The 71174-nt window shown below is 49.9% G+C and overlaps 1 protein-coding gene across 1 annotated transcript; it reads left to right on the top strand.

The window, feature by feature from the left end:
• Positions 1–14857: 14857 nt before the first annotated feature.
• Positions 14858–58580, top strand: LOC117040274 (carboxyl-terminal PDZ ligand of neuronal nitric oxide synthase protein-like). Its single transcript, XM_033137949.1, is given in 12 exon segments — positions 14858–14903; positions 14906–14982; positions 24116–24187; positions 40540–40632; positions 41063–41121; positions 42156–42264; positions 42379–42520; positions 45411–45562; positions 52832–52999; positions 53789–53954; positions 54954–55299; positions 57767–58580. Coding segments are annotated over 12 exon segments (1878 nt in total). The 5' UTR covers positions 14858–14872; the 3' UTR covers positions 58230–58580.
• The last annotated feature ends 12594 nt before the right edge of the window (positions 58581–71174 follow it).

Genomic DNA, 71174 nt, shown 5'->3' with positions numbered 1-71174 from the left:
TCTAGGTTAAGGGTGTGTAAGTGCTTTTGCTTGCTTTTCTGGATATCAGGCTCTGAGTATTCCTTTGGGGAAATTGGCATTTTGTTGTATATTCCAAATGCCCCCCCCCCCGGCCTAAAGGGGCTTGGGATGGGGGAAAGGCCTCTGATGCAGGCATTTGGCAGTAATTCTGAGCACCCATCTAAGACTCTGTAGGAATGAGATGAGTCCCAGGTGATAAAGTGACCCAGACAGAATTATGTCCCTGAGTCCTGTCATGGGAAAAGGCAGGGTAGAAGTAAGTAAGTGAGTAAGTAAGTAAGTAATAAAATAATAATAATATCAAGGCAACAAATGAAATTACAGTGCCATACGGCACTCACACAGCAGATTAAAATTTCTAAGCGAGTCTACAAATGTTTTGAAACATTGCAGAAGTTTATCAGCTGTCAAAAGAACATTCTATCAGGTCAATTCCATTGTTTTCACTGTACACCAAGAAAATGAGCAGAAGTGTCACTGTGTTACAGTACTATATACATAGCCATAGCATGCCCTTTTCTCTGAGGGTTCCTCCCCCTCCTTTTATCCCCACAACAACCCTGTGAGGTAGTTTAGGCTAGGAGATAGTAGCTGTTTCAAGTCTCTCTCTCTCTCTCTCTGTGTGTGTGTGTGTGTGTTACTCCACAACTTTCATCCTCTGTTTTCTAAAATAAAAATGGGGGGGGGACATTCCAACACCCTTTATCTATCCTGTGAAAGGCACAAAGACAACCCCCTGACATTTCATCAAAATATTCCTATATAAACGCAGTGGACAGCTGAACTGCAAGCCCTGTATTACAGCTATTCAAAGCCTCAGGCTTCAAAATGCAATCAAATCTCAAATATTGCAGGCATGCTAAGCACATGGACACTTTGCACAGCTACGCCCCAACAGCTTGGTGCAACCTGATGGACACGAATTTGGGTACTTCTGTTGTTTGTTTGCTTGCTTGCTTGCTTGCTTGCTGCTTGTTTAAAATATTTTTATCCTGTTTATGGTAAATAATTGTTATTAATTGCATTTATATAATTTTCCTTCAAGGAGCTCAAGGTAGCTGACATGGTTCTCTCCCCCCCCATCTAACCCCCCCCCCAAAAAAAAAACCCTTAAATGCAGTTAGGCTGAGAGAGGCAGCAACCAGACCTAGGTCATACCCAGTGAGCTTCATGTGGGGATTTGAACGCTGCCCTCTTCCAGGACTTAGTCTGACTCTAACCACTGCACCACATTGGGGCGTGGGAGTATGAGGCAAGGAAGAGAAATGCCAGAGTGCTGCCCTAGATGGCCAAACTAGGGAGACCCTGGTTCACTTGGCCATAAAGCAATTTGCAGGACCCCATCACTACCTGTGAGCCCCCTAACCTATTCCAAGGATTGTGAGGAGTATTAAAAGGGGGGCACGGTATGTACTCTGCCTTGGACTCCTTGAGGAAGGGTGGGATGGTCACGTAATGATTCATGTACATCCACAAAAGGATTTTCACTCTCCCAACTTTAGCCTTCCTAATAAAGAAAGGAAATGACCCAGCGTGGCCAGCAGGTGGCACTGCAGCTGTTGCCAAAGTGATGTGTTGTCTAGTCGTTCAGTCGTGTCCGACTCTTCATGACCCCATGGACCAGAGCACGCCAGGCACTCCTGTCTTCCGCTGCATCCTGCAGTTTGGTCAGACTCATGTTGGTAGCTCCGAGAACCCTGTCCAACCATCTCATCCTCCTTCGTCCCCTTCTCCTTGTGCCCTCCATCTTTCCCAACATCAGGGTCTTTTCCAGGGAGTCTTCTCTTCTCATGAAGTAGCCAAAGTACTGGAGCCTCAGCTTCAGGATCTGTCCTTCCAGGGAGCACTCAGGGCTGATTTTTTTAAGGATGGATAAGTCTGATCTTTTTGCAGTCCATGGGACAATCAAGAGTCTCCTCCAGCACCAGAATTCAAAAGCATCAATTCTTCGGTGATCAGCCTTCTTTATGGTCCAGCTCTCACTTCCGTACATTACTACTGGGAAAACCATAGCTTTAACTATACGGACCTTTGTCGGCAAGGTGATGTCTCTGCTTTTTTAAGATGCTGTCTAGGTTTGTCATTCCTTTCGTCCCAAGAAGCAGACGTCTTTAATTTCGTGACTGCTGTCACCATCTGCAGTGATCATGGAACCCAAGAAAGTGAAATCTCTCACTGCCTCCATTTCTTCCCCTTCTATTTGCCAGGAGGTGATGGGACCAGTGGCCATGATCTTAGTTTTTTTGATGTTGAGCTTCAGACCATATTTTGCGCTCTCCTCTTTCACCCTCATTAAAAGGGTGCAGTGCAGGCCAAACCATAAAGTGGCGGCTGGGGGGGGGAGATAAACCCCCCCCCCCCCGCTTTGAATAATTCACAAGGGTGTTCTGAACCAGAAGCAAAGGTGCTGCAGTTGAGATGGCAAAAATCGAAATGGTAAAGTGGGCAGCAAAGGACACCATGAGTCCTCCTGATACAGATAGTTCACACTTAGGCTGGTGACCCAAACCTAGATGCCTATTAATGATACTGAATGTTTTTGATCAGGGCAAAGATTTTGATCATGGGGCAAAGTGGGGCAGTTGCCTTGGGCAGCAGGACGCACAAGCGCAGCAGATTATATTAGGGGGGAAATCATTTATAAATGATAGAGTGGGTGAGAAATATTGCTACATTGCCATACATTAATATGCAGATATGTATATTCTTATACATGGGACGCGGGTGGCGCTGTGGTCTAAACTACTGAGCCTCTTGGGCTTGCTGATCAGAAGGTCGGCGGTTCGAATCCCCGCAATGACAGGGTGAGCACAAAAACCCAGAAGTAACCCGTTCCAGTACTTCCAGGTTCGGCGCAGAGCACAACCTGAAAAAACATAACTCGCAGTGTTCGCAACATGAGGTATGACTGTATACTTTGCTGCCTCAAAGGCCCACACAAACCTGGAGTCCCCTGCACGTGATTATAAGGCCACTAAGCCTAAAAATGACTCAACTGCAGCTCCCAGAACTACAGTTCCCAGAGCGGCTTAACAATCAATCCATCATCCTGCATCGCCATACCTCAGTTCACACCTCATTGCTGGACCAGCCTTTCCTTCATGTGTTTTCTAGGCATACTCTAGGAGGTGAATGCCCTTCAAAATATGGGGTGCCCAGAGCAAGACGTGGGGGGGGGGGGAGGGACTTATCTCTCATGATATGAACACAATGGGTTGACTCCAAGTTCTACTCATCAGTAGGCCCACGAAATCAACCGGCCTAAATTTGTCACATTTATAATTTCCAGCAGGTCTACTCTGAGTAGGACTAATGTTGGGAAGAGGAGGAGGAGTAGTAGTTTGGATTTGATATCCCGCTTTATCACTGCCCTTCAGGAGTCTCAAAGCGGCTCACATTCTCCTTTTCCCTTCCTCCCCCACAACAAACACTCTGTGAGGTGAGTGGGGCTGAGAGACTTCAGAGGAGTGTGACTAGCCAAGGTCACCCAGCAGCTGCATGTGGAGGAGCGGAGACGCGAACCCAGTTCACCAGATTATGAGTCTATTGCTCTTAACCACTACACCGCACTGGCTTTTGCCACCCTATGCCTCTGTTAAGGCCATCCTAAAACTTGTGGCTCATGCCTCCGGCCCTTGTGACCAACTCCTGTGGCAACTAACTGCAAGCAGATGCATCAGCTTTCATAAACTAGAGTCCACTTTGTTGGATAATCTCCTTGCCACAATCAATCTGTTTGTTTTTAAGCTGCCACCTAAAACTCTTTGTTGACTTTGCTGCAACAGACCTAGCACCTCCAGCAACCCCCAGGAAGGGGCTGCTGCATCTGCTCTTGGATCTTTGCCAAGAGAACCACAAAGTGGTTTTTAAAGGTGCTTGTTGACCCTGCAAAGCATTGCACTCAGTCCAAAAGGGCAAATTATAGCCATTTATGGAAAGGTGGGACAGTCTCCCTTGGAAGGTAGTAGAGTCCAGTGGTCATCTCGGGCCGGTGTCTCCAGCGCCAATTGCGCAGCGGGACGGAGGCAGGGCGAGCGCGCTCCCATACGCATGCACACACAAAATATGGCAAAATATGATAGTAAACTTTGTACATCAGGAGAGGTTGCAACAGTGTAGGTACCGCATTTCACAGGCAGTGGACATGAGAACATATAAAGCCTTCTGGTTGATGGTGTTTTCAGAAATAAGGTATATTATGGGTCAACATGTGAAATGTACCTCAAGTTTGGGATTGTTAACTGTTTTAAAAGAAGAGCAATCTGACCTTTGTAATAAAGAAACAATTACTTTTCTTTCAGTAGCAGCATACCTACTAGCAACACAGAATTGGACGTTGCATATCTAATAAAGACATGCCACATTTTATAGCACAGCCATACCTCGGGTTGCGTTCACTATGGGCTACAAATGCGCTGGACCCGGAAGTACCAGAACGGGTTACTTCTGGGTTTCAGCACACGTGCATGCGCACAAGCACTAAATTGTACTTTGCGCATGCACAGAAGCACCGAATCGCTGAGAGGTCAGGGAGAGAAATGCAAGTGAGCCCAGAAAAGAAATTGTGTCTTCCTTCTTGTCAAGGCGGGCCCGCCCTTCGATTTTCTTCCCCACAAGGGGTCGCAGCATAACCTGTGACACTGCCCCCTCTCAATGCTGAGAAACGGACCCCACACCCCATTAGTATTTCACGCCTCCGATGCTGCAGATGAGATTGGTGCAAATCACATGCCTGTCAGCTGGCCCCCTGGACTTATCTCTTCCGCTGTATGTACTATTGTACTGAACTTCTGCTTTTCCTGCAGCTGGAGAGAGAGAGCTTCCTTGGTCTGTACATAGTGTGTAAATAAATACGTAGATTAGCTCTACGATGTCTCACGCTTCTTGCTGTGTTTTGCCAGAAGAGTACTGTGCATATATCATTTGATGTATGTCTCTGAAGCGCACTGGAGAAGAAGGGAAGTGCCTTTTTCAGAGCTGCGCATACCGGAGGACGCTCGGAGTTCGGGGGCTGGAGGGGCACCCCAGGGTGTTTTCCAAGGCCCCCCCCCTTGCATTTCCAGGTAGTCAGTGGAGGCAGGAGAAAGACAGCTTCCTGGTGGGCAGGCTTTGCTTGATTGGAAGAGGGCCTCATCCAGCCCACTTCTTCACCAGCTGGATTGGACAGGCCTGGCAGACAGCAGCAAACCACCACTGGAATGTCCTATGGGGAAGGGTGAAACAGAAGAAGTCGTCTCCCCACAGATGCTGGAACGGTGACTGCATTTGCCTCTCACAGCAAATGCAAGAAAGTATCCTGGCTTCACCAAGAATAACGGATTTATGCCAAAAGGTTTAATCCTCAAACCGGGCAGATTATAGATATTTAATGAATTCATAGATCACTTTTCAGGCAAGAGGGGTGGGGGAATGACACCCCCAAAGCAGGTCACAAACTCTATACAAATGCACAAACGCCAAATTATATATGAAGGCACCTTTAGAGCATTTAAAACTTCAATTTCCTTCAAAGCATAGGTCTTCAAGCAGTGGGCAGGAAGCCACAGGTTGTCTGCGGCAAAGCTGTTGGTGGCATCAGGGTCTATGGTGGGTGGGAGCCAGTACAAATTACTGGAACCTTGTGGCCCGGAAGGGGCCCCCAACTATCAATACATATATTTTATGCAATTCTTAACAAGATCTATACTACATGTCAATGCACACACAACTCTGAATAATGGCTTGCAAATGTGTGCCGTGAACTGAGCAGTTCCGAAAATTTCCAACTCTCTACAAACATTTATATAATAATAATAATAATAATAATAATAATAATAATAATATTTTTTTTAATACCCTGCCCTCCCCAGCCAGAACTGGGCTCAGGGCAGCTAATACCAATAAAATTACGATTAAAACATAAAAGAGAAAGAAATCAGTTACCGGTAATTAAATATGGGTTAAAATACAGGTTAAAATACAATTTAAAACGCAGCCTCATTTTAGTAGTAGCCCATAAACCAGCCCACAAATTGCTTCTGCATTTTGAGTTTGGCAGTGCAGTCTCATCGCAATATGCACAGTTGCGTTTTGGGGTTTCCATAAGTGAAACCTTGTGCAAATACAGCAAAGCTGTTGTGAAACATACATTGCATTGTTTGTTAAAGTTTAACATTTAGAGTGTATGGCAACGATTATGTGATTGCTTATACTGTATTATTGATATCAGTCATTAGGATCTTAATATTCTCAACAGGTATGAATACTATCATATTGATTATTAACCTACAGGTGAGACCACACATCTATTTCCTGTCCCATGTAAATATTTTTAGCTGGTCTGGAGTTGTAGCCCAGGGCAGCTGGAACATCCAAGGTTGGCAAAAGCTGCCCCGAGTCCCTTTGCTCTGAAACTGACCCAGGATGACAAGAGCCAAATTGCAGGATCTTCCCTTCACTTACAGGTGGGTAGCCGTGTTGGTCTGCCATAGTCAAAACAAAATCGAAATTCTTTCTAGTAGCCACCTTAGAGACCAACTGAGTTTGTTCCTGGTATGAGCTTTCGTGTGCATGCACACTTCTTCAGATACACTGAAACAGAAGTCACCAGATCCTTAAATATAGTGGGGGAGTGGGGAGGGGTATTACTCAGAAGGGTGGTGGGAATGGGTGATAGGCTGATAAGTGTGGAAAACCTGTTGACGACTCTAAACGGCTTCCCTTCACTGATTTTGCTCTGCAATTAAGGGATTAAATTGAGTCCAAGGTTCTGAGTGGTGAAAATCGCAGCATTCCTTAAACTGTAAGTTGGAATTCTAGAGCCAGGCTAACCAGTGATTAAAAGAAATCACTTTGGTCAGAAGAAAGTCCACCTGCGGTGAACATGGGCTCTCTGTGTAATTACATGTCTTGCTCTCAACTTCCAAAACTGCTTCCCACAAAGTCGCTGTTTACATTAGCTGCAGAAACCTCAGGCGCTACCTACTTGCGCCGCGCAGATTCCCCCCCCCCCAACCTCAGAGAGGCTGCTTGCACAGCAGAGGATGATGGAAGAATGCACTAATTGCGGGTGACATTAATTTTGTTTCCAAGGCCTCTTGCAAACAGACGTTGGAACTGGCCAGCCGTGAAGGAGGCAGCTGGCAGGGGGGAACCATTTCAGTGGGAAGCTGGATGGCAAATGGTTTGTCACAAGCTAAGAAGGCTCACCACCACAGGTATGTGGTGCAGGTGGATGACTGGGGCTGGGGGTTGCTGGGGAATGTGCCTGAGGTGTGCCCCCCCCTCCGACAGTGAAGGGCAGGTGGACAAATGTCTGGTGTTAACATAAGCACCTTTAATCCGGCCTGGAAACAAACCAGCAACCTTTGTATCTCTGGCAGGCAAGCAGCCTGATCAGCAGCAAGGACCCCCCCCCCCCGTCAGTTTTATGCAAGTTTATTTACAAGAAAAAACACATCCAGAGCATGGCTTCCCGCCTGCTCCCATTAACAGTAGTTGAACTGTCTGACTCACCATCCCTCCCCACAACAGGAAGAACACCAAAATCCCACCTTTCTTCTCCTTCCCTTCCGTTGTTCTCTGAGCTTCACCAGTCTCCTAGTACAGGGACTGAACAGCTGGCCTGCCTCCTCCCCAAAGCCTCAGACTCTGGCTTACCTGCTGGTTGCCTCGCAGTGCTCTGGGCGCTTTCCAACTCTTCCTCTCCTTGGGAGCTAACAGCGTCTTCCCTGGGAAGGAGGGGGGGGGGCAGAGCTGCCCTTTTTAGACTCTGACAGCCAGCTCTCATCTGCAGAGTCGGCCCCTTTGCTCACTTAGATCAATTTCTGAGGCTGACCACTTCTGCTGCGCCCTGGGGGGCCACGTTCCTGACACAGTGGTGCTGTTTGTTTGTTTTTAGACAGGGGTCACAGAAGCACTACATAGAACCCCAGCCAATAACCTGGCTGAATTTTGAACCCAAATGAAGTTACCCTCCCTTGCGTAATTGTCTCTAGATTGTAAGCCTACAAGGGCAAAAGCCTGTCTTTACTTGGCTGTAGCAGAGGGACAGGTCAGACACCACTGCCCAATCCACTGGCTCAGCTGGAGCACACAGTCACCTGGAATCATAGACAGTTGGAAGGGGCTGCACGCGCGCTACACTGACTGGCTCAGCGTGTGTTACCCTACGCCGACAGGTGCGGGTAACCCGTTGAACCCCATTCGTGATGGGGATCGGGGATTGCAATTCTTCCCCATGAACGAGGATGCCCGGGGGCTGCACGCGCGCTACACTGACAGTTGGAAGGGACCCTGAGGGTCATCTGGTCCAACCCCCTGCAAGGTAGGAATATCAACAAAAGCATCCCTAAGAGGTAGCCATCCAACCTCCAAGGAAGGAGAGCCCATCGCCTTCCAACAGATCCCAAGGAGTCTGTTCCACCGTTTTTAAACAGCTCTTATTTAGGCCAACTTCCTCTTCCACATTGGCCATTCCAAAGCAATATAATTTTATCACTTCTTCTCTTGTTGTCCATCTCTCTCCCCCCACAAAACCTCTTCCTTTGTGGTTCACGTCCTACAAAACTTTGTGCTAGGGATGGGGAGCGTCTGGTGCCCCCCAGGTGCTGTTATCTAACCCCCATCAGTCTCACCATCCAGCATGGCCAGTGGCCAACGGGCAGGGATGCTGGGGGTGGTAGCACCCCACCTTCCTGAGTGCCACAGGTTAGCTTTTAGGTGCTTAACAACAAATGAGCGACGGCAATCAATTCACGGCACTTTACAGAAAACCTAGGACATCTCGACAGCTTTGCTGGGTCAGGCCAGTGGCCCGTCTAGCCCAGCATCCTGTTCTCACGGGGACCCACACAGATGTCTGTGGGAAACTGCCAAGCAGGACCTGAGCAAAGGAGCAAGCCTCTCCCCTCCTGCGGCTTCTTCCAGCAACTGGTATTATTGTGATCATTTTTTTAAAAATGAATTTAAACCCCACCCTTCTTCAAGGAGAGGTGGAGGCAGGGCAGAGCCATCGTGGCCTGTCAGTAGCCATTGAAAACCTTCTCCTCTGTGAATTTGTTTAATCCTCTATTGTTTTTGTTTTTTTGATACTACAACAACAACAACAGACAAATAGTAGGGGAAACATGAATACAAAACTACACACAAGAATAGCAACAAACACAGAACTCTCTTACCAAACAACAAAACACAAGTTGGTCTTAACACTACAGACCTGACCTCCCGTCTATTCCTTATTTTGATTTCATATTACTTATTGCCAAAAAACACCCACGTTTATCGTAATTAACATCTTCTTAATATATCTTAACTCTTATATCTAGCTTACAATTATTACTGAAGTTCCTCGAATGCTGCAACAGTTTAAACCACTGTAATTATATTTCAGATATTCTTCGCATACCCCCCATTTTGTTTAATCCTCTTTTGAAGCTGCTCTAATCCTCTTTAAAGCCAGTTTGACAGTTTAACATGCACTGCATGAAGAAGTATTTTTCTTTTATCTGCCCAGAAAGAACGGGGGGGGGAATGAAAATGCATCTGCGTTGCTGAAGGCGCTTACCATTTAGGCCACATATTTAAAGCACCATGATTCTCCTTTAAACAGTCACGGCTTCCCCCAAAAGAATTCTGGGTGCTTAGTTTGTCAAGGGTGCCGAGAGGTGATAGGAGATGCTGCCCCCATTCCCCTCAAAAGAGGTACAATTCTCAAAGTTCCCTGGGAACAGGAATTGATTGTTGAACAACTCTGAGAACTGTAGCTCCCTGAGGGGGGGGGGTCTCCTAATAACTCTCACCACCCTTAATAACTCTTTGGGAGAAGCAATAACTATTTAGAGCGGTATCATAGTGCTTTAAATACGTGGTGTGGATGTGGCATGTCTACAATTGTGGAGACAGGGAGGAAAGAACAAACCAAGGAAGGGCAAAGAGATTGGCGATACCCCCCCCCCCTTGCACCCTGATTACAGTTCACCAAAGAGGGAATGACTTATAATGTTTCCGAGCACAATTCAAAGTGTTGGTGCTGACCTTTAAAGCCCTAAACGGCCTCAGTCCTGTATACCTGAAGGAGCGTCTCCACCCCCATCATCCAGCTCCGGACACCGGGGTCCAGTGCAGAGGGCCTTCTGTCGGTTCCCTCACTGCGAGAAGCAAAGCTACAGGGAACCAGGCAGAGGGCCTTCTCGGTGGGTGGCGCCCCGCCCTGTGGAACTCCCTCCCACCAGATGTCCAAAGAGAAAACCAACTAAAGTTACAGGGAACCAGGCAGAGGGCCTTCTCGGTGGTGGCGCCCGCCCTGTGGAACGCCCTCCCACGGAGGTCAAGGGAATAAACAATACCAAACTTTTAGAAGGACATCTGAAGGCAGCCCTGTTTAGGGAAGCTTTTAATGTTTAACAGACTACTGCATTTTAATATTTTGTTGGAAGCCACCCAAAGTGGCTGGGGAAACACAGCCAGATGGGCGGGGATAAATAATAAATTGTTGTTGTTGTTGTTGTTGTTGTTGTTGTTGTTGTTGTTGTTGTTAACCAGTTTAGCTCTGTGGTGTGATACCCTCCAATGAGGTGAGAGCAAAACAAAGAGCTGCCTGCAAGCAAAGTCTGTCTAAGAAGGCTGCAATTGTTCTGGGAGGCTTTCAAAGGCCACCTTCTCTCCGTCTGCATCGCAGCAGGCTCTGGACATGAAGTCCACCAAAAGGCGGCACAGCACAGTGGCCACTGGCCAGCTGACCTGCCAAAGCAGCCTGGCCTGCTCTTGTCCTTTTAACAGCAGCTCAGCCTGTGGAAATGCATAACGGCCGGGACACTTTTCCACAGCACGAGCGCGATCCAGCCTCCAGATCTCAGCAGGTCAAGCTGATGGTCAAACCGCTGCCAAGCTTCACTGGATCACAGGATGGGGTGAAATGTTGGCAATTCGAAACTGGAATGGGAGGTTTAGCGGACCCTGAAGCCAGTTTAAGGTTGCATTCACCACCTTTCTGCTCTAAGAGAGCCCCAAGGAGACCAACAATTTTAAAAGAACAACAACAACAACAACAGCTAATTACAAGTGGCCACATTTAGAAGGTCTCAAAAGAAAGCTAAACAATTTCTTTTTTAAAATCATCACCAATAGTGTTTATATATTGCTTAATATGCAAAATCCCTAAGTGGTTTACACAAAGCACAGTGGTGATACAGTATATAAAGAGAGAGAGAGAGGAGAGAGAGAGGAGAGAGAGAGAGAGAGAAAGGTGCATTTATACATTTAAAACCAAAATACAAAGGAACGCTATCAGTAAAAACAGAGAAGCCACCAACAAAACATTCAGTTCTAATGTCAATAGGTAATAAGATTCAGGTAGGTAGCCGTGTTGGTCTGATGCAGACAAAATAAATAATAAATAATTTTTAAAATTGTCCAGTACGGTGGGACCTCATGTTACGTACTGCCCTCCTTGCGAATGCTGAGGTTTATGAGCTCCGCTAACCCGGAAATAGATGCTCCTGGTTGCGAGCGGAAGTTGCGCACTGCTGCAGCAGGAGGCGCCGTTAGTGAAACCGAGACTCGGGTTATGAACGGTTTCATCTTAAGAACGGACCTCCGGAGCGAATTAAGTTTGTAACCGGAGGTACCATCGCTAGCACCTTAGAGACCAACTTAGTTCTGGGTATAAGGTTTCGTGTGCATGCTAACTAATGTTAGTGGGTCTCTAAGGTGCTATTGGACCAATTTTTTAATTTTTTTATTATTTAACAGGTAATAAAACAGAGCGGTTTGATTAATCCTATGAGCCCAGGAGTCTCTGCTTAAATAAATGGGTCTTAGGAAATGTTTAAAGAAGAACCGTAAGAAGCTGCTGGACGGGGCCAAAGATGGCTTGAGCTAGCGGTCCCCAAAACTAAGGCCCGGGGGCCAGATGCGGCCCCAATCGCCTTCTAAATGCGGCCCATGGACGGTCCGGGAATCAGCGTGTTTTTACATGAGTAGAATGTGTCCTTTTATTTAAAATGCATCTCCGGGTTATTTGTGGGGCATAGGCATTCGTTCATATATTTTTTTCCAAAATATAGTCCGGCCCCCCCCACAAGGTCTGAGGGACAGTGGACCGGCCCCCTGCTGAAAAAGTTTGCTGACCCCTGGCTTGAGCTCATAACGCCAATCCTGGCCCAACTGCAATGGACGCCAATTAGTTTCCAGGCCCCATTCAAAGTGCTGGTTTGACCTATAAAATCTTGTGATCCTTGGATGAAAGATGGTATAGAAATTTAACAAACAAACAAACGTCATTCCCACCTTGAAGCCTGCTTACACAACTCTTTCTTTCAAGCACATCGAAGGCACTTCCACCCCCTTAAGAATATTGGCACTTGGGTTAACCTCTCACAGAGCTACAATTCCCAGAAACAAACTACACTTCCCAGAATTCTTTTGGAGTGTGTGTGTGTGTGTGTGTGTGTGTGTGTGTGTTTGAATATGCTTGAATGGTACAAGCATATTCACTGCCTGCAATGGTTATTTCTTCCCAGTGACTCTAGCAATTTGTGCAGCCTAATCACACACACAATTTAAACAAGAGGAGGTACTGCGAAGCTGAACAGGACCATAAGGGGGTGTGCATAGGCAACAGACTCAGCCCACACTCACACCACACTTTAAAACAGTTGTGGCTTCTCCCAAAGAATTCTGGGAGATGTAGTTTAAGGGTGCTGAGAGTTCTCAGGGGGCAACCTATTCCTCTCCCAAAGTGCTTCATCAATCCCTCTTCTCAGGGAACTCTGCAAATTGTAGTTCTGGGAGGGGACAAAGCATCTCCTAATGCCTCTCAGCACCCTTACCAAACTACAGTTCCCAGGAGCCCTGGCTTTTCAAAGGGGTATCAAGAGCGCTTCAAATGGTGTTAGTGGAGCCTGAGTGAGCAACCCTGGGCATAAGAACCTAAGAAGCGCCCGTCTAGATCAGGCATCCAGTCCAGCATCCTGTTCTCACAGCGGGCCAACCAGATGCATAGAGGAAAACCACGGCTGGGGGCATGGAGGGCAGCTGGGCTCTCAGCCTTCCTAAACTGGGCATTCAGGGGCACTGTGCCTCTGGTCCTGGAGGCTCAGGTACAGACCTCCACAGCTTTCACCAACTATTAGCCTGTACAGTGGGACCTCTGGTTGCGGAACGGGAATCCGTTCGGAGGCCTGTTTGCAACATGAAGAGCGCAACCTGAAGCGCTGTATCTGTGCATGTGCGTGGCGCGATTCGGCACTTCTGCACATGCGCAAAACGTGATTTAGTGTTTCTGAACATGCGACGAAACCCGGAAGTAACCCGTTCCGGTACTTCCGGGTTCGGCGCGTTCGTAACCGTAGCAAACGCAACCCACAGCAAGGTCATTGTGGTGCGGCAGTCAGGGTGTCAAACTAGGACCTGGGAGACAAGGGTTCGAGACACCCACTCAGCAGTGAAGATCATTGGCAGTGACCCTGGAGGCCAGTCGCTGCCTCTCAGTGTTATCTACCTGCCAGGGTAGTTTTAGGGATGGATGGGGGGGCCAGGGCAGGGGAAACCACGTACAACACTTTGTGCTCCCTGTAGGAAAAATTGCAACAAATAAATAACTCTAAGATACGCAAACATAAACATCTTCGTATTCCCCCCCCCATACGAACCTGCCATGTTTTGAGATCTTGGGGGGAGCCCTTTCTCTCAGGCCTGCTACTCTTACCGGCAGTCTTGGTGGGGAGGTGAGAGAGGGCCTTTTTGGTGGTGGCAGCAGCTCCTGTGCAGCTTTGGAACTACCTGTCTAGAGAAGCCAGACTGGCTCCCTCCCTGTTTTCCTTACATCAGCAGGCGAAGGGCTTCTTGTTCCAGCAGGCTTTTGGGAACTGGCTGCTGTTACTGCAAGGGCTGGTGCTGTGATGTTTTTATTTCAATTGTCTGTATGAATTTTTATAGATTTTATATATGTAGATAGCTTTAATTTATTAATGTTAAATGGTTGTTTAGTGATACTTTTCCCTATGTTTTTAGTGGTTCTTGTTTTTATCTGTAAGCTGCCTTGTGTCCTGATAGGGGGGAAAGGCAGGATATAAATACAGATAAATTAATAATAATAATAATAATAATTGTCCATTTAACAGCACAAGCAACACTGTTAATAACTGCTAAGCCAAGGGCATGTTTTTAAATCTCACAATGTCTGAGTTACAGCAGTTTCTATAGTAATAATACTAAAGTGGACTTTGGAGGGTGGGAGTTTAATGATGATGATGATGATGATAATAATAATAATAATAATAATAATAATTTCATTAAACCGATATCTACCTACCTACCAGGACATACGCAACATAGTACCACAATAAAGGAAAGGGAAAGGGTTGTGTGTCATGCATGAATATATCGTCTTAACATATCCTTTATGGAAAAAACGAAATGCAGCGTTCCACACACACACCCCGCCATAAAAATAATAACGACCATTAACTAACACCCCTCCTTCTTTGCCCAATGGAGCAGCAAAGCAAACCACCACCACCACCACCCCGAGAAAAAAAGCCAAAATAAAGCAAACAGGATCGGGCATGCCTCCGCCCTCGCCGCCTGCAGCAGGTCCCCTTTTCCTCCCCGGGAGCTCCCGTGGCGCGCCCGCCTCCTCCCTCTCCATTCCCGGTGCTCGCAGCCGCTGCCTCGCCTCAGCTCCGCCCCAACGTAACGCATCACTCGGGAAGAGGGAGACGCCGGGAGGAGCTTCCTTTTCCTCCTCCTCCTCCTCGGCGCCCTCGTCCTGGGCGAGCCGAGCGCTGCGCTCCCGGCTCCTGCCTCCTGCTCTTTGCTGCGGTGGCGGCAGGGACTCGCCGTCGGGGCGGCCGGGCGATGCTCTTGCAAGATGCCGGTCAAGCTCAAGAACCGCTACAACCTGGTGACGATGCCGGAGACTCGCGGGTGCCGCTGCACAACGAGGAAGCCTTCCAGCACGGGATCCACTTCCAGGCCAAGGTGAGCCGCCCGGGGTTTGTGGAAAGCAAGGCGCCGTTCGTTGCGCGCCTTTACGCACGGGATCCCGCGCTGCCGCCGCTGCTTCCTCCAGGCCGGAGGTCCCGTCCCCCACCCCCTCTGGCGACATCCAGCCGGGTTCTCTCCAGTACCCAGCAGCCGTGGGGCGCGGATTGTCACCCCCAAAGAAAGAAGTCTGCCCGTGCATGTGCAGAATGCATCTCAAGACACGCATTGATTCCTCGGCAAGCAGCTCTCCTCCTCCTCCTCCTCCTCCCTGCGGCGTGTTTAATAGGAAGCTTAACTAGGAAGCTCCCGTGATTCCCGGTCAAAGCCGTAACTCGGAGCGTTGAGGAAAAGGGGTTCCCAGAACATGTGTAGAGCTTGGGCTCGCGTTGGGCAGCTAACCCCTTGCATGTTTACAGACGCCTACTTACCGCCTTTGCTCGCAGTAGCAAGAGTGCTTCAGGTGTAGCCTTTGATCCAAACACCTAAGAAGGCAGGAATCTCACAGGTGCAGCTTTCACCCATCATTCCTGCATCCAGGGAGATGGAATAATTCCTTGTTTAGATTTCTGCCTGTCATAGAAGTTGTTACAGCAGGTACTGTAGGAAGAGAGAGGCGATAACCTTTTATTTGGCAGTGGAGAATGCAGCAATTTCATGTGCCAATGAGGTTGGGGGGGGGGTGCCTGAGCCAGTTAGGCACACTGTCCACACCTGGGCATCCAAGCCATTGAGCCTCTGACCATGTTTCAGCCCCCACCAAGGCAGCCTGCAGGCCTTGTGCACTAGCTTCCCACCAAAGTGGCTGTAGTCATAGCCCCTAAAATGGAGCCTCCATGTGAAGGGGCAGTGTGCAGACTAACAACCTCCCTGGAGTCATCCAGCTGGCTGCTTTTGCAGACAACGTGCCTGACCAGAAGGGACCTTTGGTCTGATCCGGCAGATCTCTTCATTCGTTGCCTTACAGCTAAATAGAACCTCTGTGTGTAGCGCAGTCTGCTTCTGAACGCTGGTTATTGGGAGCAGCAGCTGCAAGAGCGGGGGGGGGGGGAGAGAGTACACCCTTTATGCTCTGCTGTGGGAATCCCTCAAAATGTACAACTGCCAGTTGCTTCAATTGCGGTTTGCCCCATTGCAGGACATTGCTGCACACGGTCTGAGCCCCTGTTCCTAAGCCAGAGTGAGAGGCAGCAGTCCCAGGGGAAGGGGCGTGAGAGATTCCTCCCTTGTTGCATTCCTTCAGGGAAGGGGGGGGGCACTCCTTAGGTAGATTAGGATCTCCTGGGAGATATTTGGGTAACTTAGCAGTAGTGGGTGTTCTTCTTATTAACTTCTGAATGCTTACCAGTTGCTGGAGGCCACAGGAGGGCCGGTGATGCTTTTGGCCTCAGATCCTGCTTGCCAGTGAGGCATCTGGGTGGCCACTGAGAGAAGAGGGGCCTGATCCAGCAGGCTTGTCTCATGTTCATATGTGCTGTTTTAAAAGAGTTTAATTGCTTCTTGGCGGCTCTCTTTTATATGTTCTTAGTTCTCTTTCTTTGTCCCTTGTATTTTGTCTGCGTTGCTTTAATTTGTGTAAACCCCCTTGAGTCCCAGCCTGGGGGGAAAGCGGGACATAAATAAATACTGTACAATTACAAGAATAGATTGACAGGGCTACCTGCCTCCCAGCTGCTTGACAATAGCATGGGGGGTGTGCCTTATAGAGGATTGGGGCAACCACACGGGCAGGCAGCAGCAGTGGCTTTTACAGGCTTGTAGACGTTCCCACCCTAACCTGGAGATTTAGCGTGGGACCTTCTGCATGCAAGACAGGTGCCCCCATCACTGAGCCCCTGTTAACAGTTGAAGAGCATCCCATGTGCTAAGGTAGGTTTCCAGAGAAGGCGGCTTGGGTGGGTGGGGCATCAGGAGTGGGGGTTCATAGGTATAGACTTGACAGTGGTTTTTGGCGTGGTCCCAGGTCCCAGGCTACACTCAGAGAGTTACTGTGCAATGGCAGTTATAATTAATTGGTAGTCCAGCACCCTGTTCTCACAGTGACCAACCATATTCCCCAATGGGAAACCCACAAGCGAGAGCAGCCTTTCCCTTCCCGTGGTTCCCGGCAGCTGGGATTCAGAGGCATTGCTGCTGCAGATGGCTAGCCCTCTCCTCCTCCATGAATTCGCACCCAGAGCATGAGCAAGAACAGCTGACCTGCAGGTCTTTCAGCCAAATTAAAAGAACTCCGGCTTTTCTGCTTCTAGTGTTTGGAACTGGCTGTTCCCACACCCTGCAGTCTGTCAAAATGGTTTATCCCAAAAGGTCTGCGATGTCATTTACAGAGGGGGGAAACAAAGTCAAGAGAGTCAGGCCAACCAATTTCTTTTTAATTACGTTCTAATCAGATGGAGCCAAGGAAGTTTATTCAGGGAGTGAAGGGGCACAGGGGAAGCAGGTCGCACCAAGACTCCAAGAGGTCATAACGGTTGTATGATCTTTTCCCATGTAACTGGCTTATCCTGCTCAGTATGATTTCATTTTCAAAATTAATCTCTCTGGTTTTCAGAGTTAAAATCTGTGGGGCATTTTCCCTGCAGGAATCATTAGGAACCTGCTCTGGGGTAGGGGGGAAACTTCCTCAAACCAGGATCCAGTCTTCAGAAGTTGCCTTAATACTCAGTCAGACCCCTGGTACATCTAGCTCAGTATTGCCAAGCTCTGACAAGCAGCAATTCTTCCTAGTCTCTCTCGGCTCTACTTGGAGTTTCCAAGGAATGAGTCTGGGAACTTCTGCTGGCAAATCTGGTGCTCCTGCATTGAGGCCGCTCAGCCCCTTTTCCTGTCTGAATTGAGGCTGGTGTGGCGGTTGTGTGCTGCCGCATGTGTCCTATGAATAGCTCTGTGGGTCTTGAAATCTGGGGGGAGAATATGCAAAGCTGTGTTGCTGACACAGAATTCTTCATCAAGCAGAGCAGAAGGGGAACTGGTTCTTTTTAGACCTAGAGAACGAAGGTTTCCATGGCAAAATTTAAGAACTGTAATGCGAATATTGGCATTTGAAGTGGCATTTAAGTGATTTTAAGTGATGACAACATTTAGGTCCCAGCTTTGTGCATTTACCGGTAGGTCCCAGCTTTATAGAGGACTGAAAACAAAGTCTAATATTCCTTGGAGCCTCTAACCGTGTTCTTTGCTGCCTGGCGGCAGCCAGTTACTGATACCAGCTTGCTATCAGAATCCCATTTGCGTCTGAACATAATGCAAGCTTCCAACCTCTACAGAACCCTCCGCAAGGCAGAATGGCAGTGGCTGTTTCAGCTGTATTTAGTCTTCCAGTTAGGTGGTTACAGAGAGAACCAGGGTGTGCTTACCTTGTTCAAAAGTAATTTGTAAGTGCTTGGCAGTTGTGAGGGGAGGCGTGTGCATGGGTGAGCCTCCAAGAGGGTCTCTTGCCATGTTGACCACCCCTTCCATTAAAGGCGCTCTGGGTGGCAGCAGGATGGTGGGAGGGAGGAGCTGTGTGAAGACTGACCTTCAGAGACAATAAGGGGTGTTTTGGAGGGCGGGAGTGGGGGCTGGGGAGAGAGATGCCTTAGATGCCGGACACTGTCATCTGCTCCCTCCCCCTTCTCAAGCTGTGCCTCTGTGTGTCCCACCCCCACCCCCCTTTTAAAATAGCCAGCTCCCCTCTGTGGCTGGGAATCTTCCCTTGCCAACCCCTCTTGTCTTTGTTCCCAAAAACCACAACAAATCCTAAGATTGCAGTCCTAGAAACCCAGTGGCTAGATAGTTTAAGCCCTGTGGGATTGAGCCAAGCTGGTATCTGAGCAAAACCACGCCGAATATGTAACTCAGAGAATGGTGTTTCTGAAGGAGTTGGAGCCCAGAAGCACATTAGCACGTTTAGAAAATATCTGGGGGAAATGGGAAAGGTGCAAAGGAACATCTTGTTGATTTCAGAGTGCGGGCGGGCTTTTAAAATGGCAATGGTAATAATATTAATATTAATAATGACGATGTGTAGTTTATCAGTCTATTATTAACAATGCTGCTCGTGCTTTTAAAGGAATGCAGATGTTTATCTTCAGATTTCCTTATATCTTGCAAGCTTCCTCAAGCCTGAAATTAACTATTAGAGTGCCCTGGTATTTAATAAAAGATTCCCCAAACAGACCCTGTGCTGAAGCACAAGAACAGGGTACAGAAAGCCCAGGCAATCAGTTCTTCATAGGAGAAGGAGATATAGTCTTGGGAAAACATTGATACCTCTCATTGATTGAGTAGTGATATTCTGATGGACAAACATGAGAAGGATTAGCACCTGAGAGGGGGGGTAACCAGTGATTTCAGTACAGTATATCAGTTTCCCCCTTATTATTCAGGGTTATTGGCTTTTGGCTGTTGTTGTTGTTGTGTTGTTGTTGTTGTTTTGGTTGTTGTTGTGTGTTTGGTTGTTGTTGTTGTTGTTGTTGTTGTTGTTGTGTTATGTATTTTGTGTTTTTATCTTGTAATTTATGCTGTAAACGTCCCTGTGATCTTCAGTTGAAGGGTGGTATGCAAATTTAATAAATATAAAATAATATTAATTAATTAACAAAGAAGAAGAAGAAGACCCTCATTACTGCAGATTGCAGTCTTCTAGGGGGCAGAGACCCTGTGCTTGTTTTGCTTTGCGGTTTGACATTCTCACACCACAGGCAGAGAACATTGGCTGTTCATCATTTTTATGAAGGAAATACGTTTCACAGTTTCGTGGGGGTGCCACAGCTCGCTTTGGACTGCAGACCCATTCATACGCCAAGGGCCTGGTCTCCGTGGAATAAGGCAGATTGCAGAGTGTGCCACAAAGGACCCCTTGTGCCCGGAGCCCCAGTAGAGTTGGAGAGGGGAGCAGGGCCTGGGAGTATCTGGGGGAACCTGACCCTGCCTGCCTCGCAGGGCTGTTGTGAGGATAAAATGAGGAAGTGGGGAGCCATATACGCCACCTTGAGCTCCTTGGAGGAAAGCAGGGCTATAAATGCAAACAACAACAACAACAACAAACATTCCCTCCTGCAGCATAAACGGGAGGAGAACAGGTTTGGCAGAGGTTCCTTCTTGATCTTCTGTATAAGCTGCAGTAACTGTTCCAGCCCCAGCCAGTGTGGTGGTGGCTGGCCAGGAATGATGGGAGTTGGAGTCCACCGACATCCAGAGGGCCCCGTATTGCTTCTGTAACCTGGTCTGCAGGTGGCCAGTAAAGCAAAAACTTGTGCCCTGGGATTATGCGTTTTACTCCTGGCATGGGCCCCAGTTGCAACCAATGAGGAGATTTCTGGGTGCCAGGTTGGCGACCACAGTTTAAAGACCCACCTTGGTCCGTAGTTTATTCCATCCCCACTGTGTGTGTGTTACTCGGGACAATGTGAATTGTTGCAAGAGCAAGATATAGTCAAGCAATACAGTAGTTGAGGTCGCAGAGCCATAGAATCGTAGAACTGTAGCCTTGGAAGGGTCCCCCAGTCCAATCCCTTGACGAACAGACATTCTGTTGTGGTGTCTGCAACCTAGATTTAGGGTACTATTTGGCACCTAGCTTATATATCTGAATTTATTACACTGGTGTCAGCCTCCCCCTCTCTTGGCACTTTCTTGAAATCTGTGTTCCTATGTGCTCCGTCCACTGTTTGCCAGTGTGCAGATGCCAGCCTTTCCCAAGCTGGTGCCATCTGGATGTCTTGGACTCCAACTCTCATCAGCTTCATGATACATTGACCCCAAATGGCTTTGAGGTCCCTCACCCTGTGGGACGTGGGTGGCGCTGTGGGATAAACAACAGAGCCTAGAGCTTGTCGATTGGAAGGTCAGGGGTTCGAATCCCGCAACGGGGTGAGCTCCCGTTGCTCGGTCCCTGCTCCTGCCAACCTAGCCGTTCAAAAGCACATCAAAGTGCAAGCAGATCAATAGGTACCGCTCCGGCGCGGAGGGTAAACGGCGTTTTCCGTGCGCTGCTCTGGTTCACCAGAAGCAGCTTAGTCATGCTGGCCACATGACCCGGAAGCCGTACACCGGCTCCCTCGGCCAGTTAAAGCGAGATGAGCACCACAACCCCAGAGTCGTCTGCAGCTGGACCTAGCGGTCAGGGGTCCCTTTACCTTTACCTACCCCGCACCCCACAAAAATTATTTGGAATTGATTGTAGAAATCAAACAAACCAATGGTGACCTCAAAACGGTTTGCAGAAAGAGTGAAACAGCAAAGTAAAAACACTTGAAACAGCTATTTAGAACATTCAGATATTAATTAAATCAGTGATGAGACTAACAACCAGATTAAAAGACTTGCCAATGTTCCACATAGGTGGGTAGGCTTAGCAGGTGCCATATAGACTACGGCTAGTTACGCCTTCCTGGTGTCAAGAGGCAGGGAGTTCCTTACAAATTTGGAGCGGGTATTATGTGGCGCCCGTAATAGTTCCAGTTCCACAGATCAAAGCGGACCGACCGGGCAGTCTTCTGCAACCGAGGGCTATGTGAATTTTCTGAAATAAATAAATAAATGGGCTCCCCTTCTGGTGCTCAGGTACAAGACCATTAAGCAGGATTAGAATCCCCAGTTCACCTCTAAGCCCCCCACCCCACCCCCAGCTCCTTTCCATCACCCTTATGGCGTAAAGAAGGTTGAGTGACTAATCTCCAGTTGAGCAGTGTTGGAGTAGGCACCCTCGGTTGCCAGCTTGATGGGTGTCACTCTGGTCCAAGTCCGATGGAGGGTGTGTGTGTGTGTGTGTGTGTGTGTGAGAGAGAGAGAGAGAGAGAGAGATGGGCAATAGAAATCCTGCCACTGGTGTGCAAATTTTTGTACGGGCCTAGCCTGGTTCTCGGTGTCTTCACCTTTCCCTGCCGTGACAGAGCCTCATTAAAACAAACAATTAGCAAACCAGCAGCCGTGCAGTTATTTCCTCCTCCGGCGGGTACCAATTCCAGGCCGGCTGAGTTTGGCAAGAGGTGGGATTCTGCCGGCTTGGCTTAACCTTGCAAGGAGCAGCATAACGCCAGGAAAAGGAGAGTGAGGAAATGCAGACACAGAGCTTTGTTTTTGCAACTCATTTCCACCGCAGGGTCACGGGTGTTATGACATCCCTAGGGCAGGCACACATCAACTGATATGGAACACCCGCAGGGTTACTCAACGGACCAGAGGGTTGCAATCCAGCTGTTGCAATGCAGACACAGAGCCCTGTCCCAGCCAGAGCTGCTCACAGACTTCAATCCCAGGCACCCAATCTGTGCATACTTGTGTAGGCTTACGCCCCAGGCTTTCTGAAGGACCGTATCTTCCCATGTGAACCTGTCCAGATTCTGAGATCTTCAGGGGAGACCTTTTTCACAGTCCCTCTATCCTTCCAGGCACCCTTGGTGAGGACACAGGAGAGGGCCTTCTCAGTGGTGGCTGCTCCCAGACTCTGGAACTCTCTCCCTAGAGGCAAGCCTGGCTCCCTCCTTGTCTTTTCGCCAGCAGCTGAATGCTGTTGTAATTCCCACATGCCCTTGAGAACTGACTTTTTTTAAAAAAGGAAAAGGCTTTGAAATTATGCTGTGCTTCTTTTTTAAACTATATTTTAATACATTGGTTTTTAATATTCCTTTAATTCCTTTAATTTTAATATTCCTTTAAGTCGTAACTTGGAAGTCAAACGGAATCAGTTCCGGAAGTCCGTTTGACTTCCAAAACGTTCGAAAACCAAAGCTCGGCTTCTGATTAGCTGCAGGAAACTCCTGCAGCCAATCGGAAGCCTTGTCAGATGCTCGGCTTCCAAAAATAGTTTGCAAACCAGAACAGTCACTTCCGGGTTTGCGACGTTCGGGAGCCAAAGAGTTCGGGAACTAAGCTGTTTGACTTCCAAGGTATGACTGTATAGTATTTAATTATTTTTTTGTTTTTATGTTTTTAGCCTGTGTCTGGGGTGTTGGGAGAGGGGTAGTAGCTCTGGTGGGGGGACATGCAGTGCTGCTTCTCAGGTAGTTCATCCCCCCCTTGGTCCCCACCCTGCACTCGGCTCTAACCTGTGGCTCCTAGAAGCCGCCAGCATGTGACAGCAGCCACAATCCTGAGAGCCGGCTGCATCAGGTGAGGGTAGCGGCCAATGGGTCACAAACCCTCAGTGAGTTTGGGACTCCATGTGTGAAGACAGGCTCCGAAGGATTGAGCAGACAAGACCAAGAGTGGGTCCAACAATCAAGAAGGTGGCATCTGCACATGCTGTAGTGTAGAGGGCCATGTGGGGCCCATCCACCTGGGAAGGTAGCCCACCTGGGAAGAAGGAAAGCTCTGGCCCTAAACCTCAAGAAAAGAAAAGACGAAAGAGTAAACTCTGCACAAATCCAGAGTGGAGTCCCTAAGGCGGTTGAATGGCGCCCTGTACGCCACTTTCCATCCAACTCCTGCAACCAGGCAGGTGCTAAACATATTGCTCTGCTTCCTTTGGAAAGAGGGGTCTTGTAGTCTGGTCAGTCCAGGACCTCAAGACACACTGCCCAGGCCTCGGAGAGGTCACTTTGGTGCTGCTAACTTCACCCCCGGAGGTGCACTCCATTGTTTCTCGAGACAGATGGATGCCAAGAAAGCCTTTGTATTTCATTTGTGCTGCTTTGATTTGTGTAAGCTGCCTTGAGTCCCAGTCTCTGAAAAAGATGGGCTATAGTAGTAGTAGTAGTAGTAGTAGTAGTAATGGTAAAGGGACCCCTCACCATTAGGTCCAGTCGCAGACAACTCTGGGGTTGTGGCGCTCATCTCACTTTACTGGCCGAGGAAGCCGGCGTCCAGCTTCCGGATCATGTGGCCGGCAGGACTAAGCCTCTTCTGGCGAACCAGAGCAGCACACGGAAATGCCGTTGACCTTCCTGCCAGAGCTGTACCTATTTGTCTACTTGCACTTTGACGTGCTTTCAAACTGCTAGGTTGGCAGGAGCTCATGCCGTTGCGGGGATTCGAACCGCCGACCTTCCAGTCGGCAAGCCCTAGTAAATAAGTGTGTGAATGCACAGAGCCCTTGCAGATGCCGATGAGAATGGGGCAGATGTGCACAGCACCAAGCTCTGGAACAGGGGCAAATTGTTCCAAAAGTCTTTAACGAATCACTCCTGGCTTTGCTCTCTCCCTTCAGTACATTGGCAGTCTGGATGTGCCAAGACCCAACAGCCGCGTGGAGATAGTTGCCGCGATGAGGAGGATCCGGGTGAGTCATTGTGTGTGTGTGTGTGTGTGTGTGTGTGTGTGTGTGCCTTCCTTCCTTCCTTCCTTCCCCTCCCCAACCTGCAAATATCTTATGCTTACTTTGAACCACTCAATTAAGCAATCAGAAAAAAGTCCTCTTCCCCCTGTGCCTTGTTCTCCTCCGCCTCCCCCCCCCAAAAGCATGCTACCCCTGCCTTCCTTCCTCCCCAGGAAGCATTCAACCAGAAGGCTGGCTGGGCTCCACTTCACATAAACCCACGCTGCCCCACAAATGGCTGAGCCCACGGATGAGCTGAGTTTCCTCCTGGAACAGAAGCCCAGATTCTCTCAAGCGGCTAGGTGGCCTTCTGAGAATGAATGGCTCCAGCTAGACCAGGCGGTGCCTCTGTCCACTTCGGTTTGCATTTCTCTCTCTTTCTCCTCTCCCGCCCCCCCCCCCCACTTTGCCTGACTTGAGGCAAGGCTGACACTTTCTTGTCATTTCCGAGAAGGAGAGCGAGGCCAAAGTGTCTCTTTTCATAGAATCGTAGAACTGTAGAGCTGGAAGAGATGCCCGAGGGTCCTCTAGTCCACCCCCCCCGGCAGGTGACCCTCCAACCTCTGCTTCGAAACCTCCAGCAGAGCCGAGTCCACCACCACCACCACCGTGTGTAGCTAAGGCGCTATGGAACTGGCATGGTGATGTGTGTTGAATTTTTCAGCTTCCAGCTTCCAAAAATGGGAGTTGCTGAAAAAGTAGTGACACGACTTGGGAATTCAAAACATATTGTATATTTAAAAGTTAGGCATAATTTAGTTTTGCTTGATGAGTAACAAAATCAAAAATACTGACTTTTTGTGGAATTTCTGGGTGTGCAGACCCAGGTGCTTCTGGGCCAGTTTTACAAAAACAGGAAATGGACCAAGTTTTCTTGGGGGACACAAAAGAAGAGGTGCGCCACAAATTCCTTGCCACAAATTCCTGTTTTCAAAGCAGGGAGGTGGGTGGGGGGGATTTGGATCCCTGGGTCTTACTGTGACCCTCGGCTCCCCCCCACCTCTGACCTCTTGCCACATGAGCTGCTTGGAGTTGTATTCCATCAGCACCTAGAGGACTGCAGGTTGCCCCCCCCCCCACAACCAGTCCAGCTGCCTCCCCTCCCCCCCAGGGCCTGCTTCCACCCCCGAAACCCCGCATCCAGTCTCCAACTTGGGGGGCTGTTTGGGAAAGCCTTGCCAGAGCTCGGTGGATGTACCAGTCCTGCTCTGAGGTGGCCCATGACCATCTCACCCCTCCGTTCACTGCGCCAGGGAGTGCCCCTGGCAGCTCAGGGGCTGGGCGCCTGCTTGGCATACCAAAGGCTGCAAGATCAACCTTGGGCGCCCCCCTTCCCTAAAGGTTGCAAAGCTGGGAGGGGCCCCCTGGCTGGCTGCTACCAGTCAGAGGAGATAGTACTGAGGGCTGGGTGGATGTGTGGATCTGGCAGATCCCAGGCCCCTCTGCCCATGCCCACCCACCCAGGGTCTCTGGGTGTTTTGCTGGGGGGTCCTAGGAAAAGTGCAAGCCCTCACCCGCCACCACCATTGCAATTCACACCCAAATCCTGTTGCTTTCTCTGCTTCCACCCCGCTGTGCCAGCCAAAGGCCCCCCAGTCCTGTTTTCCAACAGCTGCTCAGGTGCCTTGCAGGGCCTCCCCCTTAGGCTGCCCCCCTGTCGTTCTGTGGGCTCTGCAGGCTGGCATCTGCTAATCCCCTAATCAGCTGTGCTGAGTGGCTTTATGAAGCATCCTCCTTGTGTTCTGGGCCAGCTATTCCGCCCCCCCCTCTTTCCCCTCCCCTTGTATAAAAAGGCTTCTGAGATTTAATAAGGAGGAAGGCATTCCTTGTGTTCACATTTCCCAGCTGGGGCTCAGCGTGGGCGCCTTGCTTGTGGCAGTTAATTGGCAGTTTAAAAGGGGCTGGGGGGGGTGGGGAGGCCAGGCAGCAGCGTCAGTGGAGGGAAGGGGGGGCAGGACCTGTGTGCTCCCAAGCAAAGCCGGGTCTACGTGACAAAGCAGTTCCAAGCGTGCCAAAAGGTTTATAAAATTGTGCGAGGCATGGAGAAAGCGGAAAGAGGAAATGGCAACTCCCTCTCTCCATCCGCCAGAACTTGGCACCCGGTGAAGCTGAACATTGGAAGATTCAGCTTCCAGCATAAAAGGGAATGCTTCTTTGCACGATGCATGGTTAACTTGTGGAACTCACACCCACAGGAGGCACATTCATGGAGGAGAGGGCTGTCCATGCCATGATGTCTGTGCTCTGTCTCCACAAGTTGGAGACAGCAATGGTCAGGCCCATGCAGAGGCAGAGGAGGAGCCGGGTACCCTTGCCCTGCGTCTCAGAGGACTAAGCTGGCCAGGGCTCCCTGCCAGGAACATGTCAGGCGTACGCTGTCATGCCAAGGTTGCCCCATGCCCCCCCCCCAGCTGACTGGGAGCTCCTCCCTGGGCTTCAGACAAGCTCTGCACAGGCCCGCCAATGCTTCTGAAACCACAGAAAGGGGGAAGGCTCTCATGCTTGGGTCCTGCTTGCAGGTTTCATCCAGGCACCTGGAGGCTGGCCTCGATGGGCCATGGGCCTGACCCAGCAGGGTCCTCTTCTGTTCAGCACCAGGCTCCTGATCAAGACACCTGAAGGGGGTGGGGGTGCTTGCAAGGAGGGTGGGAAACTCCAGAAAAGGTTTTTCCGAATCGTGTGCTGAACTGCAGTCTCCAGGGTCCTTGTGAGGAAGTCTGCAGTGAGAGCTGAGCATTTTAGGAACCTTCGCCAGCCAAATATGAAATGTCATAGGGTCAGGCTGACATTTTTGAAACCTTCAAGCGGTTTGCAAATGGGATAAAACAATGAAAATATTACTAAGAAAAATTAACAACAATAATTTAAGACCTTAGGAAAGCTAAAACAACGATGGACTAAAAGCAGATTAAAACTCACACTAACTTTCTAAACTTCTGGGTTGGCATGTCTGAACAAAAATGCTTTTAGCAGGCACTGAAAGGAGTAAAGGCTCCTGACATCAGGTAGAGAGTTCCAAAATTACAGTTGATGCCACCCTGCAAGATCGAGTTCCCACAAATGCCAGAACGGCTATGATGTGGCCAGTTCCGCAGATCGAAGCAGGCGAGGGGTGTATATGGGGAATTAAACAAGCAAACAAATGCATAATATTTGCACACTGACTCTTGGCAGTTTTAAGGCATCCCTTTCTCGCAAAGGTGCTGGATGCGAGATTCGGCTTCAGTGTTTCAGGGCAGGATGTTTTACTTTGGACCTGTGCTGGTGAAGTTTTCCATAGCACAGGTGTCCACCTTGCCTCCTACCTGCTGCTCAGGGTGGGTGGGGAACCCAGAATCAGTGGTGGGAGCCCTCTGTTCTTTTGGGAGCTCCTGGATCCACCCGGAGACACAGCCATGCCCCCCCCCCCGCTGGTTTCTTGGCAAGAGCTGTTCTTTAACAAACAGAGACAATTTCTCAGCCCTTGGAGCAGAATGTAAATTTGGTGGATGTACATTTTGTACTTGCCTGGTTGGCTTGTCATTAAGGCTAAGCCTTCATTTAAATGTGTGTGTGTGGGGGGGGTTTTCTGCGTTAAAAAATTGCCAGCCTTTCTCCTGGATTATTAGTAGCCTCCTGGAGCCCCAGACTTTTTCTGCGATTGACTGAGCTGTAGCTAATCCTCCCTCCTCCCCCCCCCCAGCCAATTTCCCCAGCTTTGACAGTGACAGCGGATGTCATTATTCTTGCCGCTTGAATATTAAGTGGGGCGGCAGTTGCTGCGCTCCTTGGCAGCCGCATCCTGGCCCCCATTACACCCTGGCTCTTTGTAGCCTATGCTTGCTTTCAGAGCCTGGGGGTGGTGTAGGAAAGGGCCTCACCCTGAGTCCATCTGCTGGCCCATCCAGCCCAATGTTGTCCATAACTGGTGTGAGGGAAGCTGCAAGCCTCCAGGTGTGGCTGGACTACAACTCCCATCCTCCCTGGTTGTTGGCCGCACTTGCTGGGGCTGATGGAAGTTGTAGTCCAGTAACATCTGGAGGGCCAAGGGTTAGGCCCCCCCCCTGGTGTGGTCTGCACTGACTGGCAGCTGCGGCCTTCCAGGGCCCTAGGCCAAGCACATTCCCAAGCCCTACCAAGAGATTAGTTTTATTGGGGGGGGGGTGTTGTTATTTGTTTGTTTTTTGGTTTATTATGTATTTTGCATTCTCATTCTATATGCTTATGTTGTGAAACACCCTGTGATCTTTGGATGAAGGGTTTAAACAAATTTACCAGTAATTGATGATGATGATGATGATGATGATAAATATCTAACCTTTATCTCCCAGGAGCTCAAAGTGGAATACATGGTTCTTCTCCCCACTGAATCCCCACAACAGCAACCCTCAAGGTAGGTTAGGCTGAGTGGCCCAAGGTCAGCCCACGAGAGCTTTGTGGCTGAGTGGGGATTCGAACCCTGGGCTCTCCCAGGTGCTTATCTGATGCTGCAACCACCGCTCCGCACTGGTGCTCTGCTACCGGGGATTGAACTTGCAACCTTCTGCGTGCAAAGTGGATGGTCTAGCATTGGGGATACGCTCACAGTGTTAAATGGAACAGATTGCACTCCTCTTTCCTCTCCATGGCAAGATATTCGTCAAGGCTCTGCCTCTGGAGGTGCAGTGTCAGAGCAAGGCCAAAGCAAGCTCAGAGTGTCTTGCTAGGACCTGGGAGGCCAGGGTTCAAATCCTCAGCTCATCTATCAGGCTATGATTGCCTCTCAGCATGACCTACCTCGCAGGGTTGTTGTGAGAGGCTAACATGGGAAGAGGGAGAGCCAGGTATGCCATCCTGGAGGAAAAGGTGAGATAGACATGCAAAATACAAATCTATTAATCCACTGAGAACCCAGGTTAGTACAAGGGAAGCAGAGAGGCAAGCTGGCACTGAAACCATACGTCACATTTTTCAGAATAAGTAAATAAACCAAACAGGGTTGGAAGTCAGAATGCAGAGGAGCCAACTTTGCAGCCGTATCCCTACCAGCAATCCATTGGTCAGGAGCCTTGTTTTAAAAGAGAGGATTTAACCTGGCACCTGGACGCTACAATGGAAGACACTTATTTGGGGGTGCCACCAGCGAAAAGGCCCCACCCTTTCATCTTGGCATGTGTGTTTGGGGGTGGGAAGTTCCTGAAGAATTGCCCCAGAGGAAGGTTTTTAAGGGCTCCTGCAGGGCTGCCCTTTCCCTGCCTGTTTTATCCTTTGCAAACAACCCTCCGAGGTAGGCTTGTCTGAGAGAGAGGCCTCCCGTTCTCTCAGCCTGGCATGTAACTGCTGCACCGGTGGTGAGGGGCATCTGTGGCACTCCAGGTGTTGTCAGGATCCCAGCACCCATCAGCCCCAGCCACCTGGAGGTCTGTACCCCACAACCGCTTCACTGCACCTCCCTGCCTCTCAGTGTGGGCTAACGGAAGTTGGGGGGTTCACTAATCAAGCCTCTCTGCCTTTTAGCTGCTGGAAACGTTAAAGAATTGATTGAGTCAAAGTTAAATGAAGACGGTACAAAACCTCAGCAAGGTTTCCTTGTTCAGCACCGTTGAGGACAGGCAGAGGGGTGAAAATGAAAAGACGGGCCTGTCAGAGTTGTCTAGAGCAAGCAGAGTAATAGCACAGCTGTATTCTGCCTTGGTCAAGCCACAACTGGAGTCCTGTGTCCAGTTCTGGGCGCCACAATTTAAGAAGGATGTTGACAACCAGGCCTTATGAGGAGTGGTTGAGGGAGCTGGGTCTGTCTAGCCTGGAAAAGAGGAGACTGGGAAGAGATGTGGTAGCCACCTTCAAATAACGGCAACTACCAATTTAGACATGTCTGATTGATATGCGGTTGCACAGACACACGCACAGCGCCAAACCTGGAAGTGACCAGAAAATGTCACCGAAATGTCACTGGAAGGGCAGGGCAGTGTGGAACGGAACGCTTAACATGGGCCCCGCTCCGTGCAAAAGAAAGATTGCCTGAACCTGGAGGGCTGTCACACGGAAGAGGGAGCAAGCTTGTTTTCTCCTGCTGTAGAGGGTAGGACTCGAACCTATAGCTTCAAATTACAAGAAAGGAGATTCCGACGAAACACCCAGGAAAACTTTATGACAGTAGGGGCTGCGAAACAGTGGAATGGTGGAGGTTTTTAAGCAGAGGTTGGATGGCCACGTGTTCCTGGATGCTTTCGCTTGTGATTCCTGCATTGCAGAGGGTTGGACTAGATGACCCCTGGGGTCCCTTCCAGCTCCACAGTTTTGTGATTTGACACTTTTTCTGGGTCCTAGCAACTTAGTGCTGTAAACTTTGGAGAAGGGTGTGCTTCTGTAGCAAACAAAGGTCCGGCTCTGCTAAGCCCAGCAATCTTGGTTACCATTGCAGCTGACCCCCCCCCCCATTTTGTCTTCTGGGTGACACTCCCGGGGTGGTGGGGCTGCTGGTGCTATTTGTTGCCAACCCTGTAGGGATATCCTGACAAGCTGCAGTCCTGAAGAGGAGGTTGAAAGCTCTGAAAGTCAGGGATTCAGTACAGGGGGGTGGGCCAAACTGATCCTCCAGGAGCAGCTGTGAACCGCAGATCTCGGCCACGGGGGAAACTGGCTATGTAACACACACAAAGCAAGTTCCTAGCCCTCATAAGCATTTTATATGCAAAAATAAATCTGAAGCCATTTGGAGAGAAGCTGAGTAAGGTTTAGCATAACCAAGGGGGTGGATTCAGTGCCCTGAAAATCTCCCACCTCCCACACTGAATGACTAGGTAAATTACTCTCCAGCAGGTTGCCTCCCAAGTCTGCTTTAGCTTGCAGAGTTTGTGGCACAAGTTTTTGCTCTTGAGGAAGGACAAAAAGAGCAGAGATACTGTCCTTTGTCCTCCTTGCTCTGCTGCCTCAAAATTTATCTGTGCTTCTCTCCTATGCCTTAATTGTTAATAGAGAGGCAGGCATGACTTCTCCCCAGAAGGGTCATTATTCCACGGGTAAGCCGCTCAGCCAAAGGGTGCATGCAAGAGCATGCCAGCCGCGCATGTGTGCACCTCCCACTCACCCGGGGGGGGGGGGCTGGTTTTGCCGCAGTTTGGTCAGACTCATGTTGGTAGCTTCGAGATGCGGAGGGATACCTCTACAGCAGTGAGTTCCATAGGCACTGCACCCAATTGGCTTTGAGAGACTGCCCTGAGTACCAGAACAATGGGAGAGGGAGAAAACCCTCTCTCTATCTGCACTCTTGTCAGCGACCCACCTCTCAGGACTGTAAGGAAGACACATATGGAAGAATGAGGGCTATATGGGAGTTGTCTTTGGAATATCTGGGTGTTCTACTTTGCGGTGGAGAGAGGACTTTGCACAGGCAGGGCTCTTTAAAAATAATTATTATTATGTGCCAAGGTAACCTGAGCTCATTTCATGATTATGCAAATCATGAAGATTTGCATGCATTTTACATAATTCTACATTTCATCATGCAGAATGGGGAGCCCTCACCCCTGGCCTACCCCAAGCTTTGCTTAGCCCCCCTCTGTTTCCATCCTTATCTCTGCAAGGGCAAAAAAAACCCACGGCTTTTTTAATCAGCAACAGTAGAATAGAATAGAAAGCTAAAATCATGATGGATGCCCTTGGGGTTGGTCCAGTATATGGTGGCCGCCATGGTCACCTCCTCCTGTCGGAGTGATGGTCACTCTGTTAGCTGAGAAGAAAATGCCGCAGTTATGAGATCACATTCCAGGGATGATTGATAGCAGATGGGCTGATGGATCAGTCTGCAAAACATGTAATCTCTAAGCAATGGTGACCTTTTAATGCCATGCTCAGAATTGCTGGAACTGGATTCCCAAGAGCTGTGTGGGTGGGCGGGTGGGGGGGGGCGTGCTTCTAGCCTGGTGCTGGCACAGTCTCTGCAAAGCTTGTGTGAATGCTGATTTGGGTTAGCCAAGGAGGGGTCAAGGAGCTAAACTAAACATGATGGATAGACCTCATTTGGGGACGCGGCTGTCCATGGGGAGGGGAGGAGGCACAGATAAACCAAATCTTAATTTTTATTTTTATTTTTAAAGAGTAAAGGATATAAGACGTGCCCTTCTGGATCAAGCCAGTGGCCCAGCTAGTGCAGCATTTTGTTCTCACGTTGGCTGAACGGATCATGGCTGTTGTAATCCTGCACGCAGGACCCAAGCACAACAGCCATGCTTATTGATTTTACTTATTTCATAAAATTCATACACCACTTGGTTGTAAACAAAACACCACCAGAAAACCCCCAAACCCAAAAGATTAAAGCAATTATCAGTAAAAACAACCAACGCTTAGTTAAATCGTTCAAAAAAAAGGGGGGGGGGGGAGAAGGAGTATCGGCAATACATTAAAAACAGATTAAAACATACACCAACGTTCTACATGTCTGGGTAGGGTTGCCTAAATGAAAATGGCCTTAGCAGGTGCCGGAAACAATACAGTGTTCTGACAAAGCATTACGGATCTGGCATAATTATGCATAGGATCACACCAAGATTCTTGGGGGCAGGTGTTAAGGACTGTGGATACAGTCAGCGCATGGAGACTGGCTTTGTGCGGTGTCTTGTCAACGCAGTGATGGAATCATGGAGTCAGGAAGAACCTTAGAGACCATCTTCTCCAGCCCCTGCTTAGGGCAGGGCAGGCAATGCAGGAACGTAAGCACCCCTGACGGACAGCTGCCTGGCCTCTGCCTAAAAACCTCCAGCAAAGGGAGCAGGTTGTTGCAACGGTGAACACCTCCTACCATAACAAAGTCTCTGCTAATGTTTAGCCAGAATCTGCCCTGTCTTGCCTTCTGGGGCAAAATTGACAGCCCTTCAGGCATACGAAAACAGCTCTTGCGCTTTCACTTAATTTTCTCTGCTCTGGGCTCAGCACAGGCCTTGGCTGCATTCACACTGATGGTTGCAAAGCAGGTTGCACACGTGGTGTGAAAGAGGGGGGTTGCATTGCAGGGGGTTGGACTTGATGACCCCTTGGGATGCCTTCTGACTCTACATGATTTTGTACATGGAATCAAGGAGCTGACAGCAGACCAGGGTGGTCTGCGCAAACTTCAGATAAGGAAAGTGGAGTAACAGAGGAACCCTTTCTGTATTGCTTCCACTTCAGAGATGTGAGTAATAAATTCAGCACTGCAGAATCCATGGAGAAGTTTGGAAGCAGGAGCGTAGTTGGGGTGGGGGCAAGCCAGGGGTCTTTCCCACTGGGTCTCTTTCCCACTAACAGTCTGTTTTATTATTACTGTAATTAATCTGTTGCATTTATAGCCCACCTTTTTCTCCAAGGAGCTCAAGATGGTGAACATGGCCTTTCTCCCTCTCATTTAATCCCCACAACAATCCTGTGAGGCAGTTTTGGCTGAGAAAAGCCTGAGGTCACACCCAGCAAGCCTCATGGCCAAGTGGAAGATTCGAACTCTGGACTCTCAGGTCCTAGTCTAACACTTGTGACAGTGACGCTGCATTGACTCCCTTTTTCCTTGTAATCTTAACGTTTGCTGACTGGGCTGCGAAGGGGCATTGGCACTGAGACCCTTACCACCCCCTGTCTCAATTTGGGCAGAGGCAGATTTTGTGCCGGGAGCCTGTTCCCAGAGCCTAGCATTTATAGCCCCTGCTTGGAGACCTCTGTGGCTCACAGCACCCAAGCAGAATATGCAGACCCTCCTCTCTTGGGGCACTGAGAGCCAGTGTAGTGTAGTGGTTAAGAGCGATGGACTCGTAATCTGGTGAACCGGGTTTGTGTCTCCGCTCCTCCACATGCAGCTGCTGGGTGACCTTGGGCTAGTCACTCTTCTCTGAAGTCTCTCAGCCCCACTCACCTCACAGAGTGTTTGTTGTGGGGGAGGAAGGGAAAGGAGAATGTGAGCCGCTTTGAGACTCCTTCCGGTAGTGATAAAGTGGGATATCAAATCCAAACTCTTCTTCTTCTTCTTCTTCTTCTTCTTCTTCTTCTTCTTCTTCTTCTTCTTCTTCTTCTTCTTCTTCTTCTTCATGTCATCCCTCCTGTGTGGGTATTTTTGTAGGAGATCTCCTGGAAGAGCCCCGTGTGTGGCTGAGCATGATGTTCCTTTGGATCTGCCCAGCAACCTATGACTTTCCATTAAATGGTCGCTGTCTCCAAACCGACTCAATTTTTATTTTATTTTCTACCTGCCCTTCATCTGCTACCTGGAAGGAAATGGTGGGAACCTCAGCAGGCTGCTGAAAATAATACCAGCTGGCCTTTGCTAATAATTCATATTATTACTGTATCATTGACAAGCTGAATGGTGTGCAGAGGAGGGTGACCAAGTTGATCAGGGGCCTGAAGAGTCAGCCTTAGGAGGAAGGGTTGAGGGAGTTGGGAATGTTTAGCCTAGAAAAGAAGAGACTGAGAGAAGATATGATAACCAGCTTCAAATATGTCAAGGTCTGTCCCATGGAAGATGGAACAAGCCTGTTTTCTCCTGGGGAGGGTAGGACTCAAACCCATGGCTTCAAGTTACAAGAAATGAGATTCAGACTAAATATATGGGGGGGAACTTTCTGACAGTAAGAGCTGTTCAACAGTGGAAGGGTCTTCCTCGGGAGGTTGTGGGCTCTCCTTCCTTGGAGATTTTAAAGCAGAGGTCGGATGGCCATCTGTCAGGGGTTCTTTAGATGTGATTGCTGCATTGCAGGGGGTTGGACTAGATGACCCTTGGGGGTCCCTTCCAACACTATGATTTCATGATTCCGTGACTCCTTGGCATGCTGGTTTGTTCTGATGTTGCCCGTGCTCCCCTTGTGAGCTGAAGCCTGGAGCCGGCCAGTACTGTACTGACAGATGAACACAGGCATAGAGTCATGAAATGCTCCACCCGGGGGTGGGGGTGGGGGTGGCCAAGTCCTGGGATGGGGCAGGCTGTGCGTTCCTGCACGAGGGGTGTGGGGTGCGCTGGCTGCTTGAGGAACGGCTTGTGTCATTGTGCCATCTGGGCCCCGGATTGTGCGAGCGCACAGAGTGATGCACACAAGGCGCCCTGGTGCCAGGAGGTGAGCGTGGGAGCCGGAAACGGAGGCTTTTTCTCAAGAGCAACACCACCCTTCGTTCGCAAAAGCCAAGCAGAGAAGCTCGTTTCAGGAGGAGGTTGGCCCGGCTCCGCGCTCCTCGCTTCCAAGAAGGGGTGAGCAGCCAAAGATTCTTCCAAGCCAGCATTCCAGCCCTTGTGGGGGGACGGACGGACCACCCCCTGGGGAAAGCCTAGCTGCCCTGTCCAGACACCTCACCGCACCCTCCAAGCCCTACTACCTTAAATCAGGCTGCTTCAGCTGGCTGCATGGTGGGGCCAGCCCCGGTCCCCTCTGCTGCATGCCAGCCCCCGACCCCACGCTTCCTTTTTCCTCCTCCAAACATCCTATCTTCCCTCTCTGCTGCTCTTCAGGGAGTCCTTTCTGTGAAGACTGGCTCAAGGGATTTTTTTGTTCTTTTCCTGTGCTAACTGAATCTCTCCCCACCTCTCTCTGGCTTGGAAGTCCATACAGCCAGAAATAGCTCCTTTGCAATGAAGAGAAGACCGGGGGGGGGTCAGGGTGGGTGGGGGTGGTGGGGGTGGTGGGGATGCATTATTTAGTATCCAGGATGCGCTTGGCTCCTACTCTGCCCACACAAGATGGGCAGCATTAGGGATTCTCCTTGTGTCTGCAGTGCCTCTGCAGAAACGCCTCTCGCCTGCCAAAGGGAAGCCTGGGCTCATTAAACTCCCCCCTCTCCCCCCCCCCCAAATAATTCTGATGAGGCTCCATCCATCACGCTCTTCTCCAAGCTCATTTCATTCTACAAGTGGGACATGGCTGATGCTTGTGAAAAGTGTGTGTACAAGGGAGGCTTTCAACTTCTGGCATAATATTTTAGCTCAGGGTGGGGCTGGTGGGAAGATCACCAAACAAAATGCACATTTCACCAAACGCACATGTTTCACAAGTCGCCACTAAGCCAATGGACTCCGCTGCCATGTTAAGGGTGTTTTCTGGCGCATACTAAGAGGCAAGCGCACGGCTGGCAGGCTCCCGCCGAATCGTACTTCCTTTGGTACTGATTTGGTACATAACTGATGATATCCACTACTGCGAGGCCTCGTTGCTCCTGCAAGAACAGCCACCCTGTTTTCTTGTCTCACTTCAGATAAAACTCAGTTCAGGTTCCAGTGTCGTATCCAGCCATGTGCTCTGGATCTATAATAGCAAGCTGCCACCTGGCTCTTTGTTTTGCTTCGTTGCAAAATATCTAAACCACTTAGTAAAGTTTTTCTAAATAAAAACTTTTAACAACAGCAGCACCAACAAAAGTAAGTTCAGCAGGGTAGAATCTACACATGTTAAAATCATTGTGATTTTTTTAAAAAATGCGTTGAATTTGCTATAGCTCACAGTTGTCAACTAGTGTCACAATTGTATATTGCACTTTGCCACACATTCAAAATGTTTTATTTGCAGCTGTATAGCTGAGTCCCAGGTAAATTCAGAGCAGACAATAATTTTATGCATGTGTGTATTTATTAATTAAATTTGCATCCTACCCTTCATCCGTAGATCTCAGGGCAGTAAAAATACCGGTACAAGATAAAAACACAAAATACAAGAACAAAAGTGGGGGAGATTAGAGGGTCTTTTGAAAACGATTTCTTCACACAGCTAACTTTTGGAATTCACTGGCACAAAATGTGGCGAGGGGGCAGTTGCTTAGGAGGCTGTTGAAAAGGATTATATAAATTCATGGAGAAGTGGTGGCTATTTAGGGGCTAGTGGTCAGGGCACCTAAATGAAGCTTCCATGTCAGCACAAAGTCTACCTCTGAATACCGCTGGTTGGGGATAGATGAGATTCTGAGCCCTGCTTATGGCCTTCTCAGAGGCCAGTTACTGTTGGAAAAATGAGAAATTTTGGTCAGATCTCTCAGGGGCTCATAATAAGGAAGTCGGTCGTAGTGTAGTGGTTAATTGTTGGACTAAGACCCGGGAGACCAGGGTTCAAATCCCCTGCTCACTGGGTGACCTTGTGCCAATCAATGACTCTCTGCCTAAGCTCACAACAACTCACAGGGTGGTTGTTGTGGTGATAAAATGGGGGGGGGGAGAACCTATGCACTTGAGCTCCATTGGGGGGGGGGAATGTGAGATAGAAATGCAGTAAATGAATGCATGAATGTTCTCCATCCCCACACCAATAAAAGTTCAGGACTCTGATCATATCTTGCCTGCATGGGATTAACGGTGCCCAAAATGCTTTTTGTGCAGCTGCAGTAAACATGTTTTACCAGTTACAGGTTTCCATTCTGGGGGAGGCAGGTGCCCATGTGCCCAGTGGGCATCTCCACCTGAGCAGGTGGTTGGTGGGGGGGGGGGGTTGTCTCAGGCTGGGGGTGGAGTTGAGGTCCTCTAAGGCTGCTTTGATCCTCTGAGATAGAAGCCAGGCGGAGGGAGAAGGGTTGGGCTATTAATGGCTTTCTAAACAGAGGCAGGATCAGGGGAAATGCTGCATGGTTGCTGTCAGGAGCCTCTTAACACTCCTGCATTGCATGGGGTTGGGCTAGATGATCCTTGGGGGTCCCTTCCGACTCCATGATTCCGTCTTCTTTGTGGGAGGGGAGTTGTGCGTTGGAATGCAGGCCCATAAGGAAATGTGAACTAGAAGGGCAGTGCAAATGGAGGCAGAATCTGGCAGGGCCAACTGTGTTTTGTATGTTAAAGAAAAAGTAAGTTGGACTGGTTTCTGTGTCGTTTACAGGGTGCAAATATTTTTGTTGGTCATGCGCCATTTATCCTGATATGGAGTTAAGGCTCCAAAATGCTGGGAGTCCTTTTCACACACACACACACACACACACACACACACACACACACACACACCATCAGTTATTCCTAGCCTGGCAGCCGTGGAATCATAGAATGGTAGAGTTGGAAGGGACCTCCAAGGGTCATCTAGCCCAACCCCCTTCAATGCAGGAATCTCTGCTGAAGTACCCCTGACAGATGCCCACCACCTTTGAGGTAACGCATTCCACTGCCACGCAGCTCTTACTGTCAGAAAGTTCTTCCTAATGTTTAGCTGGAATCTCCCTTATTGTCGTTTGAATCGACTGGTTCAGGTCCCAGCCTCTGAAGGAGCAGCAGGTGAAACTTCCAAGTGGTTTAGAAACCTGCTTTTAAGAATTAATAATAATAGCAACAGCAGCAGCGATTGAGATCCAGCGGCTTTTGGCCTCTTCCCCCGAAGAGACGGATGTGTGCAGAGCCTGCACAGAGGAGCCAAAGCACAGATCTCAGGAGGAGCCAACCCCATCACTCGCCCGGGGTGCAAATATTCTTTGGCTTCCAGTCCCGATTTCAAAGCAGTGAGCGGCTCTGCGTGAGTGCTGAGGGCAGAAGAGGGCAGCAGCCAGCTGGCATCCATCCCTGGCATGGCTCCCCTTCTCACGCCTTGGAGAGGTTCTCGGCCCCCGCCATCCTGAGGAAGCAGAAAGGGCTGGGCTCCTTCCCCCCCCCCAGCTGCACTGCCCTACTGGGGTATGGGGCTGTAGCAGCCCACATCTGGGCCTCTGAAGTCCCACCAGCAGTTCAAAGGGGGAAACAGATCTCTCAGGACGGCCTTTGTCCGGCTTTCCAGTGGTTTTGGACTACAACTCCCAGGGCTGATGGGAGTTGTAGTCTGAAACCTCCGGAAGACCTCCTGGCTGGGGGAGAGGCTGTGTTCGAAGGAACAGGCAGCACGTGGCTCTGCCCTTGGGGAAAGGGCAGGTTTTGGCCCCACAGGTGCATATCCGGTATGTGTGTGTGTGTGTTAGGGGAGAGAGAATCCATGTTCTTAGCCACAGGCAGAGGTTGTGGTGGCAATGCTTGTGAAGGAGCAGCTTTGGTGGAGCAGCTGCTGTCCTTTCAGCAGGGATCATGCCCTGTCCAGCACCCCCGAACCCTCTTTTTGGTGTAAACAAGAACACAGCTTGCTGGCCTGCATTCTTTCTTTCTTTCTTTCTTTCTTTCTTTCTTTCTTTCTCTCTCTCTCTCTCTCTCTCTCTCTCTCTCTCTCTCTCTTTCTCTCTTTCTTTCTTTCTTTCTCTTTCTTTCTCTCCCTCTCCATCTCCCTCTCCCTCTGTGTGTTCACACTTTGTGGCTAAATTTAGCTTTCTAAACAGCTTGCCCTGTGTAATAATTCATGGATTGATCAAGAGGTCACAGCTTAACGGGGAGCAAGTGGTTGTTTGCGGGGGGGGGGGGCTGTTCTTGCCTGCTTGCTGCCTTCAACCCTGGACCTTGGGAGCAGGCAAGGTTGTGGATTGGGGGGGGGAGGCTAGGCTAATCCATCCTTCTGACTGAGTAGGTGGAGAGCAAAGTTCGGGGCAGGATGGAGAAAGGCTACTGATGGAAGATCAAGCAAGGAAGGCTTAAAACACAGCTGAGACTGACCTTGGGACCCTTGCCACTGAGGGCATGAAGCAAATGCAGGCGCCTCTGAGGATGTGCAGAGTTCACACGTCTGCACCCCACTGAGTCTCAAGCACAGCCTGCATTCCAAGACTGAGCCCTTCAAATCAAAAGATAAAACCAGAGGGCCTTCTTGGTAGTGGCACCTGCCCTGTGGAACACCCTCCCACCAGATGTCAAGGAAATAAACAGCTACCTGACTTTTAGAAGACATCTGAAGGCAGCCCTGTTTTTAATGTCTGGTTTTTATTGTATTTTTAATATTTTGTCGGAAGCCACCCAGAGTGGCTGGGGAAACCCAGCCAGATGGGTGGGGTATAAATAATAAATTATTATTATCATCATCATCATTCAACTGACTTTCTCTCCAGTTGATTTTATTTGGGGTTGGGGGGGGCTGTTTTGTTTGCTACAACACACACACACACACAAACTGCTCTGTTCTGCTTCTTCATTCAAAACCCGCTTTAATGAATATTTAAGCGGAGCAGCCAGATCAGGAGCCGCTTTCGGTCTGACAGCCCCCCACAAGTGGTCTTTGAACATCCCCCCCCCCTGCAGCCCTCCTGAACTGAGATAAAAGAAGAGAGAGAGAGGTGGGGGAGGGGCTTTGCAGTTTGCAATTAACAAAAAACAGGGTGAGCAATGCAGCAGGAGTTTTTGGGTGCAAATGGTTGCATTTACAAATTGACCAGCATCAAATCTAGAGGTGGAAATTGGATAGGTATTTTTACCCACCAGCCATGTGTCAGGGCAGCTGTCATGACGGCAAAGGTGTGGGGTGCAAAGCCTTGGGGCCAAGCTGGATGGCAACTGGCCACCCTAATGCATTTCTCCACCCTCTTCCTTCCTGCAGTATGAATTTAAGGCCAAGAACATCAAAAAGAAGAAGGTCAACATCATCATCTCGGTGGATGGAGTGAAAGTGATCTTGCGCAAGAAGCAGAAGGTGAGGAATGGGGGCCCAGACGAGTCGTGCTGGAGAGCTGGGAGGGGGCAGGAAAAGGGCCCCCCTACCCACTCATCCTGCCCCCCCTCCCCCAAATAAAATGATCAAGGGGATGGAGGGCAAACTCCCTTAGCAACATTTGAGACTTCTTGGTTTGGAAAGAAGGTGAGGGGAGAGTGTTGAAAATCATGCATGAGGTTGAAGAAGGAGATGGACCTTTCTTCTCTCCTAATTCCAGAAACTAATGGGGTCCTCCAGTGATGCCGGATGCTGGGAGATTCAGGACAGACGAAATAAAGTACATAGTTAATCTGTGGAACTCACTTCCACAGGAGGCAGAGATAGCCACCAGCTTAGACTGCATTAAAGGGGCACGAGGCAAATTCATGGAGGAGGAGAGGGCTGTACTAATTTTTTGTTCTGTCTGCAGAGAAAGGAGTGGGCCTGGGATGAGGGCAAGACGGTGGTCATCCACGACCCCGTTTACAGGTAGGTTGCTGCGGATTCTCCCTGCATGCATACAAAGATCCAGCGCGGCTCCAAAGGTGTAGTATGATATCAACTCATTCAGATACAGTGGTACCTCTGGTTACAGACGCTTCAGGCTACAGGCTCCGCTAACCCAGAAATAGTACCTCGGGTTAAGAACTTTGCCTCAGGATGAGAACAGAAATCGCATGGCAGCGGGAGGCCCCATTAGCTAAAGTGGTACCTCAGGTTAAGAACAGTTTCAGGTTAAGAACGGACCTCCAGGACAAATTAAGTTCTTAACCCGAGGTACCACTGTATTCCCTTTGCAAACAAATAAGATTTAAAAAAATAAAAGGTATTATTCACCTGTGAGTTCCATTGTTTTTGAGAATGAAGGTTCTGTGCACTCTTAAAGGAACCAGACTTTCATATATGCTGGTGGCAGTGAGTGGCCATGCGCCTTAATAACTGTATGAGAAATAAAAACACAACATATCTGAAAAGCTGCCTTATTCTTCCAGATTGGCCAGAGGTGACATGGAGCCAGATTGACCCCTGCCCCTTTGGAGGGCTAAAAGATGGCCACTAGTGGCTCAGCCCCCTTCAGTTGCCCCCCTGCCCATTGGGCACATATGGGTCCTGCTGTCCTCAATAGGGAATGCCAACCCTCCTCCGTTCCAGCTGATCTCTGCGGTGCCAGCTGGCCTCTCTGCGTCTGCTGGTGCAAATTCCTGGGGTTCCCCTGCTGACCCACCCAGGCAGTACCTGACAGCTGTCCTCTGCACTAGCAGATTGGCAAAGCTGCTAATTTGGTCCAGGTGGCTCAGTCCCCCTAAAGCTGGTAATTGCTTCCACCTCATTGGAGCAAATCTGAAGGACAATCTGCCCAGCATTCCTGGGAAACAAGGGATGGGAGTCCCCAAGAGTTTTCCACAGTCCAAGGCAACTCCCAAGCTATGCTGTTACCATTCCCCTGTGCCCAGGACTTTGCAAACGCTTTCTCCTCCTGGTTCACTTTGGGGGCCTCCTCTCCTCTCCTCTCCTCTCCTCAGGATCTTCTACGTCTCTCACGATTCCCAGGACCTGAAGATATTCAGCTACATCGCCAGGGATGGTGCGAACAACTCTTTCCGGTGCAACGTCTTCAAATCCAAGAAGAAGGTGGGCTGGCTTGGGCGGGGGGCCCTCCTCCTTCCCCACCACTGCTGCTGCCTTTAACTCCCCCCCCCCCCCGGTCTCTCCTCATGCTAAGGTGGGCCTTCTCTCCCCTCACAGACGCAGGCCATGCGGGTGGTTCGGACAGTGGGCCAGGCCTTCGAGGTCTGCCACAAGCTGAGCCTCCAGCATGCCCTACAGAATGCCGATGGCCAGGCAGATGGAGCCAGCAACAATTCTGCGGATGACCCCCTGGTGGAAGGTGAGGGGTCTGGGTCAGGTCTGCGTGGGCGTTTCAAAAGGGTCCGGGGTTGGGGCTTGGCTTCTTAATATTTAAATTTAAAATACCTGCCTGGTGGCAGCCTTGGAAGGAGCAGGATAAACACTGACTGGTTTTTGAAGCTTAAGGGGGCACCCAAAAGAAGACGAGAGCGTGGATTCCCCCCCCCAACAGATTGGTGTTTGCTTGTTTATTTAAATAACTATTGTTGTTGTTCAGTCGTTCAGTCATGTCTGACTCTTCGTGACCCCATGGACCAGAGCATGCCAGGCACCCCTATCTTTCACATTTCACATTTATATGCCTGTTGGGGAAAGACAACAGGCATATAAATAACTCTTAACTTCTTTCTTTTTTCATAAATTTTATGTATGGCTAGATGGTAGGGAGCATAGACTCATAGAATTGCAGTATTGGAAAGGATCACTGAGGATCATCCAGTCCACCCCCGCCATGCAGGAATCTCAGCCAAAGCATCCATGGCAGATGCCCATCCATTCCTCTGCTTCAAAACCTCCAAGGGAGGAGAGCCCACCTCCTCCAGAGGGAGACGGCTCCACTGTTGAAGGGTTATTACTCTCAGAGAGTTCTTCCTGGTGTTTAGTTGCAAATCCTCAAAGTGCCTTCTTTCTTGCATTGATGTCCCACCTGTTTCTCCAAGGAGCTTAAGGTGGCACAGTATCTTGTTCTCCCCACTCCTCAATAAAATCCCCACAACAGCCCCGTAAGGTAGCTTAGACTCAGAGTCAGTCGTTGGCCCCCAAGGTCACACTAAGTGAACTTCATCAGTGGCGTAGCAAGGTGGGGGCGTTGACAGCGGCACACCCCTGGTTCCAGCCTGGAGGGGGGGTGACACTCGAGTGTGCCCCCCAGCAACTCCCAGGCCGCCACCTGGCACCATTTCCGTGCGGCGGCTGCTCACGTGGCAACTCTCTGCTCACCCGCTGCAGCCTTGCAAGTTGCCGTGTGAGCAGCCGTGACACAGATGGGCTGCCACAGCCTGTCCATGCGGCGGCTGCTTGCACCCGGCATCCCGCATGGACTGCACATGTGCGCACTTGCACAGTCCGCCCCGGATGCTGGGCGCGAGCAGCCGCTGCTTGGACAGGCTGAGGCATCCTGTTCGTGCGGAGGCTTGCGCCCAGCAGCCTTGCAAGTTGCCGTGTGAGCAGCTGCCACACAAACGGGCTGCCGCAGCCCATCCATGCGGCGGCGGCAGCTTGCGCCTGGCAGCCTGGATGGACTGCGCTCCGTAGCGTGCATGCGGTGTGACGTCACAATGCACGCACGCTATGGAGCGGCACCCCGCCCCCGGGGGGGTGCCCCCGCATTTCCTGCTCCAGGTGGCAAAGTGGCTCCATACGCCACTGAACCTCATGGCCATGGGGGTGGGGGGGGGGGAGAGATTTGGACCCTGGTCTCTCACGTCCATCCTGACAATCTAACACATTAATCCATTTATTCAAAGCTATGTACAAGAGGAGGTTCTTGTTGTTGTTGTTTTTAAATAGCCACACATAGAACAAGAAGATATAAGAAATGGTAAGGAAGGAGTCAGCTCCAGGAAACTTGCAGGAGTATTGGTACTTCAAGATCTGGACCATGGCATTAATGGAAAAACGTAATAAAATATACCTGAACCTTATGCCACCCAAAAATGAAGGACAACTTTGTAAATTATGCTTGGCATCCATTTATCAAATGTACTAAAATAAAGAGGGACGCGGGTGGCACTGTGGGTTAAACCACAGAGCCTCTTGGGCTTGCCAATTGGAAGGTCGGCGGTTCGAATCCCCGCAATAACGGGGTGAGCTCCTGTTCCTCGGCCCCAGCTCCTGCCAACCTAGCAGCTCCAAGTGCAAGTAGATGAATAGGTCCCGCTCCAGCGGGAAGGTCAATGGCGTTTCCATGTGCTGCTCTGGTTCACCAGAAGTGGCTAAGTCCTGCTGGTCATATGACCCGGAAGCTGGACGCTGGCTCCCTTGGCCAGTAAAGAGATGATGAGCGCCACAATCCCAGAGTCCACGACTGGACCTAATGGTCAGGGGTCCCTTTACCCTTTACCTTTACTAAAATAAAGGGACCTCATCGGCAGCTGCCCTCTTCTCAGTGGAGTTCTCTGGAAAAACATAATTGGATAATAAGCAGCGCTGTTTTTGGAATGCTACCGACTCCCTCCTCATTTCCGTCCTTTCTTTCCTCCCCTCCCCCACTTTTTTCCTTTGATCATTTTTCTCACCCATTATTTGTTGTTGTTCAGTCGTTCAGTCGTGTCCGACTCTCCGTGACCCCATGGACCAGAGTACGCCAGGCATGCCTATCTTTCACTGCCTCCCGCAGTTTGGCCAAACTCATGTTGGTAGCTTCGAGAACACTGTCCAACCATCTCATCCTCTGTCGTCCCCTTCTCCTTGTGCCCTCCATCTTTCCCAACATCAGGGTCTTTTCCAGGGAGCTATTTATCACCATTGTTAATACTTTCCATGCATTAGGAAATGAAAATAAAAACAAACATGGGGGAGGGGGTTTGGAGAAATGATATAGATTCTGATATAGTACAATCCTGCTGCTTTATCGAGTTGATGCTGGACATGGCCGGGCTCAGCCCTGTGGGAAGTTTTGTCTGAATTGACAAAAAGCCTTCATTTGGACAAAAAGCCCCAGTAAGGTGAACACCTGTCTAAATGTGCCTGGAAGCGGGAAGCACCATGTCTGCCAACTCTTGGCTGAGTCGATAAAGGAGTTCCTGCATGAGGTTGAGATTGGGGGGCCACCTTCGAGGCATCGCTCTCCCAGGTTGCAAAGCAAGAGGGGCTCCTTCGCCCTTGGGAGAGTGACACCCTCTGCTCTCTGTTGTTGTGTCACTTTGAAGGTTTCCAGCTGGCTGGGGCAGCAATGGGTGACGAAGAAAATGTTCCCGAGGGGGTGTTTGCACCCGACTTTGGAGCCTGCGAGCTGCGCTTGGCCACACCCAGCCGAGGGGTCCCACAATCTGGGATGATCCTGAAGGACAGGAGCAGTCAGGTAAGAGCCCAATGCAATGTTTTTCCCCCCTCCAGGGAGGCCCAGAAGAACATGAACACTTTCCAACTGTGTTCTGCCCTCTCAGCCACCCCTGCAAGGTAGATTAGGCCAAGAAAGGGTGAATGGGCCAAGCTCACCATACTCCGCTTCATAGCTGCATTGGGAAATTTGATTTAAGGCAATGGGGGTGGCCTGAGGTGGCACTACGAGGCAAGGGGGCAGCAGGGGCCACTGAAGGTATGAATCACAGAATTGTGGAATTGGAAGGGACCCCAAGGGTCATCTAGTCCAACCCCCCTGCAATGCAGGAGTCTTTCGCCCAACGTGGGGCTCGAACCAATGACCCCGAGATTAAGAGCCTTATGCTACCAGAAGGAAACGCTGGTATCACTGCTTCAAGCTCATCAGTCTTGTTGAGTTGATTTAACTACAGTCATACCTCGTGTTGGGTTAGGTTCATGTTGTGTCTTTTCAGCTTGCGAATGCAGCAAACTTCCGGTTTTCGCCGCACACGCATGCACAGAAGCGTTCTGCGCGCTTTGCACATGCACAGAAGCGCTCTATCACACTCCGCGCTTGCACAGGAGCGCTGCTCTAGTTGCGGACTTTCCAGGTTGCGAACGGCACCCCGGAACGGATCGTTTCCGCAACTAGAGGTACCACTGTAAATAAGTTCAACTGGATTTTGGATAAATGTGCAATTGTTACTGTTATGAGTTTTATAGTGTTGCCGTCGTCCTTAGTGGGTCGTGCAAACTGCGACTCTGAATAATGCTATTTTGTAGGGTAATGTAGGGGGTCCTGGCAGGGGTGAAACTAGGCTTTTATTTCACCCAGGTCAAAGACCCAGTTAGGCATACACACACCAAGGCACATTTGCGTACACACACACACACACACACACACAGGCTGGCAGCCTCAGTGGCACCCGTCTGGAGCCTTCACCTGGCTAGCCTTTCCCCCTCTTAGCTACAGCACTGGGTACTAGGGATGAGTTTATGGATCCAAGGGAGGGGTGGTCCCAGAATGTTTGGGGAGCACTGATTCAAGGTGTCTGTGAATAATAATAATAATAATATTTATTATTTGTACCCCGCCCATCTGGCTGGATTTCCCCAGCCACTCTGGGCGGCTTCCAACAGAAACCAAATACAACAATATCAAACATTAAAAACTTCCCTAAAAAGGGCTGCCTTCAGGTTTTTTCTGAATGTCAGGTAGTTGTTTATTTCCCTGACCTGTGATGGGAGGGCGTTCCACAGGGCGGGCGCCACTACCGAGAAGGCCCTCTGCCTGGTTCCCTGTAGTTTTGCTTCTCGCAGTGAGGGAACAGACAGAAGGCCCTCGGCGCTGGATCTCAGTGTCCTGGCTGAATGATGGGGGTGGAGACGCTCCTTCAGGTATACAGGACCGAGGCCGTTTAGGGCTTTGAAGGTCAGCACCAACACTTTGAATTGTGCTCGGAAACGTACTGGGAGCCAATGCAGATCTCTCAGGACCGGTGTTATGTGGTCTCGGCGGCCACTCCCAGTCACCAGTCTAGCTGCCGCATTTTGGATTAATTGCAGTTTCCGGGTCACCTTCAAAGGCAGCCCCACATAGAGCGCATTGCAGTAGTCCAAGCGGGAGATAACCAGAGCATGCACCACTTTGGTGAGACAGTCCGCGGGCAGGTAGGGTCTCAGCCTGCGTACCAGGTGGAGCTGGTAGACAGCTGCCCTGGATACAGAATTAACCTGCGCTTCCATGGACAGCTGTGAGTCCAAAATGACTCCCAGGCTGCGCACCTGGTCCTTCAGGGGCACAGTTACCCCATTCAGGACCAGGGAATCCTCCACACCTGCCCTCCTCCTGTCCCCCAAGAACAGTACTTCTGTCTTGTCAGGATTCAACCTCAATCTGTTAGCCGCCATCCATCCTCCAACCGCCTCCAGGCACTCACACAGGACCTTCACGGCCTTCACTGGTTCTGATTTGAAAGAGAGGTAGAGCTGGGTATCATCCGCATACTGATGAACACCCAGCCCAAACCCCCTGATGATCTCTCCCAGCGGCTTCATATAGATATTAAAAAGCATGGGGGAGAGGACAGAACCCTGAGGCACCCCACAAGTGAGAGCCCAGGGGTCTGAACACTCATCCCCTACCACCACTTTCTGAACACGGCCCAGGAGGAAGGAGCGGAACCACTGTATAACAGTGCCTCCAGCTCCCAACCCCTCTAGCCGGTCTAGAAGGATGTTATGGTCGATGGTGTCAAAGGCCGCTGAGAGATCCAGCAGAACTAGGAAACAGCTCTCACCTTTGTCCCTAGCCCGCCGGAGATCATCGACCAGCGCGACCAAGGCGGTTTCAGTCCCATGGTGAGGCCTGAATCCCGATTGGAAGGGATCCAAATGGTCCGCTTCTTCCAGGCGTGCCTGGAGTTGTTCAGCAACCACCCTCTCAATCACCTTGCCCAAGAATGGTAGATTTGAGACTGGGCGATAGTTGGCCATATTGGCCGGGTCTAAAGATGTTTTTTTAAGAAGCGGTTTAATGACCGCCTCTTTCAGCGGGGCTGGGAAGGCTCCCTCACAGAGGGAAGCATTCACCACCCCGCGCAGCCCATCGCCCAGCCCCTCCCGGCTAGCTTTTATAAGCCAGGATGGGCAAGGATCAAGGAGACAGGTGGTTGGTTTCACTCGTCCAAGCAGCCTGTCCACATCCTCGGAGGTAACAGACTGAAATTGATCCCACGCAACTGGACTAGACAGGACTCTGGCACTCTCCCGCCCTGGCCCTGCTCCCACGGTGGAGTCTATCTCTTTCCGAATCTGAGCGATTTTATCTGCAAAAAACTTTGCAAACGCATTGCAGGAGATCTTGGGGTCCCTACCAGGCCCCGATGACGAAGGTGGCTCCGATAGATTCCGAACCACCTGAAAGAGTCTCCTGCTGCTATTTTCCGCAGATGCAATAGAGGCGGTGAAGAAAGTCTTCTTCGCCGTCGCTATCGCCACTTGGTAGGCTCGACGTTGAGCTCTAACCTGTGTTCGGTCGGATTCAGAATGGGTTTTCTGCCACCGGCGCTCTAGCCGTCTCAACGATTGTTTCATCGCCCTCAGCTCCGGGGAAAACCACGGGGCTGTCCGGGCTCCATGCAACCGGAGAGGGCGCTTCGGAGCCAAACAGTCAATAGCCCTGGTTAGCTCCACATTCCAGCGGGCCACCAGGGAATCGGCTGAAAGGCCATCAACATGGGATAAAGTATCCCCTACCACTCTCTGGAAACCATTTGGATCCATTAAGTGGCGGGGGCGGACCATCCGAATTGGTCCCACCTCCCTGCAGAGGGGAAGGGTTGCGGAGAAGTCCAGTTGTACCAGGAAGTGATCTGACCATGGCACTTCTTTAGTTTCACTTTTTTTTAATGTCAGATCACCAACATCCATAGAGGTGAATACCAGGTCTAAGGCATGTCCTCGGCTATGAGTTGGACCAGACTTATTCAGGGACAGCCCCATGGAGGCCATGCTTTCCACGAAGTCCCGAGCGGCCCCTTGTAAGGTCGTGTCGGCATGGATGTTAAAATCCCCCAGGACGACCAAACTAGGTGACTCCAGGAGAACATCCGCCACGACCTGAAGCAGCTCGGGCAGGGAATCCTTGGTGCAGCGGGGAGGTCGGTACACCAAAAGGAATCCTGTACTGCCCCTATTGCCCAACTTCCAGAACATGCACTCAGAGAACTGGGTCTTCCCAATAGGACGCCTGGTGCAAACTAATGACTTCCTAAAAATCACTGCAACCCCCCCTCCCCGCCCAGATGGCCTGGGTTGCTGTGCGTAAGAGAAACCTGGTGGACAAGCAGCGGCAAGGACAGGCCCATCCGCTTCATCCAACCAAGTCTCTGTTACACATGCCAGGTCAAGTCCACCATCCACAATCAAGTCGTGGATGGCAGTGGTTTTATTCAACATTGACCTGGCATTGCACAGCAGCATCTTCAGGTCATGTGGGTATCCCTTGCTGAATCCAGTATCCGTCCGGTCAGGACCAGACCCGGAGGCAGGAATAGTCCTCAGACAACGACTAAACCTGCCTCCTCGGCAATGACATGGTCTGGTCTTAGCGTAACTCCTCCTCCTGCCCGTGATCACTGAGATCGGTTGTCCCAGTGCATCCCACCCTGTGGAACCTGCCCCAGCCATTTTGTTGGCCGGGACCCCCTCCCAGGCAGCCCTGACCCCACCCCTTAAGAACAAAATTAAACCTATATAAAAACAGAAAACAAAACACAACAATACAAACCAAAAACTATAAAAATTACAAGTAACCAAAATTATACAAAACTCAAAACCCCACTAAACATCTATCCCACCACCACAACAAGAAAACTTAAAAAGATGAAAAGAAATAATAATAATAATAGAAACATTTTAAAACATTTAAGAAAAAAAAGAAAAAAGAAAAAAAACATTTAAAAAAGAGCTGGACAGCAGCAGCACTCAGGCACTCAGGCAGGGGGGTCCTCCTGGGCAGCAGCAACCAGCAGCAAAGCAGAGGCAGCAGCAGTCCTTTTGAGGCCTTACCAGGCCCCGTCCTGGGCCAGGTGGTGCGTGGCAGGAACGGGGCCCTCAGGCACTCAGGCAGGGGAGTCCTCCTGGGCAGCAGCAACCAGCAGCAAAGCAGAGGCAGCAGCAGTCCTTTTATGGCCTTACCAGGCCCCGCCCTGGGCCAGGTGGTGAGTGGCAGGAACGGGGCCCTCAGGCACTCAGGCAGGGGAGTCCTCCTGGGCAGCAGCAACCAGCAGCAAAGCAGAGGCAGCAGCAGTCCTTTTGAGGCCTTACCAGGCCCCGCCCTGGGCCAGATGGTGAGTGGCAGGAACGGGGCCCTCAGGCACTCAGGCAGGGGAGTCCTCCTGGGCAGCAGCAACCAGCAGCAAAGCAGAGGCAGCAGCAGTCCTTTTATGGCCTTACCAGGCCCCGCCCTGGGCCAGGTGGTGAGTGGCAGGAACGGGGCCCTCAGGCACTCAGGCAGGGGAGTCCTCCTGGGCAGCAGCAACCAGCAGCAAAGCAGAGGCAGCAGCAGTCCTTTTGTGGCCTTACCAGGCCCCGCCCTGGGCCAGGTGGTGAGTGGCAGGAACGGGGCCCTCAGGCACTCAGGCAGGGGAGTCCTCCTGGGCAGCAGCAACCAGCAGCAAAGCAGAGGCAGCAGCAGTCCTTTTGAGGCCTTACCAGGCCCCGCCCTGGGCCAGTTGGTGAGTGGCAGGAACGGGGCCCTCAGGCACTCAGGCAGGGGAGTCCTCCTGGGCAGCAGCAACCAGCAGCAAAGCAGAGGCAGCAGCAGTCCTTTTATGGCCTTACCAGGCCCCGCCCTGGGCCAGGTGGTGAGTGGCAGGAACGGGGCCCTCAGGCACTCAGGCAGGGGAGTCCTCCTGGGCAGCAGCAACCAGCAGCAAAGCAGAGGCAGCAGCAGTCCTTTTGAGGCCTTACCAGGCCCCGCCCTGGGCCAGGTGGTGAGTGGCAGGAACGGGGCCCTCAGGCACTCAGGCAGGGGAGTCCTCCTGGGCAGCAGCAACCAGCAGCAAAGCAGAGGCAGCAGCAGTCCTTTTATGGCCTTACCAGGCCCCGCCCTGGGCCAGGTGGTGAGTGGCAGGAACGGGGCCCTCAGGCACTCAGGCAGGGGAGTCCTCCTGGGCAGCAGCAACCAGCAGCAAAGCAGAGGCAGCAGCAGTCCTTTTGAGGCCTTACCAGGCCCCGCCCTGGGCCAGGTGGTGAGTGGCAGGAACGGGGCCCTCAGGCACTCAGGCAGGGGAGTCCTCCTGGGCAGCAGCAACCAGCAGCAAAGCAGAGGCAGCAGCAGTCCTTTTGAGGCCTTACCAGGCCCCGCCCTGGGCCAGGTGGTGAGTGGCAGGAACGGGGCCCTCAGGCACTCAGGCAGGGGAGTCCTCCTGGGCAGCAGCAACCAGCAGCAAAGCAGAGGCAGCAGCAGTCCTTTTATGGCCTTACCAGGCCCCGCCCTGGGCCAGGTGGTGAGTGGCAGGAACGGGGCCCTCAGGCACTCAGGCAGGGGAGTCCTCCTGGGCAGCAGCAACCAGCAGCAAAGCAGAGGCAGCAGCAGTCCTTTTGAGGCCTTACCAGGCCCCGCCCTGGGCCAGGTGGTGAGTGGCAGGAACGGGGCCCTCAGGCACTCAGGCAGGGGAGTCCTCCTGGGCAGCAGCAACCAGCAGCAAAGCAGAGGCAGCAGCAGTCCTTTTATGGCCTTACCAGGCCCCGCCCTGGGCCAGGTGGTGAGTGGCAGGAACGGGGCCCTCAGGCACTCAGGCAGGGGAGTCCTCCTGGGCAGCAGCAACCAGCAGCAAAGCAGAGGCAGCAGCAGTCCTTTTGAGGCCTTACCAGGCCCCGCCCTGGGCCAGGTGGTGAGTGGCAGGAACGGGGCCCTCAGGCACTCAGGCAGGGGAGTCCTCCTGAGTCAAGATGAAGTCAAGATGATTAGCTGCTAGCCCACACTTTCTCAGTGCCCCCCACCTCTAAGCAGGTCTACAAACATTTGGGGCTAGGGGCCAAGCCTAGAGAAGAGATGGGATTTTATTTTTAAAATCTATACATTTGTTCATAGAAGTACAGACTGTAACAAAAAGCACATTATGTTCTTGTTGTCAGCAAGGGGTTCCCCATTGTGGGAGGGTCTCCCCGGAGAAGCCCACCTGGTGCCTTCGTTATATGTCTCTCTTCAACCAGGCTTTGGGCTGATTAACATCCCATGTCCTTTTAAAGGGTGGAGCGGGTGGGGTTATTGGTTTGTTTTGTTCTTATTCTTATTATGTATTTTGCATTTTTATCTTGTAATTTTTTGCTGTGAGCTGCCCTGAGATCTTTGGAAGAAGGGCTGCATCCAAGCTAAATAAATAAATTATTTTATTTTTATTTTTTTGCAAACAATAATTGCATAAATTCACAAAAACCAGGGATAATTTGTGTCTTGGGTAATGACTACTACCCAAACAGGAGTGCTGTTTTCCTTTCCCTTTTGTTCAGCACTTTTTTATCTAATCTTTTTTTTTTACAATCGTTCACAATAATCAGCAGAACTACTCCAGGAAGAGAAAAAAGTATTTTTTTGAAAACGCTTCTCGTCGTGACATTCTGCAAGAAATATGTCTGGCTGCAAATCGCTTGGGGAGCCAGCAGTTCTCTTTGCATGGCACGAATATGTGTTGTAGAAGGGAAGGTGCGGAGAAGGTTCCTGATTTTCCCCTCCTTGTCTCCGCATGCTGGATTCCAGGAAAATGAGACCGGGTCGCTCCGCCCTTCCACCGCACAGCCGCTGGGCAGCCCTGCAAGCCCCAGCTCCCCCGCCTCAGTGACCCCGCTGGCCTCCCAGCATTGCCTCCAGCTCCTCCAGCACCAACTCCTGCAGCAGCAGCAGCAGACGCAGGTGGCTGCGGCACAGGTAACTATGCCCCTCCCTGTCTGGCGACCACCTGACTGCACTTTCTTTGACGCAGTTTTCAGCAGGTGTGTGTGTGTTTGTGTGTGTGTGTGTGTGTGAGAGAGAGAGAGAGAGAGAGAGAGAGAGAGAGAGAGAGAGAGAGAGAGAGAGAGACCCACTAGCTTCTACCTTAAATTGCCCCGTATAGGATGTTGTCGCTGTATTTATACCCTGGCTTTTTGCCAGGTGACTCACACAGATTAAAGCAATTCAGGTAAAAAGTTGAAATCATGGAAAATGCAAACAGTTAAAAAGTAATTAAACTCTCAGTAGAATAAAAGCAGTGCGAAAGAAGGGTTTTGGAAGCTTGGAAGCAAACTCTGCTTGCAACAGCCTGTAAGTGGTTCTTGTGTTTGTGAGTGAGTGTGCATATATACATATATAAATATAATATAATAAAGGGGATGAATATGATAGGTGGCTCGAAAGGAAAGGAAGCCAAAACCAAAAGCGCCTCTGACAAATCCACTGTGGAGGAGAACTTTAATTGATAGCTGTCATAAAGCCTCATTGTTGTGTTCAGGGGCACTCTTTTCTCTGAATTGGAGGCAAAAGCAGCAGAGAACGGCTGTCGCCTGCCTGCGCATGGCTTGCCCAGTGGCACCTCCAGCTGACCACCGTTAGAAGCAGAGAGTCGGGCTGGATGGATGCATTGGCCTGACCCAGCAGGGCCCCTGGTGGCTTCACTCATCCCTCTCGGCTCACGAGACTCTCCCATCGTGTCCCCACCCTCGCCCCGTCCCCCGGCAGGTGCAGCTCCTGAAAGACCAGCTGTCAGCCGAAACCACAGCCCGGGTTGAAGCTCAGGTCCGAGTCCGGCAGCTCTTGATGACCAACCACGACCTCCTCCAGCACGTCTCCTTGCTAGTGAGGCAGCTCAAGGAACTAGAAATCAAGGTGCACCTGCGACATCCGGGTGAGTGACTGGAGTAGTTGGGAGGGGGTCTCTCCATGGAGGGTCGCTCAAGGGCCTCTCTCGGGTACCCAGTAATGCTAACCCACCTGGTCCTCCCTCTCTCCGCATTATCCTCCCAACAACCCTGCCAGGTAGGTTAGGCTCAATAAAATTGAAACGGTTTGTAAAGTAAGTTTTCATGCAACACCAGAAGATACCCAACTATTGTCATTGTATAATTACTATAAGATGGTTGTATAACCTTAAAGGAAAAGGTAAAGGGACCCCTGACCGTTAGGACTCTGGGGTTGTGGCGCTCATCTCACATTACTGGCTGAGGGAGCCGGCCTACAGCTTCCGGGTCATGTGGCCAGCAGGACAAAGCCGCTTCTGGTGAACCAGAGCAGCGCACGGAAATGCCATTTACCTTCCCGCCAGAACGGGACCTATTTATCTGCTTGCACTTTTGACGTGCTTTCGAACTGCTAGGTGGGCAGGAGCAGGGACCGAGCAACTGGAGCTCACCCCATCGCAGGGATTCAAACCGCCAATCTTCTGATCAGCAAGCCCTAGGCTCTGTGGTTCAACCCACAGCGCCACCTGCGTCCCTTGTATAACCTTAGAAAGTTGTATAGTCTGAGAAAGAGGATGGCTGTGCGGGGCATGGCTGCGACTGCCATGAAGGGACCCTGAGCTTCTGAATTTGCCACAGCGCTACCGCAATGCAGTGCAGAATTAGAGCAACGGATGTGCTCAGCAGCTTGTGTGGCTTTGCGAGGTCTATCAGGTGGCTTCATATCCTGATGGATAGATGGAGCCTCCAGGCTCAGAGGCAGTCTGCCACTGAATACCAGATACTGGGAGCATAAAACAGGACCAGGGAGGGCTATTGGCCTGCACCCACAGCTTGGGGGCTTCCCAGAGGCCTCTGTGGGAAGCCTTTGGTCTCAGACAACAGGCACGGACACTCCATCCTTGTGGTGTTACTCATCCACCATTCCTCCCCCCCCTTGCTTTTAGTTGACCGTTCCCTGCAGAACCTGAGTCTGGCTCAGTCACTCTCCCTCAACTTAAAGAACCACTACAGCCTTGACATCAACCTGCCATCCACCTCGACACCGGCCAGCGTCCTGGGCAGCCCTGTGGCACAGATGGGCGGATCTTGCGAGTCTTACCTGAATCTGTCCAACCTGGAGAAGGGAAGCCAGCCGGCCCACTGGGCAGAGAGCGAGGAGCACCTGGCAGTCCTGGAGGGGCCAGACGGCCTCCGCAGCGTTGAGGGGTCTGAGGCCGCAGACTGTGGGGTGCTCGGAAGATCCAGCCGGCAGAAGAGCAGCTACCTGGGCACTCCAGCACAGGAGGAGAGGTAGGGGATTCTTGGCATAGTGTTGCTCATAATCAACCCATGCACTGTGCGGTGGGAAAGGGGGGTGGGCTGCGATACATGCAGATTTTTGCAATTTCACAGCTGTTGTGCCAGCGCCAACGATGCTGCCGCACCCATCGGTCTGCTCTCATAGAATCAGAACTGGAGGGGTCTCCAAGGGCCATCTAGTCCAGTGTTTTTCAACCTTTTTTGGGCAAAGGTACACTTGTTTCATGAAAAAATTCACGAGGCACACCACCATTAGAAAATGTTAAAAAAATTAACTCTGTGCCTATATTGACTATATATAAAGTAATTTTTCAATTTTTCCGACGGCACACCAGGCAACATCTCGCGGCACACTAGTGTGCCGCGGAACAGTGGTTGAAAAACACTGATCTAGTCCAATCCCCTGCAATGCAGGAATGAGAGCCAGCGATTCCCTGACACAGGGCCATCCAACCTCTGACTAAAACCCCCCAATGAAGGAGAGCCCACCACCTTAAGAGGGAGTCCATTCTACTGTTGAATGGCTCTTAACCCTCACAAAGGTCTTCCTGATATTTAGTTGGAATCTCCTCCTTTCTTGCAATTTGAATCTATTGGTTTTGGGTCCCTCCAGAGCAGCAGAAAACAAGCTTGTTCCATCTTCTGCGGGACAGCCCTTAATTGACAGCTGTCACATCCCCTCCCAGTCTCCTCTTCTCCATGCTAAACATCCCCAGCTCTGCAACCATTCCTCATAAGGCTGGGTTCTACGCCTCCCCTGCAAATCTGGCCTTGGTTAGCAGAATTTGGGGGACCTTCAAAAACCAGCATATGTGGTCAGCTGTTTTGCTCACAGGTGGCTGGAGGGAAACTTTTCTCAGCCCAAGGGCCACGTTTCCTCCTGAGCAGCTTTCAAGGGGCCACATGGCCAGAGGCAGAAGTGGGTGGAGCCATGGATGTGGCTCACCCCTTCGCACAGAACCCGACAAATGCAGCTTCACCACAGCCAGAGATTCCTATGTTCCCACCTCTCTACCCATCCAGGCAGATGAGAGGCACCACCCCGAATTGAGGACACATCCCAGCCAGGAAAATCCCCTTTCTCAACACAGGACGATCCCATCTTGCACAATTACGCTCTCTGCCTTGCTCACCGGGCAAGTCCTGTTCAGTCCACAGGCTCTGGGTGCTCTTGTGAGATCTTGCTGAAAAATCTCTTTCCACACCGGGGGAAAGAATGCAAAAAGAGTTTTAAAGCTCTCTGTCTTGTGTGCAGTTAATTTGTGCAGTTTCAACTGGTAGGCTTTCAACCATGCAAGGTTAAAGTTAATTGCACACAATGGGGAATCATACTGAATGCCAGTTTAGTAATGGAGAATGCAAAACCTGGTTCGCTGTGGGAGGGGTGTGCTGCCCCAAGGTAGCACCCAACTACTGTTTGCTAGAATTGCAAAGTGGGGGGGGGGCTGCTACTCAAATCTCACTACAGGCAAGCCAGGGAAGGGGCTGCTACTCAAGGGTGGAACAGCTGCTTTGCATGCAGAATGTTCCTGGGTCATTTCCTGGGCAGCATTTGTGTGGGGCTGCCCTTGGGGGGTCTGGTCCTGAAGCTCCAGCGACTGCAGAGTGCGGTGGCCAGATTGCTGGTGGGGTCACCTGGCCGACAGTATGCGACACCCTTGTTCAGGCACCTGCGCTGGCTGCCCACCTGCTACTGAGCCAAGGTCAAGGCCCTTGTACCAATTTACGAAGCCCTGGGCAACTTGGGTCCAGGGTACCCAGGGAGCGCCTGAGCTCTTATATCCCAGCTTGATCACTCAGGTCATCAGCAGGAGCACCGCTGGTCGTTACCTCAGTTGGTGAGGCTAATTTGACAACAACAAGAAACCGAGCCTTTGGTGTCCCATCAGCCCAGCCCTGTGGAACACTCTGCCACTAGAGATCCAGCAAGCGCTTTCTGTTTCAACTTTTAAATGCCTGCTGGAAACTTTTCCATTTTGCCTGGCCTGTGCAGGTAATTAAGAATAAGTCCCTTCCACGGTAGTTGGCTGATTTCTGAGCTTAGCATTCTTACATGGTTTTTATTGTATGGTTTTATCTATAGTTGTTGTGAACTGATCTGATATATATATATTTTTAATGAATTAGGGGAATACAAATAAAATATACCACATTTTTCCGTGTGTAAGAGTAGGTTGTTGTTGTTTTTTTAAACCAAACAATTAGATTTAAAATTGGGGCTTGTCTTATACACAGGTAGTGCTGAGGGGTGTTTTCTTAATTTGGAGGGGGGGCGTCTTATACACGGAAAAATACGGGTAATATTATTTTCGTTCTATTTTATTCCTTATTAAGTTTGTACACTGCCCTTTATCCGAAGATCACAGGGCCGTAAAGTTATTTATTTGTTTGTAGAAGTATTTCTCTGCCAAACACCAGGGCAGTGTGCAAAGCCACCCATCCCTTCTCCATTTGACAGGTTGCAGCCCCTCATCCCCAAGCTGAACCCGCCCCCTCCAACCCTGCGGAGGAGGTCAAGCAAAACCACCTCGCCCAGCCTGGAAGCAGAGAAGGACACCGGCTCCGGCACCAGCACCAGCACCAACTCTGGGCCCGGCCACAGCACCTCCACGCTCACCAGCATCACCTTCTTCTCGCTGGCCAGCTTGGAGTCTGAGCCCAGGACGCTGGGAAGAGGTCACACTTGCGGCCGTGCCGAAAACCAGGCGGCCCTAAGCCAGGAGCGGGCTGGGGAGGGTGGACAGGCACCCCCAGCAAAAGGGACCTTGGGACGACCCGAGAAAGGCCCCGCTAGGGATCTGGGTGGCAGCTTGTCTGTCCGGCGTCCTTTCTTCTCCTCAGCCGGCAATGAAACCTGTTTGCGCATCAGTCTCTCGGAGGACGAGCTGGACACACCCGGGGCCTGCGTTGCTCGTGCATAAACCATGCTCGCACTGGTTGCCAGGCACGGGTTGTGGGGTTAGAGGTGGCTTGTAGGGTGCTGTGGCGCCAGAGGGGAGTCTCTGAAATGGCCACCAGTGGAGGCTGGCAGTTCCGTAAGAGCGAAAGTGGGGGACTTTGAGCCAGAAGCCACGTGGTCTCCAAAAGAAGAGAGCTGGGGGGAGGGGTCTACTGCCTTTGTCTCCCACACAAGCAGAGGTCCTCAGCAGACATCAGGAAATGACCAGAAGTCTTGACCTGGGATGGAGGAACACCTAAGGACCTCGTGTCACCCAGGGTACAACCAGGCGCAAGGTCCTCAGTCTCGCGTGCCCCAGGGAAAGAGCTCAGCGCGGCTGGCTGAAATCTAGACTGTATGCCACAGGTTGCTCCCCTAGCCAAGAAAAGATGCTTGCAGTTTGGGGGGGGGGCAAAAGAGGTGGGGAGAAGGAGGTCGTGGGTGGCCTGTAGTAGCATTCAGGGTTGTGAGGCAAGGTTAGCACCCGAGCAGGGTGGGTGGTGGTTATCCCCAGCATAATGGTCACTTCCGGAAGTCTCCCATGGAATGAGAGGGACGCACACAGGTGAGATTTGTCCAGTGTTTTGAAGTCACTTGATAGCCCCATCTTGGACGCCCCTGTGGGAACCGCTGGAAAGGCACCTTGGCTGCCATTTGCAGACCAGGCCTCGGCTGTTAGGCCAGAGAGGGGCTGTGGTGGCACCCTCCAAACACTTTACCTCTAACCCCCCTGGGGGGTGTGGGGAATGCTGAAGGTGCAGGAAGTTTGCACCTTTTGCTGAATGAAAGAGAGCCCACCCTTCAGGTCCCCCCCCACCCCACAATTCCCCCCACCTGCATCCCCACAGCAGACCATCCCTTCCTTCAGCAGGAGTTTAGTGGCACAGATACTCCTTTCAGTTCTATTTTATTCTGAGGCTGGAGAAATTAAGCATACTGTTTTGGTGTTTCCTAGATCCTGAGGTAGTTGGTATTATTTCTGCTTTCCTATTCCTTCTCAGTAGTGGCACCCGCCCTGTGGAACGCCCTCCCATCAGATGTCAGGGAAAGAAACAGCTTTCTGACTTTTAGAAGACATCTGAAGGCAGCCCTGTTTAGGGAAGTTTTTAATGTCTGATGTTTTATTGCTTTATTATTATTATTATTATTATTATTATTATTAATTTGGATGGGAGCCGCCCAGAGTGGCTGGGGAAACCCAGCCAGATGGGTGGGGTATAAATAATAAATTATTATTATTTAAATTGGTGAAATCTGAACAGTTTTGCGCTGAGTAGGAGACCCAAGAGTGAGAGAGTGCAGAAAGCCAATTCCAGCGGATGCTTGGGTGGTGGACAGCGAAGTTTTACTCCGAGTAGACCCAGCCCCACAGGGTCCCAATGGTGACAACTTGTTCTGCCACTCATCATATTGCAGGGGCGTCAAAGGAGATCCCCCCCAGGCCATCTGTGCAAAGTAAAACACTGAAATTGGGGACCAGACTAGTTTCTCCAAAAGAGAAAAACAGAGGAGGCCCATGTCTGTACATTTTACCTCATCCATCAGGTTCTGTGAATGCTGCAAACTTAGTCTTTTTTTTTGAAGCGAAAGCTGGAAATTGGGGGTTATGGGTCATCCAGAGGAGGGGGCACAACCGTCTCCTTCCCTCAGCGGATGCTCAGAAGGGTGGAAATGGGTTGTTTCTGTTTCAGAAACAGAACTCATCTGCCGTGCAAGTCAGGATGGAAACTGTAATGTTTGGTCACAGAGAGAGAGAGCGAGAGAGAGTGGAGGAGGATCAGGAGTAGGTACTGTCGGTTGCTGAAAGGACGGATTTGAGAGGAGGGAGAGTTAAATTTGGGGCCAGGTGGGAATGCAGTCAGGAGAACTGGACAGCAAGCCAGTTGCAAGAGGTGGGCTCAGGAGGAGTCGGGGGGGCTCAGTGCTCAGTGGGGGTGTCATGCCAGTGGCGCCATTAGGCGGATCGGCCATGCGCAGCCACTGAAGGCCGCCCCAGGTGAGCACATGTCACAGGAGCGAGTGCGAAGCACGTCGGCCAAGCAAGCTCAAGAGGTGGTGAGAATCACAAACGGGGGGGGGGGGGTGCCTTTGTTCACTAGTGGGTGGCAGCTTTGAGGGTCCTGAAAGTTTGGGGGGTGGCGGGAAAATGCCCCTGATATGGTGAAAGCCACCCCCCAAAACTTTCAGGACCCTCAAAGCTGCCCCCCACTAGTGAACAAAGGCACCCCCGGTTTGTGATTCTCACTCCTTCACACGAGGGCCTTGCAGGCTGGCTCACACAAGCAGAGGAGCCCTATTTCGAAAGGCACCCGAAAAGAAAAGGAAATGGTGATGTGTTGCCATTCAAAAGGTGTGTCCCTTAGCTGGGGAGATCCAGAGGGGAGGGGCATGTAGTGCGCCTCCTTCGGGGGCCAAATGCACAGTTTCACGAGGCAGGTCAGGAATGTGTTTAGAAGGTTGATTTGGGGTGAAGGGATGTGTTGTTGGTAGCAATTCATGGGGGGGGGCGAGAGAGAGAGAGAAGGGCCACCCATGTCTGGGTTGCCTAGCAACCCTCTGCACAGGTAGACCAGGCCCCGCAGAGGCCAGGTAGCCTAGGCTGGTCACCAGAGCAGGGCACTTCTGGAAATTGAGGCCGTTGCCCATCAACTACCACTAAACAAGTCCTCAAGGGGCAAGTTCAAAGGGCAATTAGAGTTTCTAACCACCCTGGTTGGAGGGTGGGGATGCTCTTGTGTACATTTTTAATCTGTAGTTTTCACACATGCAGGAATATTGGCAGCACGGAGATTTTAACACTTGCTTGTCAATGCATGTGCTTTCATAAAGGCACAGCTGCGTTTGGCCAGTTAAGTATTCATCAGGGTGGCAGGGTGAGAATCCTGCCTCCTGAGGGTAGATGTACTCAGAAATCAAGGCATGGCGTTTGAGCACCCAGGCAAGTCACTGCACATGCAGAACAGCTTCCGTTAGCCGCTTCCGTTTGTTTGGAAGGGAAACATCACTTTTCATGTGTTTGTGTGTGCCCTTAATCGATGGGACCATGTGTATGTTCCATACTTGGATATTTCTGGCCATATGCAATGTGCTGAGTGAGAATCTGCCGCAAGGCAGGCTGAAATTCCACTGGTGGTGCTGATTTCTTTTATCACAGTGTTGCAATAGTGGGAAACAGCTGACACGCACGCACCTCAACGAGGTGGGAGGAGAGGAAGGTTCACACATCTTGCTTTCTTTTATCATATATAGGAGACTCTGAGCCAAAAACCACATAGTTTCACATTCTCTCAAAGCTATTTCCAAGTTAGCACAGAGGATGGAAACCCAGTGGTTAAAAACAAACAAACCACCTGTTTAAAATAATCAGGATTTTTGCAAAATGCAGGACTCTCTTTTGCAACCTGAGAGCTGTAGTCCAGGACATCTGGAGTAGTAGTAGTAGAAGTAGTAGTAGTAGTAGTAGTAGTAGTAGTAATAATAATAATAATAATAATAATAATATATTATTATTATTATTATTATTATTATTATTATTATTATTATTATTTATACCCCGCCCATCTGGCTGGGCTTCCCCAGCCACTCTGGGTAGCATCCAACAGAATATTAAAATACAATAATCTATCCGCTATCAAACATTAAAAGCTTCCCTAAACAGGGCTGCCTTCAGATGTCTTCTAAAAGCCTGGTAGTTGTTGTTCTCTTTGACATCCGGTGGGAGGGTGTTCCACAGGGCGGGTGCCACTACCAGGTTAAGAAAGACTAATGTAGGATGTAGCTTATAGTCTCCTCCCCACAAAATGTTTGTTCTTTATGGCTTACATTTCCCAGTTCACACTGGAATCCTCGCTTCATTCAAACAGCCAAGCTTCACTTGAAATAAAAATCTGGGACAACCTGCAGGGGAGGTTGCAGAAGCATGTGCAGAGTGCTGGAGCTGCCAACTTGAATGATCTGCCACAGTTTTCTTGCCAGGGGCAAAATTCTGGGCCAGAGGTTTGAGTCAGGGGCATTTCTGTGTGTTGTGGGGGGGGGGGGGAGAAAAATTGTGTCATAATTTAAAGCCTACTTGAGAGCAAGAGGAGTCAGGGGTCATTTTATTTCCAAGTGTTATCCTGTAAATTGTTGTTGAAGAATTCAAGAGAGAGAGAAAGTTTGAATTTATTGTGTAAAGCGTTCAATGTTGTTGGGACCATGAGTATAATTACAGATTTCTTTCTCCTTACAGTTTGTCAGAGTGGTCTTTTTGGTGCACACCCTTCCCTGGCGAGGGTTGGGGGGGGGAGAGGTGGTTTTTGCCTGTTTTCCACCTATTTCACACAGACGGATTCTTCAGCTTAACAAGGCCATTGACATAAAACCGTATTTAAGTTTATAGAATCCTAGAGTTGGAAGAGACCCCAAGGGCCATCCAGTCCAACCCCCTGCCAAACAGGAAACACCATCAAAGCATTCCTGACAGATGGCTGTCAAGCCTCCGCTTAAAGACCTCCAAAGAAGGAGACTCCACCACACTCCTTGGTAGCAAATTCCACTGTCCAACAGCTCTTACTGTCAGGAAGTTCTTCCTAACGTTTAGGTGGAATCTTCTTTCTTGTAATTTGACTCCATTGCTCTGTGTCTGCTTCTCTCTCTCATGGGGGTATAGGGGTGTCACTTTGCTTCCTGATAATTTCTCAAAAGACAAAACCAAACCCATGTTCTGTCATTCATCCAGTGCACACACACACACACACCCCCACATCATAAAATCCAGTTGGAGTGTTTCTTCATCTCCCCTATTCTTTTATTCATTTATTGCATATATGCCCCCACCTTTTCCCTCCAGGGAGCTCGAGCTGGCAGACACGGTTCTCCCCCGCCAATTAATCTTCATGACTACGCTGTGATGGAAGGCAGTGAATGGCCCTGAAGGCCAACCAAGTGTGGGCTACATGGCCGAGTTGAGATTTGAACCCTGGTCTCCCACATTCCCTATTCCAGCATTCCCTAACCACTACACCAGAACAGAGCTCATGCTGCCTTGGAGGCTACGTGGTTGTACAGACAGAAGAGTCTCAGGTCTGGTTCACAAAAACCTGTTTCAGAGGCTGAACATCAGCTCAAAACACTTAAAAAAAACAATTTCATGAAAGATATTCTAGGAGGGACACTGAAAATACATTAAGCTAGCCTAAAGCTCCAGGTTCAGCAGTGCTGGGGGGGGGGGGCTTTAAAAAGTCTTCTTTTAGGAAATGGTGCAAGTCAAAGATAAGTACACTTCAAAAAAAAAAGCAAGCAAGCAAGCTTGGCACGATTGCCTTGGAAGCCTGAAGTACATCAAAGCCCTTCCTTGATTTGGTACATTTTCTCTCTCTAGCATCCAGGAAATGTGTGAGAGTGCTGCCTTCCCCAGCCTGGTGCTCTCTGGATGTGGTTGGGGTACGGCTCCCACCTTGCTCGTCCTGCACTTGGCCGTTTTCATTTGTTTATAGAATTGTATCTCCCACTTTGTTCTCCAAGGAGCTCAAGGTGACATGTGCCTGGTTCTTCCCCCTCCTACAACAACCCTGTGAGGAGGGCTAGGCTGAGGTACAGGGGCAAGGCCATACCCAGGAGGCTTCACGGCCGAGTGCTGGATTAGAACCCTGGTCTCCCAGATCCTAGTCCAACGCCCTTAACCGTTACGCCATGCTGGCTCTGTAGTCCAGATCTGGAGGGCACCAGGTTACTGGCGGATGAGTGCCTCTGCCTTCTCCAGGGCGGCCTCTGGATTAACTCTAGCCCATAATCTTTACCCTGCAAACACTAGGATTTCTGATGGAAGTTCAACACGCTGTGGCATGCCTGTGTAGCACAGTCCTATTGTGCCCTCTGGTGGCCATAATTAATTTAACATTGCCACCTATATTATACACTCCTGCCTTGCTCACCTTTAAGCTGGGGCAGACCTACAGGTTGGATAGGTTCGCCCCCGCCAAGGGCGCAGGCCTGTGTGCAAAAATCACCTCTCTCCATTCTGGCTTGCAGTGGCTAGAAGCACGCCTGCTCTTCTGTTCTGGGCAGCCAACATATTGCCAAGGGTGCAAGGGAGTCTAGGTATGTTAAGTATAATCAGTTTAATTGACACAGAAATGAAAATCTATGTGTATTAATGAAGGTTTAAAATGGAAAATGGCTAAAGGTATATTGTAGAAGTTTTAACAGGGATTTTCTACGCGGCTATATTAAAGCCAAGGAGAGCACTCTTGAGCTCTTGCTGAGTTGATATTTTAACTAACCGGTTGTTGATCTCTAGTAGCTAACACTGGAGTGTTGTAACCTTAGATCATGTGATGAAGGTATTGGGTTGCCAATCTCCATTTTGAAGGGAGTAGCCTTTGAGTCTTTGTCTCCCAAACTCCATGGAGTGAGGATGAAGATGAAGCCCTCCTGAGGAGAAACAGCCTAAAGCCAATGGAGGCTGGAAAGCAGGCTGTAGCAGGAAGATCTCTCTGCTTCTAGGTCTCGCTGGAATATTCCATATTCTTTAAAGATGCTGAGGCTGTGCTGAACAGCACAAGACATTATATGGATATTTTTGATGTGCATTTGATGTTTTAATTCTGCTGTCAAGAACGTACTAGTAAAATTTGAATAATACCCTTATGGGTCCTGGCATTGTTTCATTTCCAAAAGGAGTCAGTTTTCATGCATCTATCTAGTCACTTCAAACTGCACAATATTAGTATCTGCAATAAGGTATGTTCTTTGCTCTTAAGGCCAGCTGAAATGACCCGCTTCTGTTTGTGATCTCCCAACAGAGTGAGTTGAGTTGGCCCTGAACACTTAAAGACTGTTCCCTTTGCTTGCAATGGAGAACACTGTGACCATTTCCTAAAACAGCAACCCTCCCAAGGGCAAGGCAGGGTCTCTTCCCTGCTTCTCCCTTCAGTGCCCATAGTCACAGCACCGTTTCATGGGTGAGAATCCTGGAGTTATTGTATGCAAAGAGCTTCCTAGAATTTCAGAGGGATTTATCATGCTCAGTGTTCCTTGCATATTTTTTTGAAAGGGACCCCCCCCCCCAAAAAAAAACCCATCTTGGAGACGCCGGGGATCAAACTTGGCACTGTCTTCTTGCAAAGTGCCTTGGCAAACCGTGCGACTGGATTTGGGCAGATCTGCATTAAAACTCCCCCATGCCTCTTGCTGCAAACACTGGCAGATTCTTTGCAGCATTAAAAATGTAAAGAGTGCAGTTATTTGGGGGGGGGGGTGTCACAAGGCCAAAGTAGACTACTGAGGGGGCTTGGAAAACAGAGGCAAAGGACACAGAGGGAGGGAGGGGAGCCCGTAGCCTTCCAGAAGCGGCTGAACTACAACTCACTGGAGGTTTTTAAACACAAGACTGGATGACCATCTGTCAGGGATTCTTTAGGTTTGATTCCTGCCATTGCAGGGGGTTGGACTAGATGACCCCTAGGACCCTCCCGACCCAACTCTACACTTCTGTGGTTCTAAGAACTCCCTGACAGGAACTGGGGGCCAAGCATATGCAGGGCCACAGGCTCCCAATCTCTTCTTCTGTTATTTCAGAGCAGGTTTTTATCCAGTGCTAGCCCTATGCCAGGCAGACCCATTGAATTAAATGGGCATGGGTAACTTAGACCCATTAATTTAAATGAGTCTGCTCTGTGAAATATGTGGCTGTGAACTGTTGTGAACAAGACAACATTTGCACAATTACACAGAAAAAAACAGGCAGCTGAAATATGTTTTTGCCATGAGTTCTTGTGTTACAGTTTTATGTGTGTGCATGCAATTCGGCAAAGCAGATGCCCTTCATGGGCAGTACTGTGTTCTAGGTTCCTGGCTTTTGTTTGTTTGCTTGTTTGTTTGTTTTTGTTTTGCTAACCATTGGGGGGGGGAGAGAGAGAGAGAGAGAGAGAGAGAGAGAGAGAGAGAGAGAGAGAGAGAGAGAGCTGGAAGGGACCACGAGGGTCATCTAGTCCAACCTTCTGCAATGCAGGAATCTTTTGCCCGGTGTGGGGCTCAAACCTATAACCCTAAGATTAAGAGTCTCATGCTCAATCAACTGAGCTGTCCCAGGTGTTATAGAATTGGGGATTCAGCCTGGTTGGTGCTGGTGGCTCACTTCCGGGCCTGTGATTCTATATCAGGGAAGCTTAGAATCTAGTAGAGGGTCAGATAAGTTCCTTTGTTAAGGCTGGCCAGTTAAGTACAGTCCTCTCCGTGTCCAAAGAGTTTCCGATCATGATAAGTGAGTGGGTTTTCCCCCATCTTACAGGAGAACAACTGGCCCGTGAGGGAGGTGAGAAATGTTTTGGCTGATGCTGGAAGCTGGAGAGACAGAGGCATGTCTTGCTCTGTGCTGAACCCCAAAGCTGTGACTTGGGGTCCATCTGAAAACCTAATGGAGAAGCAAGGTCTGCTGGGGTGCTGGTGCTGTGGAACTGCCCCTCCCAGCCAATCCTATGCCTGGGTTGTATAGATATGTAAATATAACAATTTCTCCTAAAAGTACTTCTGTCTCCATTGACCATACTCAAAGTAAGCAAAGGAACTGCTGGAGGTTTGCCACTTAAAAGATTGGGTTGCAGGCTACAGTGCTATCATCACCTGTGTGGGCTACCTCTGTGTCCTTGAGGGCCATATTTTGACTATATATATTGTGGTTTTATATTTTGATGTTGTTCTGTGAACCACACTGAGACCTCCGGGTATAGGGCAGTATATAAATTCAATCAATCAATCAATCAATCAATCAATATTCAGAGATGGGTGGACATTCGTGGGCCACATGCCAGAGTTATGGATTGGTTGCACACAGACACACACTTGGAATGGAGTGATGCACCTTTAAGCCCACTGATTTCCTCTAAGCAGGATCAGAACCCCATTCCTCTTTACTTGACAAGTGCCTCTGTCTGGAAGGAGTTACTTTTTTATGCAGCTTGCAAGTATTTGATTCCTTGCCTCTGCTGAATGGGCCAGCATACAAGATGGGCTCAAAAGGGATCCTAAATACGGTACCCCACCCACCCACCCTTCAAAGATTTGGTTCACATTCTTGCAGGGGACAGGCGCTCCCCCCCCCCCCTTGCTTTGTGATACAACCAACCAACCCCTTTAGCCAATGTTTTCAGAAGGACAGAGACAGACATGATTTGGCTAAAATTGTGGGGTGTCGGAGTTGAGGCTCCCGGGTTCATTAAAGGCCTACATACAAACACGCAACCTAGCTAGCTAATATCCATCTAATAGCGAACATTGGGAATTTTTCAGATCACTCCATAATCGGACCAGCAGAGGGCAGCCCTGCTCTAATTTATCCAGTTCACAGGGTGTTGTTGTTTTTTAGCACAAAGTGTCTTGGAGCCCTTGTCCTTTGAAGCAAGTTCCACCGTTTAAATCTGCACTGCTTGAAGGACTTTCTTTTATCTGTCCCGAATCTTCTGACCTGGGCATTAGAGGCAAATTAGCACACACAGGATTCCCTATAAGATCACAGCCCCCCCCCCCTCGTGTGTGCAATAGCAGTGAACTCTCTTCATTCCTGGCCGGCTCAATCTCTCAAAGAAGGGACTCATTTGAACTGTAGTTCTGTGAAGGAGGTAAATGTTCCCCAAGCGTTTTCATTGCTCGCTCTGTAAACCAGATGAGACAAATATGGTGCCCTTCAGGAGCTGTGGGGCTCCGGCTGCCACCCACCCCAGCCAGCATGGTCAATGGCTCAGTAGAAGTTAGCCCTGCTCTTCTCTGGATGCCACAATTTAGGAAGGATGTTGACGAGCTGGAAGGTGTGCAGAGGAGGGCAACTAGAATGATCATGAGTCTGGAAGCCAAGCCTTATGAGGAGCTGTTGAAGGAGCTGGGTATGTTTAGACTGGAAAAGAAGAGACTGAGAGGTGATATGACAGGCATCTTCCAATATCTAAAGGGCTGTCACATGGAGGATGGAGCAAGCTTATTTTCTCCTGCTCTGGAGGGTAGGGCCCAAACCAATGGATTCAAGTTACAAGAAAGGAGATTCCGACCAAACATCAGGGAGAACTTTCTGATGGTAAAGTGCTGTTTGACAGGAGAACAGTCTTTCTCGGGAGGTGGTGGGCTCTCCTTCCTTGGAGGCTTTTAAGCAGAGGTTGAACGGCCACCTGGGTGGTTTAGTTGTGTTTCCTGCATTGCATGGGGTTGGACTAGATGACCCTTGGGGTCCCTTCTAACTCTGCGTTCAATGATTCTATATGTGGCCTCATATTGGGGTTCAGGCTACTTATCCAGCTAAGCCAGCAATGCCTCCTCTGACTGGCAGCAGCTCTATAAGGGCTCAGGCAGAGAGGGGTCTTCCTCATCACACCTGTGGACTGGGGATTTATCCTTGAACCTTCTGCATGCAGAACAAGTGAGCTGCCCACCCCCACCCCCCAATTCCCAGATGGAGCCACAGCCAGCATCCAAACTGCTGCTGTGTCTATATGACTCCCAACTACTGTCAGGCTCAGGGTAAAAAAGCAGAACAAAAGTCAGTGTTTGGTTCCCCTCCCTTGGATAAGGTGGTCCAAAGAGATGCAGTTCCCAGCAATTGGGGGGGGGGGGGTCAGTGAGAGAAATTTGATGTGGTTTACACTTTAAACCAAATTTATCAAATTTGCACTTTCCTAAAACAACATGAGACCCAAAACCCGGTTGTCCTTTGGAATTCTCACTTATCTGAATTTTGTGATGCAATTTTTCCAACCAAACAACTTTTAGGTGGGGAGATGAACACATTGAGGGAAACTGCGCATAAGAATGCAATACATCAGTGAAGGTAACATGCGTGTTACATTAGAAAAGAAAATTGTTTATGGAAAAAAATTCACATTTGTCAAGGCTGTGTACAAAAATGTGGTAACCGGGAGAAATGTGGTAACCCAGAGTGGCTGGGGAGACCCGGCCAGATGGGCGGGGTATAAATAATAAATTATTATTATTATTATTATTATTATTATTATTATTATTATTATTATTATTATTATTATTATAAATTCACACAAAAATGCTGGATTTTTTCTTCTTCTGGGAATTTGTTTTATTTAAGAAAATTGCAAAATGCTGCACAAATAGAGAGAGCCACTGAGTTTAAGATTGGAAAATGAGAAACAGAGAGAGCAGTAATTGACAGGCAGGGAGGGACCTCTGCACTATTCAAAGCAAGGTTGCTGGCACTTGTGCTGCCTTGCGAGGAACAGTGGAGAAAGTTGGGTGTGTTCAGCCTGGAGAAAAGGAGCCCGAGAGGTGAATGTGAGAGCCATCTTCAAACGTCTGAAGGGCTGTCACGTGGGAAATGGAGCAAGCCATTTTTCTCCTGCTCCGGAGGGGAGGGCTTGGAGCAATGGGTTCAAATGACGAGAAAGGAAATTCCAACTAAACCTTAGGAAGAACTTTTGATGGTAACAGCTGTTCAACAATGGAACGGATTGCCTTGCTTGCTTGGAAGGTGATGAACTCTCCCACACTGGAGGTTTTTAAAGAGAGGTTGGATGGCCACCTGTCATGAATTCTCTAGGGGCTTGGACTAGATGACCCTCTGGGTCCCTTCCAAATCTACACTTCTGTGATTCCAAAACGGGGGGGGGGGGGTGCTTTCAGGGTGGTTCACAGTGTAAAAATACAGTGTAAAAATCACAAAATTCATAATGAAATCAAAATGAAACAATAACACACACACACACACACACACACACACACACACCACGGTTCTGAATAAAGGACTGAATTAAACTGGAGCACAAAGAAGGCTTTCGTTCCCAGCCCCAGCTGGAGATGACAAAGACTGAACTAGGGACCTTCTGCATACAAAGCATATACTGGGCTCTGGACCTTCCGCCAGCCCAGCACCCTGTTTCCAGAGTAACCAACTGCCTGTGGGATGCCCAGAAGCAGGACATGAGCTCAGTTGTCCAACTGCCCACTGCAGCTGATGCAGAGAGGTATCCCACTAGTAATCCTGGCAGCAGTTCACAACCAGTGTGACTTGTAGCTGTTTATGAGATAGCCTTGCCCTCTTCCTAAATGGTTTTTGGGCCCAAGTACCTTTCCCAGTACCAACCACCTTGCACCCTACAATCAGCATGTGAGGACTTGTTGGCAGTTCCACCACTAGGAGCTGCCCATGACAGGGCCTTTTCAGAGGTGGCCCCCCAGTTGTGGAAAATGCTCCCCTAGTGAGGTGTGCCTGTCTCCATCATTCTTAACTTCTTTAATTTTCAGAGGGAATTTGAAAAACATTCCTATTTACCCAGATATTTTGATGACTGAAGAACACTGCTCAAGGCAAACCTGAGACCTCTGGATAATAGAAATGATAGAATTGTAGAGCTGGAAGGAACCCTGGGGGTCATCTAGTCCAACTCCCCTGAAATGCAGGAATATGCAGTTGTCCCATACAGGGATTGAACCTGCGGCCTTGGTATCTAACCCCAGTTAAATTAGCCAAAATGTATAGAACAGGATCTAATAAGTGTTGGAAATGTAAAGAAACAGAGGGTACGTTTTATCATATGTGGTGGGAATGTAGGAAGGTTAAAAAAAGGGGGAAATGATATATAATGAAATGGGGGGGGGGGGAATCAGAATAATCTTTATTTAAAAAAAGAAACCAGAAGCTTTTCTATTAGGTATTATAGGAGCGGAAATTCCAAAAGATCAGAAAAAAAATGTTTTTATGTATGCTATGATAGCCACTTGGATGCTTTTAGCCCAAAGATAGAAAGAGGAAGCAGAACCGACTAAGGAAGAGTGGCAAACCAGGTTAATGGGCTATTCTGAAATGGCAAAGCTAACCAGAAAGCGCAGAAATCAAGATGGCAAGAAATTTTAAAAAAGAAAGGGAAATGCTTATGTATTTGCAAAAGTATTGCAGACAGATAAATACACTGGCAGGGTTTTAAGAACACTTGTAATT

This window comes from Lacerta agilis, chromosome Z (assembly GCF_009819535.1).
Source record: "Lacerta agilis isolate rLacAgi1 chromosome Z, rLacAgi1.pri, whole genome shotgun sequence".
Lineage (NCBI taxonomy): Eukaryota > Metazoa > Chordata > Lepidosauria > Squamata > Lacertidae > Lacerta > Lacerta agilis.
Note: the sequence above shows the minus strand (reverse complement) of the source record. Positions and strands in the feature narration are given on the sequence as shown.